Below are 71,291 nucleotides of genomic sequence, written 5' to 3'. Positions count from 1 at the left end.
ATCATCACCTTTGCATAGTGATGAACTCAAATTTAGGTTTTAATTTGTTGTTAATATTTGGGCCAATTAATAGAACTATAAAAACTTGTAGTGGTAAAATAATTTGACTAGTTAGTGATGAGCAAGGGTCATCTCCACAGTGAACAGATATTAGGGCTTAAATACTCTTTATATGATGATTCAAGATGGATGAAAGGAGATACGTATAAAAATAGGGTACTGTGATGTGATGAATCCAAGGTGATGAGAGGGTCATAGTTATTATATTATAAGGATGATATGAATAATAATATGATGAATAGGTAGGAGGGCGTGGATAGATCTAATGGAAATGAGAGTGTGAGATAGATGAATATGTGAAGCGATGATGGATGCAGAAGATGAATAATAAGATTGGATGATGAAATGGGTGAATGGATGTGAGTGGATGTGGATGGATGACGGAAAAATAGAATGTTGGAAGAAGAAATGATAATGATCTAACTAATTGATGCGATGGAATAATGGATGGGTGGTTGTGAGACTGAGAAGAAGATGATGGACTAGGTGATTTAGGGTTTTTATAAGAGACGAAGGTGACAGGTTCGAGAATGATATTGGATATGGTTGTGTTGGTGAGATAACGGAAGATGGTGATGGTAATGAGATGATGGTAAAAATAAGGGTTGTGAAGGAGAGAAACCAATGTACGGCAAGAGACTAGCCTTATACCCCTATGTTCCCCTAGGATCAATGCACTTTTATGATGCAGATTAGCCTTTCCACTTCTTTGTTGATCTTCACAAATCACTCAAAACACCAATAACATCTCGACACACCTCTAAAACCCTCACTCTCCTTCATTCATTCTCTTTAGGAGGACAAAAAGATGTTTTGTACAAATATCTGGAGGTCAATTTATAAACCTAATCATATGGATGGATAGAGGACACAAAGATGAAGCTACCCTTAAAATTTTCAGCTCAATCCGAATTCTAGATCATTAGATATCAAGCCTGGAGTTGGACATTCGTAGTCGTTGATTTATTCCAAAGATTTCTCTCTCCCCATCCTCGTTAGTATCGTCATGCTGTTTTGTTAGGTGTTTGCCTCGTCATAGAATTTATTGTGATCATTAGCCCAGATTTCTCATCATTATTTGCGATGAATAGATCCCATTGTGCCATGTGCCGCGTTATGAATGAAAGACAAAAGGTGGAATAACGGTATTTTCAAATCTATATCATTTAAATAAGGAGAGTCAACAAATGTGTGATATGGGGGTGCGTTAGTGCGCACAATGGAAACGAGTGAGTCACGTGTACATATGTGTGCCACCTGTCTCTCCACACATTGGATGGTGGTGCATAGTTGGACTAGTCGAAAGATTTAAAAATCAATTTTTGAAAAATTTGTGCCTTGGCTTCTACGTCGCACTTATTGCAAAAAAGCATTTCTTTTTCTAATGGGCTAGGCCAACCCTGAGATTAAAAAAACAAGAAAGAGAATCATTAGCAATAAATGCCATTATGGAATCGCTAAATACGATGCCATAATGGTTTGTGATTAATGATTGGCTGACGACAATCGTTAATGAGGCTTAATGGTTGGCAGTTGCTGATCACTAACCCTAACTGCTGGTTGGTTGACATTCAACGAATCGAACAGCAACACATGGCATGACAAAAATAAACAACCCAGAAATATCTCAAAATTCATATAAATTTAAATAAAGCCCAAAAATTATAAAATCATATGTATTGCGACTTAGAAAAACCATATATCTACAAATTTTATGTCAACAAATTCAGGAAAAACATATACTAACTCAAAAAAAAAATTCACAATATATTGTCATAAAAATCCATTAAAATACATAAAAATGTACGAAATTCAAAACATCATTCTAAAAATGGATTTAAACATTTCAGGCTTGATAACACACATATATCAAATCAGTAATTTCTTGGGGCCTCCAACGGGCATCTTGAAGTCATTCAGAGGTCCATTCTCAATATGTATCCATGCAATCTTCAGAGCAGTGGATCTCCTCTTCATTGAGAGAACTAGGTCGCCAGAAATATGATTTCCTTCCCAACTAGTCCCCACTACAAGAAGCACTAAGGGAAGAGTATGGGGGCACTAAAAATAACTCACATGGGTATGAGTTGTAGGTGCCCCTTCTATTTGTATTTTCAAGGAAAAAATGAATGAAAGTCCCCATCCTCTGAAACAATTAATAAAAGTCCCCAAACATAGATTATAGCCACCACGTCCAAAAACCTTGTGTGTGTGACCCTTTGAGCTAGGATATTTCAGGTGAACGATTCCATTATGCGCAAACAATCAATTTCTTAAGCTTATTTTTACATCCAAGTTAGGACGATTAAGAATCTCCTGTCTAGAAACTCATATATCATAGTCTAAACACAACCATCCATCCACAAGACGTGTTTGAAGTCTCAAGTTCAAGGGCCACTTACACAACTATGCCACTAATCAACATGATTGACGATAGGTATAGTATCATTCAAGGAGTCAAATGGATCTTCCACCCACCTTTTTCGTCTCACGTCTCGACTCAGCTTGTCCCCGGTCTTGCCTGATCCTATTTGGCATCTCCAACTGCCTTTTGGTATCTCTTGCCCTTGCTCGATGTCTCCTGCCCCCACTTGGGCTCTCTCGCCGGCCTACATTTTCCCAAGCCCATTTCTTGCTCCTAGTACACCTACTCTTTAAATCAGAAAGGGCTTAGTTTTTTATCCCTCTCTGTAATAGTTTGGTTGTTTTGGCAGTATTTTCCCCAAGGGAGTTTCTTTCCCCAAATTTTTCAAACCTTCCAAAGGGAAATTAATATTTGACTTACTTAGAGGAATTTTACATCATTAAAACATGGTCTAAAAAGTAATATGATTCAATTATTCTTTATTATTTCCATATTTTTATTACATCCAGAGCCCTTATTAACTCAGCTCATTATTGTATGACTCACCTGCATTGTAACATGTCCATTTTATTTTTATTTTTTAAATTTTATTTTATCTTTAAGATGATATCAGCCAGCCCTCCCTCTTTAAAATTTCTCAGGAACACATGTTTTGCGAGGGTCCATAGTTGGGAGGGTAATAGTATTTTCAATGAGACTCACAATAATATTCTGAATAATGAGCTACGTGGTAATCCATCGTTCATGTTTAGTGATAACATTTCTGACCCAAATAGCCCCTACAATAGTAATTCAGATTAATTGGGAATCAAGACCATCGACGTAGACATTGGCTTCCATAAATAATTCAATAGCATTATGACAAGACGACCGTCGTATAAGGCTATTTGAAGTTTTTACCTTTTTAGTGGGTATGCAAATCCGTCAAAGAAAGTTACCGAGAGAAGTGGTTTATCTATCTCCTCTCCAATGTATCTTTGAATAGTGTCAATTGGTTTTCCTAATTACATTCAATGTATAGTTTTTCTTGGATGATTTCTGTAGAAATAGTTCCAAAATGCAGCTGATAATACTTAAATGAGAAGTGATAATTGGTCGAAAATGTGTAGATCCCATTGAAAATACAGTTTGGTCCCCCTTACAGGTATACAAAACAATGGGTAGGTTATCACAAAATTTTTAATTCTATAATACTCAGTAAATTTTCCTGATTTAATGACACAATTTTCCAAATTCGGCAATCATATGATTGACAATAGTGTCGCTCTATGTGTTTTTAAATTAATTTTCATGCGTACCGATATCTGAAGTTACAAAAGCTGATGAATTAAGTATTTTATATTTATCCTTAATTTTCATTGACTCTTGGAAGTTCAGATATTCTAATAGAGCATGCATCAGATTCCTTTAATTTATGAGGGCAATAACTCCTGATTCAGAAATCCCAGAAAGTGGAAACTGAAAGGGTTGCTCATGTTAACAGAAAAAAATGTTGCTCACGATGGACATTTGAACCACTTCGAACCGAGTCACCATACTTGGGATCATCAGGCATTTGATTGATGAAATATGGATTGATTTTTTGGTGTTCATCAATTAGTGGTTCTCATTAAGGTGCATAGTTGCGGAAGCATTACCCAACATTGTAAAGAATAATAATCTCACACATTAAGGTAAGTTATATCTAATAAACCGTTATGTACTAATGGCTTGATACACATGTATTTACCCTTTTTATAGGTGTTTCTATCACAACATATAATGATAATAATACTAAAACCACTATTTAAAATATAGAAAGGTTCATAATGATATGTTTGAAACTTGGTGGTGTGACGAGGCTCGAAGGAGTTAGGTATTTAAGTATATTAAAATTTCAGATTTCTAATTCTCATTTAAAATATTTTGGTATATACTTTCACATATTATAGAGGAAATGAGGACCAAATTGTTCTCACGAGTTATACTTTGCTTTCATTTAAAGAAATTATATATATTTAAAAAACTCATCATCGCTGTTTGAGCTTCGCCACAATTGTACTTTATGCCATGATTCAGGCATGGTAGATCTGAACTTTCTCATTGAAGATGTCCCTACTATGTGAAACTCCACATATGAAGTGATTCAATCAACTTGAGAGGAGAAAGCTGTAATAGACAAGGGGAGCAATTTTCTACATAAAAACAAAGTAAGTATTCAGATGAAAGCAAATTGGGGTGTTAATTTGTAAATGTCATTGTAAATTTAATTAGCCTACAATCAAATAAATTTGATAAAATATATAAACTTATTCAAATGTATAGTTAAAGTAAGGTCGTCTCCACAGGGACTGGGCTTTAGGTATGTATTCGATAATGTACTTGTTCGTTAATATGAGTAGAAATAATAGAGATAGTAAGTATAAGAAGAGATAAGTAATAGTAAGTAGATATAATAATAGGTGAATAAGAGAAATAGAGAAGAGAAAATATCGGATATTATATGTACTTATATATTATAGATACTAAGAATAACAATGAATTAAGATATTAGATATTATATTTAAGAATGATAGTAATGCAGTTAGTGAAAAGATGAGTATTTAATAAGAGTAAGTAGTTTAATAAGAGTAAAGAAAAAGAAGAAGAAGCTAGATAGATGGGGTAAAATTATTTTAAAAAGTATAGATAAGTAAGCTAGAGAAGTATTTATATATATTAAGAAGATAGACAGGGAGAGAATTAACTAATTATATAACTAAATAAGTGGTTAGTTAAGTATAAAGAGATGAAGAGAGTACATTGTTATGGAACTTTATAGGTGTTTAATGAGTTATTATATAGTTACTATATGTAGTTTATATGTTTTATATAGGTTTTTATAATTGAATTCTGTAGTTGTAGGGGTAATTTAGTCGAATTTCATGACTTAAAGGAGTAACTTAATTTTTGTGATTGAACTTGAAGTTTTTGGCGATGCTACTTGCATTCTTTAACAATCACATGACACAACTGCATCAACTATTTTGAGGGGGCATCAGCTTCTATTAGATCAATTGTAATATGTAATTCACAAATGGGACAGTCCTAGTCCTAATATCCAAAGGTCTCTTAAAAATGAACAAACAAGGTCACTTGAAAGAGTGTAAGCTGCAATGGAGGAGAAGTTGATAGATTATCAAGATCAATTGAAGTTGATAATATTGTACCTAAGAAAGAGGCTTGAATTTATCCTTGATGATGACAAGTTTTTTATTATCCACACTACTTTGTCATTTCTTGACAAACTTTCTGACTCTTAAACTTCAACCAACCAACAAATTATTCAAGAGTTCAAAATTGATGCTTGTATTGATGGAACTGGGAGAAAACAAGTATAAGACCTACTAGAGATGAACTGGACGACTACTTTAAAGAGCCTTGCACAGGTCCTCATGATGACCCAAGCAAACGGTTGTATGAAGTTGGGTCTAGAAAATATCCACAGCTTTCAATGCTTGCAAATGAGTTCCTATCTGTTTGTGCATCGATTGCACTATCGAAACAGATTTTTTTTGAAAGAAGAGGGATCACCACTTTCAAAAAATTTATAATCGGAAAGACAAATCTTTTAACGCTCTCTATTACTTCAGCTCCTCCGCTTGAAGAAGATGCGAAAGTATTACATCGTTCCTGGCCCGCTCAAGCATTATTGAAAAAATTGGGCAGATCTCCAATTTGCGGTGAACCTCGGAGAGAGTTTCTCTCTCTTCCTTGATCAAACGATCTTCCTCGTAAGAGATAGTTTCATTACTCCATTTAAATGATGGTCTTTTCCAATACTGACATGATCCTACAGAATATTGATCCTTTTTTGTTCTGATCTCTGGAAGCCGGAGCTTAACTGAAAGATAAGCACTCTCAAGGTGCTTTAAGGATGACAATCAGCAGAATCTATATCTATAAAATTTTATTAAATGATGGGCTCATAAAACTGCCTATGATTACGAAGAGGAAGATGGCAAAGTGAAGGAGACTAAAGAGAAAAATGGTGGTGACAAAAAAACTATGAGCATTTTTTGGTGATCTTATTATTTATCTTTTGGGATGCCCTTTTCCATTTTGGATTTCAAATATTGATGGGTGGCTATGCTTCTTAAAGGTTGCAACATCTAAGGAATGTTATGTTGGATGATGGTGTGATAATCAAATGGAGCCAATGCTAAGGAAGTAGCATCCAATGGGAGTTTTTTTTTTAAAATGGATTTTAAAGATTACTTTGTAATACTTATTCCTTGAAAGGGAAATCCATGTCATTTTTTTTCTGAATTTGACTTTTCTACTCTAACTAGTCAAGGTTACATGACTCGGACTAGACAAGACTGGACCGGAACCAGACCAAGCTTTAGGTCTGGTTTAATGAAGGATTTCATTAACCAGAATAACTTGCCTAGTTGTCTTCCACTCCACAAGGTCTTAAATAATACTTAATATCTAAATCATCAACACGCCAAAAAAATATTTTTTTGGAATAACTTTTACGCCAAAAAAAAGTTTGGACAAAAATAATGCACTTTCTTTAAAAAAAAAATTTATTCTTTTAGAAACTGATTGTGGTGTTTCAAGGTCTTACCTCCAACTGCCATAGATGGCATCACAGATGTCATCATCTGGTTTTTGTATTCATGTTATTCAATCACAGTATGACACGTGGTAAGTCCAACTATCCAAGGAGGATCCTTCATTATAATATCTCATTTTCACCAAAACATCAGCCATTCATCCTGAAACCACACCTGAAAAGACCAAAATAAACCCATAAAGTATTGGACAACTTTATTCGCTTTTCTAGGATAAAAAACTAGATAAAATATCATTTAAAGAACTTGTCAATACTAGATACCTGTAAATAATTAGGCAAAATATTAGTCAAAATTCCAGTTATGAGGAAAAATATCTAGTGAAGTTTGTAAATTAGCTCTCACCTAGATGAGGAAAATTTATGCTCAAAAGAAGCCAGGAGAATACAAGAAAATCCTCATGAGAATCAGAGGATCAGAATATTTAACACAGAAATAATAATCAACTATGGTTGAGATGATAACATATTGCATATGACATGATCACTCGTCTTAAAATGAACGAATATTCAACATTGTTAACCCTGTGTTATCCTCATCGGGGTAACAGTTCATATCATAAGGTCCTTATATTTGGAAACTTGGACTGTAGATGAAGTATTCACTACTTTGTATGAACTTACTATAGTGATACTCAGGGGATTGCCATTTATTTTATTTTCCTTGGATTATTTTGCATCAACTCAATGACCAAGTATATGGTCATTTAGCCTCTAGTCATTACATTTGTTCTATTATTAAGCGTATTAAGTGTATTAATCGTATACCAAGAATATGATCTCCCTATTTATGCGTACTTAATTTCTTGACAATCTACTTTATACACACAAAAAACTAGTTTGATTTTAATATTGACCATTTCTACCTCTTACAATAGAACAGGTAAAATGGAGAAACTAAACTAGTTTCAAAACCTCTAATAGAATCATAATAGGGTTGAGTGCACTCTTGCTGAAATTGTGTGAATTTAATTTAATTATGAACGATAGTAGATAGTGCACTCCACAATATCTGCCCTGTGTAACTTATTTTCCTAAACAAAATTCCAACAAGAAAAAAACATACAATTTCGGTAAATTAACCAACATGAAAGAGATCGGATAGGGAAATCCATTAAATTACCCCACGCGTATTTAATAATGAAAATATAAACTAAATAATCAGAGGGGATACCAAAATTAACCATCACGACGAAACAGAGAGATTGCAAACATAAGTATGCAAAATGAAAAAATCCCACAAAAAGTTGTTTATGTCATCTGAAAATACTTTTAATCGACGCAAAGAAAAATCCCGACGATTCAAATCAAAAACATGGGCTGATCAAGTTATCTAGCAAAACATTCATATCACAAAAATTCACAGCTAAAAAACTCCTATCGTCTGGTAAATATGCAAAAAGAGAGACGTATTAGTAGCGCTTATATCATCTTAGAAACACCACCAGCAGGAATTCACAAATAGATGAAGAAACATGCGCAAGAAATACTTCAAAAAATCTATATACCTTATTATGGAAATGAAACTTTGATCGTTAATGCGATCTGTCGTAAGCTGTAGTCATTGGAACAGGGATCGGCTTCGATTGCGCTCCAGCCGGGCTTCCCTCTACAGAATCAAATACTTATTAAGTCACAATAAATGGTTGTCTAGCAATAAACCTACCCATGAAAAATTAATTTAAAACACAAGGCAACGCTGATTGACACTTTTGCAACAGATGGACAGTGATTACCAGAAAAGCTTCCTTAAGTAAAAATCAAAAACTTCTTTCTACTAAGAACCTTAATTCAGGTTTTTTTTGGGGGCGGTAGAAGAAGAAAGGCTGAGGGGAGGAGGCAGGGATCATCTGGCAATGAACTGCATAAAGATGCAGTGAAGTAGAGACGATCACGGGGAACGGGGATCGCAAGGGAAGAGAAGGTTCTAAGACATAGAGGAGAAGAGAGATGGCGGGCTTCAACTTCAGCTTCATCAATACTTCTGGCTTGCCCCCATGAAGGAAGGGCTGCACTATTTAAAGTGAAATACAAGCAGAGTGGAAAATGACAGAAATACCCTCAAGGGTAAAATGACAAATATGCCCTAGATATGATGGGATCGTAACAATGTCCCAAAAAGAAGATCGAAATGATTAAGAGAGAGCGCTGATAGGAACCTAGATTTGGGTCAGTATCGAGAAAGGGGTAGATGAGGGGTCAATCTGAGGGATCAGGTTTTCAACAGGGCTAATCAGCCTGGACACAGTGAAGCAGAAATAATCACTTGGGGAGGGAGTTGAGGATGGTTTAGAAGCATCCCAGATCATTGACAGCTATAAGCGCTTGAAGAATAATGGATGATGTTGACGAGGATGATGATTTTTTAACTATAATTTTACTAAGTTGAGGGTTAACATTAATGGATGGCGCCAACTTTAGTGATAATCAGTCATCATCAAGACAAATGAGGGTAAATGACATCAAGGAGTGCCTAACCCAAATCGAAGGGAGGATGCAGACGATGAGGCGGCGAGGTGCCTTACCCATGCAGGGCTTCAAACATCCATTTGACTTTAATAATGGTTTTCTCAAAAGGGATGACTACCCTATTAAAAGGGAAACATGCAAGACTGAAAATACCAAATTTCTGAGTTAAAATGATACAAATACCTAAGAGGGGTTGTGATCCTATCGAATACCACTTGAAACAATGCAGAAAGAGTAGGGATTCTGATCCTTGTTACTCCCTACGTTAAAAAACTCATGTCGTCTAGATGGCGCTATCATTCGATTTTTAACAAAATTATCAGTAATGAACACGTCAAAATTTTCTTCATATCATTCGAGAAACAAATAGCGGGCAGAGTCTCTCTCATCCCCTTGTGGTTGAGAACAACACAAAACACAACAAGAATATTTGAGTAGAAAAACGGCAAGCAGCAGGAAATGTTATGGGGAAAAGAGAAATGTAGTCAATACCTCCTTCTTTTTGCACTCTTTGTAGTCGTCAAATTGTTGTTGACATTTGCTTTTCTCCGAGTTAGTCTCTAGACCTAAAATTTGAAGAATAATTACACAAAGGTGATTATTTTAGGACAAAATTAAGAGGATAAAACGCTAAAATGAATGAAAATACCCAGGAAACTATTAAAGACATAATGAAAGCGAGTAGGTAATCTAGAAATCAAGTATGTACCAGTGGCTGTGAAATGGATTTTCCAATGTATTTAGATTTTCCACAAAATAAAATCAAGCCGACTAGAGAAATAGAAACAAAATCAGACACGTAAACTTTCAAATTCCAACCATGTTTAAACGCCCCACGACTCATTAAATTGCGGTGTCAATCCTGTGAATAAATATGATTGATATTTCATCGAAAATGAAATCAAACATGTTTAAACTCCTCACGACTCATTAAATTGCGGTCTAACAGAGAATCCACGCATAATCCACTAAAAATGATATCATGTGAACAAATATGATTCATATTTCATCAAAAATGAAATCATGTCTATTGATACGATTGCTATGTCACCAAAGAGTAAATCATGTAAACCAATACGATTGATATTCCAAAAAAAAGGGAAATCATATAACGATTGATACTTCACCAAATTAAACGAAATCAAGCAGATTAAAATGAATGATATCTCCCCGAAAAGCCAATCATGTAAACAAATATCGATTTTAATTTTCCACCAGACAGAAACTCATGTCCATTGATATGATTGTTATGTCGCCAAAGAGTAAATCATGCAAACCAATACGATTGATATTCCACCAAAAGGAAATCATATAACGATTGATACTTCACCAAATTAAAGGAAATCAAGCAGATTAAAATGAATGATATCACCCCGAAGAGCCAATCATGTAAACAACTATCGATTTTAATATTCAACAAGAAAAAAAATCACGAATATAAACATGATTGATAATTCACCAAAAATGAAATCATGTGACTACATATGATTGATATTTCTCCGAAAAACATAAGAATTTCACCGGAGATTGCTCACATTTAAGAGAAGCGGAGTACTGAGAAAAACACTGAGAATCTGAAAGCTTGGACGCGTTTGGGTATGGCGGAGAGTACGCAGACTGCGACGAGGAAGACGACGCCATTCTCTCTCTCTCTCTCTTCTTTGTCTCTCTCTATATCTCTCTCTATCTCTCTCTCTCTTGTTTCTGTATTTATAGGGAGAACCTGATGAAGCGCTCTCTCTCTCTCTATACATCTCAACCGTCCAAAACCAGATGAAGGGCTCAGATAAATCTCCCTTTAAAACTATAAATATCCTGGAGGATATTTCTCTCATATTTCGTGTATTATCTGTTTTTTAGATTCCTCAGGTCTGTCTTAATTTTTATAATATTAGTTATTTAAAAAAATATTGGGCTTTTGAAGATGTAACCTAGGATGATTATTTTGTTTTTAAATTTTTTCTTTACTTTGAATCCGATAGAGCAAAATAAAATATTTGATTTATTGAGACCAAAATACCAGTTTGATTTTTGTAGATTTGGTCTTCAAACTTTTCTTACTCTTCTTTAGATGTAAACTATGGTATTTATTCTCTAGAGTCCTCAAGTCTGTCTTAACTTATATAAGATTAGTTATTTTAATTTTTTTCTTGGGCTTCCAAAGATGTAATCCAGTGTGATCATTTTGTATTAATATTATTTTCAAATCTATAGACCAGAATAAATCATTTGATTTCTTGATTTTTAGCGACTAGCTATTCAAACTTGTCTTACTCTTTTTTAGATGTAACCTTGGGTATTTATTTTCTATACAATTTTTTCATTTTATTTGATAATGTGGAATAAATCATTTGATTTATTGAGAGTACTAGTGTTTTATTTTTTAGATTTGATGTGACTTAATCTTCTTTAGATGTGACGCGTGGTATTTTTTTCAAGACAATTTTTTTATTTTTAAGCTCTTGGATCTTTTTGGCACACTGGTATTGAGACACGCTGATGTCATTTAATATACACTATTTTTATATAAATAGAACAAATGTTATTGGGAATCTAGTTTGCAAAAAAAAATTCCTATACTCATAGGAATTTCAGAAATACTGTTGACTCTTCGATGAAATATTCAATTGTCAAGTAGGTTACAGGAATAATCTCCATACATGATTAAATCAATTTATGTGATGTTGGTAGAAAATATGTAAAGACTAATCTTCATTGAGATAGGTGATTTCAAGGCTGATTAGAACCCAATTCACATCGAGACTGAAATATGATCAAAGACAATAGAAAATCATTAAGCTGAACTCAAATCAAATAGAGCTTAAAAGTCAAACCCAATTAGAAATGAAAAAAAATATTGAGCCCATCATAAGTCAAACTGTGTAAGAACGTTGGGGTATATTCAGGCACAAGGTAAATGCTTATAAGGTTCAAAAATAATATCAATTTTCAAATTTAAAGCCGAATGAAAATACACTAAATGTGAATTCAAGAACAGAAGATATAATTCAATCACTTTGGAAGCGACACTCAAAGTCATTCACTAGAGTTAAATATGATCTTTCCCTGCTGTACAAGTGCATTTTTTGGCTTCATGTGTCATTGAGATACCATATTCTTCCACAGCTGGTGTTTCAAAGGCTTCTGTATGTAGACCAAGCTTGTGTATATAATCAGCAAATGTAGTGATCTTGAGTGGCTTATGTGGGATCATATCCAATGTCACTGGTTGAGCTAGATTTTATAAAACAACAATGAAAGGGAAGTATTTATCATTGTAAATAATTTCATAATAGTTCTAGGGTTTAAAAGTCTATCCGTCTGATCCTTGTCCTATGCATATTTCCCTTCACTTCTTATAAAAAAATACAGCAGTGCTTAATTGACAATTCAGGTGACTATAAAAAATTCAAAAATAATGCCTTTTCTAGGTATATGATGATTACAGTTACTGTTATCCTAGAAAAATCAATATAAATAAGATTCATATTTGGTTGATTATGATACTGTGAATTTGATTGATTGGTAAAAGAAACAACATATCGTTGTCAAATGCTGGTAAATTTTATCATTATTTATTATCCCCAAACTTATTGTAACTTGGTTTCATTTATTAAACTCAGAATTCCAATAGATACTAATATTCTATTATTTTAAATGATTTATTCAAATTTCAGGACTTACATTGATAGGCTCATTCTATTGCGTCTCCACTCATTCATGCCGATGTAAATCAAAAGAAATCTCAAACCGTAGAGGATAAATATGATATAGGTCATCTCCAAAAGCTTGTGAAAACACAGTCTTGATATAATCCAAATATTACTGTCCTCGTGATCTCAAGAATAATTCACACTTGCATAGTTTATTTCTTATTGTTGTGTTACAATGTGAAAATGAATTTGTAAAAAAAAGTATACATGGCTAATTTGATAGTGTTATCATTTTATGAAAAAAAATTAATATCTTTTTGGTCGTTTGGTTAATCTACAAAACCAATTTAATTCTTCCGCGATTGGTATGGAAATCAAATTGGTTATGTTTACATGAATTTAATTAGTCTACTTATTTGTGAACACGTGTGTTATCAAGATTTAAAATATTTTCAGAAATAAATATGTATAATATACACATTAAGTGACTAAAAAAATTAACATTTACTGAGCATAAAAGTTAACTTCTGAAATAATTAACCTGAAGTTACCAAAATATATCAGGAAAAATACAAGAAGGACGTTCAGGTAGTTCGTCACAGTTTTGTAATAGTAAGTTTGCTGCAAGAATAAGAATAGTACAGACCAAGTAAAGGAAATAAGTAAACTGAATGCACTAAAATACATCAGAAAAAAATCAGACAAGAACGATGTTCATGTAACTCATTATTTTCTGGTGAAAGTAGATAACTTGCGTAGACAAAAATAATATGAACTGAATAGAATAAATAATTGAACCGAGTATACCAAAAGATATCAGAAAAAAATTAAGATAAGAGGGGTGGTCTGGTAATCCATTGCTATCTTGTGAATGTAGTTAAGTTAAAAATATAAGAACAATACGGACACAATAAAATAAATGAATAAATTGTATCTACCAAATGATATCATAAAAAACCCAGACAAGATGGATGTTTAGATAATCTATCATTGTCTCATGAAAGTATATTAATTACAGCTATCAAGAAAATATGCATTAAATCAAAGAAATAGGTAAACAAAAACTACGGAAAGATAACGAAAAAAATGTAGAGAAAAAGTTTGCTCAGATAATCTATCACTATATTGTGGAAGTAGGCTAATTAAAGCTATTAATAACAATATACACCGAATAAAATAAATGTATATAGTGAATCTACCAAAAGGTATAAACAACTTAGACAATAAGGGTGCTCAGATAATTTATCACTATCTTGTGAAAGTATATTAATTAAAAATATCAAGAACAATCTGCAAGGAATAAAATAAATAAGTAAACTGAATCTAACAAAATCTATAAAAAATAGACTAGAAGATTGGTCAGATAATCTTTCATTAGACATGGTCGTTCTGTTTGGATTTCCGAACAGAATAATGTTGAAAACGAACAGAACTTCGCATAAACGGCTGTGCGGTTCTCATTGTGTGATTTTTTTAAAGGATTTTTTTTTAAAAAAAATTTACTCTCGTTCTCTTTCTTAGAGTCCCAGTCTCCCTCCCTCGTTCTCGTTCTCAGAGTCCCAGACTCCCAGTCTCGTTCTCGTCCTCAGAGTCCCAGCCTCTTCCAGAGTAATAGTCTCCCTCATACTCTCGCTCTCTCCATCTCTCTCGAGTCTCGACGACGGCCCGTACACACCGTAATCCCGTCTCTCTCCCGTCTCTTCTATCCTCTCTATTCTCTGCTCTCACTCCATCACGGGGAGAATCACCGAGCTTGAAATCATCGGACTTTCTCCCAACCGATTTGGCAGCTCTACTCCGAACTCGCATCTCTAGCGCCGGATTCGGGCGAGGGTCAAAGTGGAGGCGGAAATAGGATTCGGGATTTGGTACGTTTTTTTTTTTTGAAGTATTTTTAGGTCTGTATCTTTCTTTGATTCTCTTTTCTTTCTTTCTAATTCTCTTATGCTATCTTGTTCGCTTCTAACTATCTGATTCTCTCTAACTTTCTCTCTGATTTTCTCTCTATAACTCTCTTATTCTCTCATTTTCTCTCTGTAATTCTGTCTGTCTCTCTCTAATTCCCTGTTTATCTCTTTCTCTCCCTCAACGTCTAAATCTCCCATCTCTATATCTGATTCTCTTCCTATTTTTCTCTTTGCCTCCCTTGCTAATTATCTGCTTCTCTGTTTGTTGCTCTATAATTTTCTCCTTCCCTCTCTTCCTCTCATTCTCCAAATTTCTCTTTTTCGGTCTCTCCCTAATTCTCTGATTTTTTCTTGTTCTATGTCTAATTATCTCTTTCTCTCGCCCTCTCACTAATTCACTATCTCTAAAGTCCCTACCGACAAGAGCAGACGACTCGGCCATTGCAAGATCAGGCAAGTCATCCTGATAATGCAGACTACCGGGATCTTCCGGCAAAAGATCAGGGATATCTGGATCATACTCGTGATCTGCATCAAAGTGCTCATCACCTACAATAGACCATAATTTTAGCGCATGTTCGAATGATCCTATATCTAGATAAATTGTACAACTAGCATTTTCTTCCTACGACGATGAGATGACGTGAACGTATGAATGCACATGCTATGAATTTTGAAATATGTGATTCATGCGAACGAATGCGGAAACGAAAAAAAAAGTTAATCAAAGGTGCTAAGCACAGAGGTTAACATGATCGGCTCTGAATACAATATGATGTAACACAACATGCGCTAAGATTGAACGGCTAGTGTTACACCAGAGGGAGGGGCCGATAATCGGATATGCAAATGTTACTGGATGATGTATGCTTAGCAAAAGTAATGTAAATATACGTCAGAAGCCGCGGACCCAGGGCGTAAGACTAGGGAAACGACACGAGGGTATTAGGGTAGCCAACATGCTCCCAATGATCCGACGGACCAGCTCGAAGATTGAAGGGGTGGGGGACAATCACTCTCCGCAAGTGTCCATGACCGTCATCGAGAGCGACACGAATCCGACACAAGGAACAAAATTCCCTATCTCATGATTCAGTGGCTAAACCTACAGCGCTAAAATTCTCGGCATGGGAGCAAGCGAGGACGACATTGAAGAATGTAATAATACTAGAAAGAAAGCGGAAGAATGGTGTGATCTACAGGCTAGGGCCTGGATGCTTGTGGCAACACGAGTTCTTGTCTGATGTTGGGGTTGTAGAGGCCCGATAAAGCAGCAGCAACAACAGCTTCAATAGTCAAGCCGGAAGATAGGTCTCCTTGTAGAAGGATGGGAACCCCAGAGAGAGAAGACAACTCAAATTTCATCAAAGGAATTCCAAATGGTCCTTTGGGCATACCTTCCTTTATATAAGGTAGGGAGGATTGCCCTAGTGGGCCAAATTAAGCGAAACATCCCAAGTGACGAGGGCATTTCATAATGGTCCGAATAAAACCAAAACAGAAAAAAAACATGGGGACCCCAAAACACGAGGGCCCTCCATAAAATCCATAAAGATAACACGCAGAAGATAAACAAACTCTGGAGACCTATCATCGAGCTTGATACTTGAAGCTTGGATTCTTCATGTTGACTTGGGCTCCACGGCGCAGCTACTGACGAACTCGGGCTTGGTCTTCCAGATGGTCCTCCATCAAGATATCCAAAAAAAGTTAGACAAGAAGGTTGTTCAGATAATCTATCACTATCTCGTGAAGGTATATTGATTACAACTATCAAGAACAATATGCACACAATAAAATAAACAAGTAAACTTAATCTCCAAAAAGATATCCAAAAAAATTAGGCAAGAAGGGCGCTCAGATAATTTATCACTATAAAGTAAAAGTATATTACTTACAACTATCAAGAACAATATGCACATAATAAAATAAACAAGTAAACTGAATCTCCCAAAAGATATCAAAAAAAGTAGGCAAGAAGGGCGCTCACATAATTTATCACTATATTGTAAACGTAGATTAATTACAACTATTAATAACAGTATACACAGCAGAACAAACAGTGAAAACTTCCATTAATGTTATTTACTTTGTTGCCCCTGTTCTTGCTCCAAAAAAACCGTTTGAAGGGTATTCAGATAATTTATTATTATATCGTGAAACTCGATTAGTTACAAATATAAGAAGGATATACAGCAAATAAACCGTAAAAAATCTCTGCTACGTTGTTTACTTGTTTATCCTCATCTTCTCAATTCTTCTCGAAATTGAACCTCCAGATTTCCGTTTAATTCCAAGTTTTCACCGATTTCCGACTTCAGATTTTATCAAAATCATCATCCGGAGGCGCGGAGGAGAAGCGGATCGATCTATGGCATGTATTTTGGCGAGCGATTATGCGCTGCTTGTCTGCTTTGGGAGCTCTGGAACTAGGTTTTTGTTTCATTGTTGAAAATCCCAACAAATTACCGGTTTTTCCGTTTGTAATCGGTTGCAAGTCTTTGATTTTGAAAGATTGAGGAAAGGGTAAGAAGGTATGTACAGCTACCGAGGAGGGATGTCGAGAGAACAATCTGGGTTCCTCGGCCGGAAGACGATTAACGATTCTCTTGACAAGCATTTGGAGAAGTTGTCGCCGCCTGCATCGAAAAGGATGAATGGGAATGAAGGGGATAGGCTGGTCGTGCCGTCCACCTCTGCTGGCTTGTTCCCAGAACTCAAATCGCAGTCAAAGAGCAAGTTCTCTGATGGTTGGATTTTATTTTCTGCTCCTTCTACATATTGCAGAATTAAAGAGAATGAGAACAGAGTTTGAGAGGTCAAATTTTCACATTACTGCTTAGCCGAAAGAGATTTCTCAAAGTAAATGATAACTTTTGCAAGTTTTTCGATGATTGGATTTTATTTCCTGCTCCTTCTACATATTGCAGAATTAAAGAGAATGAGAAAAAAGTTTAGATGACAAAGATCTTTCATCTCGAGGAAATTTTTTTCATATTACTGCTTAGCCAAAGAGATTTCTCAAAGTAAATGATAACTTTTGCTAGTTTTTCGATGCTTGGATTTTATTTCCTGCGTATTCTACGTATTGTAGAATTAAAGAAACTGAGAACAGAGTTGAGAGGTCATAATTTCATATTACTGTTAAGCCGAAAGAAATCTCTCAAAGTAAATGTTAATATTTGCAAGTTTTTCGATGGCTGGATTTTATTTCCTGCTCCGTCTACATATTGCAGAATTAAAGAGAATGAGAAAAGAGTTTAGAGGACAAAGATTTTCATCTCGAGGAAAAAAAATTCATATTACTGCTTAGCCAAAAGAGATTTCTCAAAGTAAATGATAACTTTTGCAAGTTCTCCGATGGTTGGATTTTATTTCCTGCTTATTCTACGTATTGTAGAATTAAAGAGACTGAGAACAGAGTTGAGAGGTCATAATTTCATATTACTGTTAAGCCAAAAGAAATCTCTCAAAGTAAATGTTAATATTTGCAAGTTTTTCGATGGTTGGATTTTATTTCCTGCTCCGCCTACATATTGCAGAATTAAATAGAATGAGAAAAGAGTTTAGAGGACAAAGATTTTTCATCTCGAAGAAAAAAATTTCATATTACAGCTAAGCCAAAAGAGATTTCTCAAAGTAAATGATAACTTTTGCAAGTTCTCCGATGGTTGGATTTAATTTTCTGCTTCTTCTACATATTGCGGAATTAAAGAGAATGTGTACAGAGTTGAGTGGTCAAAGATATTGCCATCTCGAGGGAAAATATTTCTCACTACTGCCTCGTTCATGAGTCTTTTTGAGAAATTAGATTTCTCAATGGAAATAATGACTTTGAAGATATATGAAGAAAGTCTACAGAAGGAAATATCGGATCTTCAATCCTTTTTTGACCCAAAAAGAAATGGTTCTTCACATTTCTGTTTATTTTAATTCTCTCAAAAAAATCTGTGTTTACTTTAAGTAAAATAGTTGATTATTTATCTCGATGGACCAAACATTAGTCAGTTTTATTCCTCGTAGAATTTTGCCCCTTCTCTATTTACATTTTTCCATTGATTTTCAATCATTTTTCGTATATATAACTTTAAGATTTAATAAGGTGTTGAACTCCTCCATAAAACTTATTTATTTTTACATGTTGCAGATGAATCAGATACTGATAGCGACGAATCTGAACTGAGCGGCTCTGATGGTGAAGATACGTCTTGGATATCATGGTTTTGCAACTTGAGGGGGAATGAGTTTTTCTGTGAAGTGGACGACGAATATATCCAGGATGACTTCAATCTCTGTGGTTTAAGTAGCCAAGTCCCGTATTATGACTACGCTCTAGACTTGATTCTTGATGTGGAATCTTCCCAAAGTGAGTTCTGCCCTTCAATATTATATTTTGCTGTTGTTGTTTATCCATGTTGGAAGTAGGGATCTTTGTGTAATTTTCCTATCCTTGCATACGGGTATGAAGCCTCTAGTGCAATTGAGTCTGTTTTGTAGAGTTCTTTACTTCTCTACATCCGCCTGACTGCCAGTACTTCCTACTGCCACACTGCTCTCTTATCCTGTCTTGCTTCCCATTTTTACTTATTTATGCATGTTTGAGGCGAGGACTTTCGTGTAATTTTCCAATAAGAACCTCCCAAGAATGTATTGGAATAATGAAGCATGCAAGGGATTCGAAAATAAGGAAGGTGTTGGGGAATAGGGCTATAAATAAAGGTTCCATCCTTTTTCTTCAAAAAGAAATAAATAAATAAAGGGGCCATCCTCTTCAAGAGGCTGCTCATTAAAGTTGCCGGAGCGATTGGCCAGCTCAGGGAGATCCTCTCAGCTGGACAACCTAAGCTGATCCGACTTGCTCTAGTCCTTAATCTTCTACCTCTCCTCTATATCTACTTCGTCGTCCAAAACTATTGTTTCTTCTTCTCGTTTGTGATCAATCGATCAAGCTTGTTTCCTTCCACTCAGAATTGGAGTTTCATCATTTTCTGTACCCTATATTAGGTAGGAAAATTTTAGTTCACTTAATCTTCTACCTCTCTGATACAATACTATCACGAAAGTGTATCGATTGAAGAACAGTACGCACCTCCACTGGTTTGACGGCAATTCCTGACGAAAATCCACCTCCAACGAAGCTCAAGATCTGGATCTCCGTCGCTCCTTTCTCAGCCTGGTCAAATGCAACGCGGAGCCTGTAGGGAGAGAGGTCTAACCGAATCTTGGTCCACTTTGAAAGTGTCCTTATTTGAGGACCCCCCTTCCCCTTATATCCTCCTTTTCCTTCCCGCCTTTATTCACTAGTGGGCTATTATTTCACCCCTCTTCCTTAATGGGCCTGATTTAGCCCTTTTTATTCTAGGTCGTCATGTGCCGATCCACATGACTTTCCTCTATCTCCTCTATGCAGTAGACTTTGGGTCAGCCCTTGGCTGACCCCCACTGTATCCCTTGTTGACCATCATCTCCTTAGTTAGGTTCTCATTTAACTGTTTCTTCCTTTGTCTTCTCTTGTACGAGATGTACAGTACCTTATCACTCTCCTATATAATTGGGTCTGTTTTGTGGAGTTGCCTACTTCTCAACATCTGCCTAACTGCTGGGCTGTGGAGCAGGGTTCCTCCTGGCACCCTCCTCTCTCATCTTCCCTCTCTTCCCTGTTGTTGCTTATTTTTGCTTGTTGGAATTTGGGACTTCCGTTTGATTTTCGTATATGTATATGAAGATAGGAAACCCCTAATGTAATTCAGTCTTTCATCTCTCCTCTAGTCTTTCAATTAAGGCGGGCTCTTTCATTTCCTGCCTTCCCTCTCCCTCTATTTCGCGAATTGCTTCTAGCTGTCATTAGTTTCTCTAGTCTCCTCAGTTTTGCTCTTTAGGAAATCTTTCTTTTCTCTTCTCATCAAGCTATTTCTTATGATTCCAGAGACAAGGCAAAAATACTTTGAACGGTAGTTATGAGTTTAAAATTGCAATATTGTATCTGCTCTTTAGACATACCAACTGAAGTTGCTGTGTTTATTTAACCCTGAAGGAACCTTATTCCTTTATTTGCATTTCTCGGAACTCAGAACCTTTATTATTCATTATTGTAATTTATTTCTTATCACTGACATCCCTATCTTGAAAGAAGTTACTGAATTGGTTTGACCTGTCTGACGACTGTTTGCTACCTATAGATTCTTCATTCTCTCCGTGCCACGATTTCTGTAGTTTTTTCTTTCCATGGTTTTGCCATTCTACTTTACATCTCTTCAAAGAGGAGTTTTGGCGTTTTCTAAGAGTAGTTTGAGACTAATCAAGGGTAAATTAAAAAAAAGTCGTTTTTATTCTGAATACCTATCTCTAGCTTTTAAGTGTCGGTTGACCATTTTTTTTAATATTGCCTTGTTGCTCGTGAGTTAAATTAGGACTGCCCGTGCCCTAATTGGATATGAATACGATAAACCTAATTGTAAGCATCGGTGAATACATAGGTGATTTAAAAATTCTTCCCATGCATTGTGTTGACAACCTATCGGTTGCATTTTCTAAGCGGAGTTTTTGGCAGTTTATATTTTTTATTCTGTGTGCATGTGTCCCACTTTTAAATTTCAGTTGACATATTTTTCTATTGTTTTCTAGCTTGCAAATTAAATTTTGACTGCGTGTAAACTAATTGGTATGATTGCCGTGAATATGATTTTTTAAAATTGGTAAATGAACAGGTGATTCATTTACTGGGGAACAGAATGAACTGATAGAGTCAGCTGCGGAAATGCTCTATGGCATGATCCATGTCCGCTACATATTAACTAGCAAGGGAATGACAGCAATGGTGAGTTGGCATCATATAATCGGCGTTTGAAGTGTATTATTGAGAGTAGGTTTTTGCCACGTTCCGACGACATTGATGTGTGACAGTGATGTTGGTTGATGGTTTGCCGATGATTTTGACATTGACATTGTTGTCTTAGTCTATTGCCCGTACTTTTCAGTCAACTTCATTCTCATCGTCAACTAGGCCGGTTGACGTTAATGATGGCACGATGTCAATGGCGTTGATCCTTTTTAAGTTGAAACTTTCCAAGTTGATGACTGGTGTTGACAAACCATGACAATTGTCTGTGATACCATCATCATCAACAAAACCTCGTCAATGTCATCGTCATTGTCAACTATCTTAAATTCATCAACATTATCATCGTCATCATCATCCCAATGAGGGGCAATGATGAATTTCAGGTTGGTTAATATCATGATGTTGATGAGGTTATTGTTGATGGTTGGCCTTGACTTCATTGGATGTCGTCCGTGAATGGTGGCCTTGTCAACGTCATCGTCATCATCAGTCCCCCAAAAATTCATCATTGACCCGCAACATCATTATCAAGGTTAATGCGCGTCTATGACATTGACAAGTGCTGACCTATATGAGAGGTTAGTGTATATATATATATTTTAATTTGATTATTTCTCCTTCTGCAGTTAGAAAAGTACAAGTGCTACGATTTCGGGAGGTGCCCAAGAATCTACTGTTGTGGGCAACCGTGTCTTCCTGTCGGTCAATCGGATATTCCTAGATCTAGCACCGTAAAGATCTACTGTCCTAAATGCGAGGATATTTACTACCCAAGATCAAAATATCAAGGCAGTATCCTTCCGAATTAATATCTTTTCTGATCATGCTTCATCTTTTCATCCAAATGCACAACTCCAAATTTTTTGTCAAGGGTATTTTACTCATTTGTTTGTAGATTGGTTCTCAAGTCCCTTCCCTTAGGCTAGGTGCCAGTTGGGGCCCAGACTATCCCTTCCGTCAGGTTGTCTTATCAGTGGAAGACACACTTGGCATATCATTAGTCATTTCTCTCTCTCTCTCTCTCTCTCTCTCTCTCTCTCTCTCCCTCCCTCTCTTTCTCATACCTTACAGCTCAGCCCATTGGCCCTCCTTTTTGGCAGTTTGACCTGTTTATCTATTTTGTTATACGCTGCCTTTCGACTTTTAGCTATCTTCCATGTGCAATTTTCACATCTGTCGGTGCTGCACTAAGTGATGTGCTCCCCCTATCTCTCTCTCTCTCTATATATATCTGTATATATCTCTCTCTACCCGATATCTACGTGTCTCAGAAGAGGGAGAGTTGAGACACATTTGGCTTATTGCTAGCCATTTCTACTTATCTCTCTCTCTCTCTATTTCTCTCTCCTTACAGCTCAGCTCATAGGTCCTCTTTTTTGTTGCATGTTTTGCCATGATTCATTTTTAATGTCCTGCCTTTCGACATTCAGGCATTATTGTGCTTTCAGTTTCACATCCTTTAGTTCAATATTTAGCATCACTTTCGTTGTCTTCTCTTCCCATCTCTATCTCTCTCTCTTACTCTCTTGCGTGTTTTTTATACATCTGCAAACTAGTAAACGTCTCGTATATGTTACAACGGTCATGTGCACGCTTGTTTAAATCATATAGATCTCTCCGTCTTAGGACAGTCGTTGATGATTAACCATATATATATATATATATAGATCTTCCTTACAATTTCTCATAATCTCTCTACACACATGGAAGCTAGTACATGTGTCCTCTCTCATTCTGTGTTCATAGTGAAGAGAGCTTATACCTCTCTTCATCTCTTCTAGTGATTGTCAACGGGGCAAACATGGGGGATTTTATAGAAACATTGATTAACCAACAAAAATTGATGTCAGAAAATGATTTTGTTTCTTGTTGCCTGTTAAAAAATTTCTTTGACTATGAGCATCAGACGTTGACGGTGCTTACTTTGGCACCACCTTCCCGCATCTGTTCCTGATGACCAATGGGCATCTCAAGCCTCAAAAGCCCGTCCAAAGCTACGTTCCCAGGGTCTTTGGCTTCAAGCTCCACAGGCCATGACTCTCTCTCTCTCACTATCTCTTTCTCACCCTCATTCTCAACCTCATTCTCTCTCTCTCTCTCTCTCTCTTCCTCTCTCTGTCTCACCCTTCCTCTCCCTCTTCTTTCTCAGCTTTATTCTCTCTCTCTCTCTCTCACACACACAGAGTTCTCTCTCTGTCTCTCTTTCTCACTCTCTCCCCCTCCCCTCTCTTTTTCTCACTCTCTCTCTCTCTCCCCCCTATTTTTTTCACCCTCATTCTCACTCACTCTGACCCACTCTCTCTCTCCCTCTCTCTTTTTCACCCTCCTTCTCACTCAGACCCACTCTCTCTCCCCCTCTCCCTCTCTTTCTCACCCTCATTCTCACTCTCTCGCTCTCTCTTTCTCACCTTCATTCTCCCTCTATCTCTCTCTCTCTCTCTTTCACCCTCATCCTCACACAATCTTTCTCTCTCCCTCCTCTCTCTTTCTCACTCTTACTCTCGCTCACTCTCTCCTCTCCTCTCTCTTTTTCGCCCTCATCCTCTCTCTCTCTTTCTCTCTCTTTGTTTCGTTCTCTCTCTACCAGTTTTTTTTATGATTTCAGCCTATTTTAGAAATTCACTGCTGCTGTGTAGTGTTATCTTTGGGCCTCCAGAAAGAGAATCTCTGTGAAGGCATTGTGATCTTCATTTCTGAGTATATGACTGGGCATAATTGCCAACCTTGGATGAAAAGCCATTGCTCTATTCATATTTCATTTTGTTTATGATTGCAATTATGTAAAATCTTACAGCAAAGCAAAGAGCTTTTTTTACAGCTCAGTTAGTTTATTTGACAATATTTGTGTCTTAGAATCCAGCAAATATTTATTGTGTTCTCCAATCAACTTTAAGGTGTTTAAGTAATGTTTCTTCTGCTGGTGTCTAAGTTCCAGTGGAAGAGTTGAGAAAAATAGATATGTAGTGTTAGTGTTTTAGAGCTTTAATTTAGGATAAATGGCCGATGCTTTGGACTCTGCATTCTGGGTTTTTTGATTAATATTGTTTGGAAACATCATTCTATAACATTAGTAAAAAACCTCAACATTTGCTGACTTGCAATTGTTAGAAAGTTCTTTTGAAGTCTCAAAGTGCCACTATGAAGGGAAACATATTCATATTCAAGACCTATAACTCCACCTTAACAGATCTCAATTTTCGAATGTATTAGGACAAAGTGATCAATGGAGAAATACAACCTGTCCCTTTTTGTTTACAAAGTGATGATAACCTCTAGATTAATATGTATGAATCATTTGTCAGTCAGCTTATGTAATGTTGAGGTTTACAAAATAAATGAGAAGACCTAAGTTTACTTAATGTGAATCACCTAATAATTATTAAAGCTGACCCAATGAATTGAAATCCTAGATCTCTTGCATTCAGAAAAATGATGTTTTGTAGACAAAAAAATTCATATAGGAAGCAGTTTACTGTTTTCTTCTCATTTTATGATCTTACTTTTGTTGAAATATGCAGCAAGAGCTCTTAATATTTTATTAAGAAGGATGCAATTCACAGTAACACAACCACTGAACTTTTTTTTTCCCCTTCGGTATATTCAGCTTTGTTGGATATCCTGTGTTAAGAAGTTTCTGTTAGAACTTGATAATAATTTATGTATGCATATAAAAATAATGGTATATAAAACTAACTCAAATATCAACAACCATAGTGAATATGAACCATTCAAAAAGGATGTGGAATAAAGTTCTGATTTTATGACCTCGAGTCCATTTCAAATACAAATCTAAAATCACATGTTTTTCCCTTCCCACTATAGGGATCAAAATACAATTCTCAACCACAATAGTTTTGAATAATACCACAAAGCGAATACTCATTCTTTATGAGTTTAATGAATTTAGTATCAGAAGCGTGTTGATCGTCCAACCCACTTGACCTTTAACCATAAATGACATTGGTATGTGATAAATCCTAATTAAGGCATGCAATCATACACATTTTAAAGTCATTTTGGAATCATTTTATTTGTATTACCTTCATTGAACACATATTTTCATTTCATGCACTAAACGGAGAAAATGATTAAAAATGCATTTGAATGTAATTTTTACATATTTTACAACTCCAAGTATTTATCAGTGAAAAGTTGTTTAAAAACATTGTTTGTATAAATGAAATTAATGCTCCTTCTAGCATGTCAATCTATGCTTTTGCAGGGATGAGGTCAAAGTTAATCAATAAAAAAGAGAAAGATGGAGGAATAAAGTATATATATAAAAGAATAAAAAAATTGGCTTTAGGCGGCAGCTATGGCTGAGCCGAAGGGCAGTGGCGCCCGAGCCAGCCACATGTGGGCAAACGTAGGGTGCTCTAGCCAACCTACAGCCAGCAAGGGGCGGTGGCACCCTGCACACGCCCCAAAAAGCCCACTAAGGAGCTCATAGAGGCCCAACAACAGACCTAAGGAGGCCCCGCAAAGGACCCATGCATGTGCGCAATAGGGAAGTCTTTTATTTAATTCAATCTATAACATTGTATGTGATTTTCATAGCGGAACTTAACTTCGAGTTTTCTGATATGGGATTATATTTGCTTCCGTAAGTTTAGCTAAGCATCAAGCCGAGACAGGAAGAAACAAAGTGATCGCGGCCCAAAAAGCTGCGATCTTATGAAATTTAGAAAGAAATTATGACCAAGCTTTGAGCCGACTCGGCCCGAGGCCCGTGTCATGTTGAGCCTTTTCAACTAAATGGACATGATCTCATCCATCCAATCTTCTCATGGAAGACTGGATGGTGGGTCTGCCTTGTTTTATTTAATTGGGTTTATTTCTTTTTCAGGCCTTCTGATTGGCTATCAAACACTGATGAGGTAGATGACAAGGCATGGGTGCACCAAACTTAAAGGGGTCCACATCTGTGATTTAATTGCAGCCGTTGGACCCCATATAAAGGGGATCGGACGACCAGGGGCATTTCTATCCATCCCTGCCTCGGGCTGTCAACACCATCGGCGGACGATAATTTTTGGCCAGGGGGACCGCTAGGGGAATTGTACGGCTAGGGAGGAACCCCAAGGTCTTCCCACTGCATCAACGGTCATGGGAGGTCCTTCCCAAGCTATTAAAGGGATTCGAAGGCCCCTAATTTGGGCATCTTCCGATTCATCTTCTTGGCAGCGACAGGAGACCGTGCCATAGCTTGTCTAGCCAAATTAGAAGCTGGGACACCTCCAAGAAGGTTTTCCTTGCTCAAGAATGCACAAAAGAGGGAGTAGAATATCTCAGGAGTGCGCCTACATAGAGGAGGATAGTTGAGACACACGTCGAAGTCAGGGGACAGCAAAGGGCGTCCCCATCCTCAATTGCCCAAATCAGGGCGTTTCCAGTGATCCTCTTAACCATATTTGGTAGATATCTCCCATTTTGACTATTGTTTGATACTTTAGCTTTGTTGAGGTGTTTTCACAAACAGCTTCTGGACACTGACGATTTACTCTTACTTTTATCCTGATTTTATAATATAAAAAAAAAATTAAAACTACCCATTAAATTTATTTACCCATATAGATCATATTTCTAGTATTCTAAAGTAATCATAAATATAGAAAGCCTAAAATACCCACTAAAATTCATCCAATTGATCCTATTAATTATTCTACCTATTCTTAATCTCTCTCTCCCTATCTAGCTACTTAATTATATTATAAATTAGATAATTCTTCCTTCTCTCCCTATCTCTCTTAATCTTAATCTTAAAGTCTTAGCATTTATAAAGATTTTCTCTATCTCACGTATATATACTTAAATAATCTCTCCCTATCCATCAAAACCCTACCACCATTATTCTTCTTATTACTTCTTATCACAATAACTATTCCTAATAATTAACTCCTTACATCTTACTAAGAATAAATTACTCTTCACTATCTAATTAAGTCTTAATATTCAGTATTATTGTACCTATCTCCTATCTGAGATTGAACTTACTATCAATTAAATAAATAACATCCTAGCTCATATTCATAATTTTCTAACTATTCTATCTATCTTCTTAATCTGCTTTACTTCTTTGACTACCTATACTAATACCATCCGTAACTATAACACTAGTAGTTCCTCTCAATTTCGTACTTTCTTATTTTAATATCTATACATATTATAAATAATATCCAATATTCTATCCCTCATATTTGGTTCTCTCATCCACTTAATATTTTCTCACTTACTAACTACTTATCACTTATTATATTTACTATCCTGTTTAGTATTATTACCCCTTAACAACTCAATTATTAAATGCACCTCTAATGGCCAGTCTCTCTAGAGATGACCTTGCTCAAACCATACATCTGAGTCAGTTTTCTATATTTTATCAAATTATTTGATTCAGGAAAATTACAACAACACAAAAATTGCATACGTAATTTGCCTTCATCAGTATGTCCTACACCAGTATATAGAAGCCATAACCTAAACATTAATGAAATATATGGAACATATTAGACATTACCTTAGGTTGTTATATATATACATAAGAATTTTTTTAAGGACAACCTGATTTCATCTCTACCACTGTACAAAATGCATGATTTTTAAAAACAATTTGGGTAAAGACTGATGAGATAAACATTGAGCCCATCTTTCGGATAGTGTGAATAAAATACCTCCAGAAGTAGCCAAATAAGATAGATGATTTCAAGTTATAAAAAAAAAATCATTATTTTCTCTTTCTCCAACTTAAAATTTTACTTTGTTATGTTGGTTTTGTCGGGTTATGTGCCTTGGTTCAACCATGGAAAACATGCTTTCCATGATGTCGAAGCGTGTTATCAATTCTCAATCGATCTATGAAACTATACATCATATGTACCTCATGGGGAACTTGTTCCACCCTCGAGTTCCCACTCTGAGATTATTTTGAAGTTGTTCATGTGTTCGGCCTCCAGAGTATCTACACAAACACGTTGCTCTTGGATCTCCACCTCTTCTTCAACTCTCTTTGAAAATCTTGAAGATCTTTTCACCGTGAAGACACTCTCCTTGGTTGAGTATAGAAGAGATCGGAGTGGAGAAAGGGGGGGCTCTCAATACTGGCTGCCTAGGTGCTTGAAATGAGTGCCCCTTCTCTATTTATATTTTACTTAAGTTTTTTCTCAAAAACCCCATAAAGTAAAATATAATCACCAACACCTCTATGATCTTATGAGTGTGACCCTCTAGGCCCATGTATCATTCTAGTTACTAACTTTAGTTGCCCAATAACAATTATTAATTAACAATATTAACATGTAGATTAATTAATTAAGGATCGATTTAGCCCAATTTATAGGTTAGGTTTCCAGCTCGTGGGGTGTCACGCTACACCTCGTGCTCTAGAAGATACTGAGTAGTTGTTTAAACTCATTCATGAAACATTTACTGTCATTGGTTACTAATAAGCCGAAAAATCACGTAAAATTACGTGGTCATTGCGCTTTTTAGACTTATGCAATAAATTTATAATTCCCTTAATGACTAAATAAGAATATAGAGCAAGCAAGGGGTCGATCCGCAAGGAGGCAACAATTCAGAATTTTCAAACAATTTTTATTAATCAAGTCAAGTAATTTTGAATTTTGCAATATTTAATTCAATTAATATTAAATAATATTCTTAAAATAATCAAAATTAAGTAAAACTTAATTTTGATTTCGGTCAGATAATTCCAGATAAGAATATTATTATTATTTTAAGCTCATAAAAATATAAATTATTAATTTCCCAATTTAATAAAATTTATAATAATTTTCAGAATTAAAATTGGGAAATTAATAATCAAGAAAGTGATTTTTGAATTGGAGTTCAAAATGGATGAATTTTCGGTTCAAATTTTATTTTTGGGTTTTTTATATATTAAATTAAATTCCTAAACAATAAAAACCGAAATCTAGAGAGAGAAAGTGAAGAAATTGGGGAAAGCCCCAATTTCGACCCTAAATTAAAAATGTAATGAAGCAGAAATGTCCTAAAATGATTAAGAATTAATTATCAAAAGTCAGATCTCGAATCCAAATCAAAAAGAAGTGCTGATGCATTCAAAACATGAATCTAGGGCATGTACATTTCGCCCATGCCAAGGCGTTTTCGAATCGTTCTAGAAGATGATCAAATACAATTCAGAAACTTACAAATTTGATAAAGAGATCCAGATCTGACGACTTCCAGAATGCCTCCTGTGTCCTTCCTGGCCAATTGCTTGGGGAGAGCCTCCAAAAGTGAATTTTGCCTTTTTTTCTGACCTCTATTTAAAGATCCAACCGTCCAGATTGTAGAGGAGGAAAAGACGAACCTGCCCTCAAAATTTCAACCCAATTGGAGTTGTAGATCTCAAGATATCGCAGTTTTAGTGAGATCAAATGTGGGCCGTTGGATCTCTTTTATTTTCTCTAAAAAATTGGAATTTCCTATTGGCTGGGCTTGATTTTCTCGCTTTCCGTGTTTCGGGACACGTGCACCCTCGTTGTCCGCGTCGGCCGCACTTTTTCGCTGCTTTTTAAGAAAACAGAAAAGGACAAAATAGTGCTTTTTTCGCTTGGTTAGAAGAGAGAGAGAGAAAAAGAAAAAAATTCATTGTTTTAAATGAACGCCAATGATCGGCGTCGATTTCCGCGTACGCGGAAAATCGACGCCGTTTTGATTGCTTTTAAAAGCAATCATTGGGCGTCGATTTCTGCGTATGCGGAAATCGACGCCATTTGGCATCTTTTAATTTAACAAAATACGTCGGTGGCCGCGTGCAATTATTGCACGCGGCCCACCGACCAAATATGCATCTCTCTTTGTTTTATTTTATTCTCTCTCTCTTCCGTTTTTTTTTTAATCTCTCTCCTCCTAGCCGCTTTTCCTGACTTTTCTATCTTCTCTCTCTTCCGCCTTTGTTTTCTCTCTCCTCTCTAGCCGCTCTTTCTGACTTTTCAAATCTCTCTCCTCCTATTAAATATCTTTTCTTCTCTCTCCTCTCTAGCCGCTCTACTCTCTCTCCTCTCTCTTCCGCTTTTCTCTCTCTCTCTTTTAATCACTCTATTTGACTTTTCCTATCTCTCTCCTCTCTTCTCTCCTTTCTTATTTAATTAATATATCCTTCATTCGCGAATTTCGGGCGAATGACGTGGATATTCATTTTAAATGCATTTAAAATGCAAAATAAATAATCAATATATTATTTAATTAAATAAAAATCATTTCTTGCCTAAATAATGGTCAGAAAAATTCAGAAAAATTCATAAAAATATGGGAAAAATTCAGAAAAATCAGGAGATGATTTACTGACCTTAAACCAAGCAAATAAAATCATGTAAAAATATTTCTTCACTGAAACAATGTCAAATTCCATGTAAAAAATGATAAAAAATATGAAATAATAGAAAAACGACATGTTAACTGATTTCAATGTATTTTATCATGATAACATGCGAATATGACCATTAAAACACATAAATAGAATGTATAATTCAGTAATTAAGTATATTAATTTGCATGTTATCATACCCCCCCACTTAAATCATTGCTAGTCCCTTAGCAATGTATCATGAATTCTTTAGATGATTTCTTCATCCATTCATCCTTATTCATCTGCATGAAGTGTTAGAATTATCAATAACATGCTTAAACGAAACTCTCTTCGACAATTCGGATTCCACCTTGTGAGGAATATGAGTGCCGTCCTCATGTGTTAGAATTATCAATAACATGCCTAAACGAAACTCGACCTATCAATTGGGTTAAATCTGACATTAATTAATATGTATGATGATATAGTTAATTAATCTGGTAGGCTAATAAAGGTTATTGGACTGCTCAAGCCAATAAGTAGATTGATACATTTGGCCAGGGGTTCACATGCAAATGGTTTTTTGGACGTCAGGAGATATACTTAAGTTTTGGGGGTTTTACGAAAAATACCCACTTAATATAAATAGCGGAAGATATACTTAAGGCTGTGAACGAAATTCACCCAGGTCAGAATTGTTCAGGGGCCTTACCCTTCTTCTCCACTCTCCCTACACCCCCTCTCCATGCTCGATGCGATTGGAACGGCGTAACGACAACGGTGGAAGTTGAATGGGGCTCATCAATGAGGAGGAGGAGATACGACGTGCCGAGGATCACGTGAATACATCTAGAGGCTGCACATTTGAGTAGCTCGACTCAACTCGCTCCAGGATCCAGAAATCACAGATGCGATCCTTGTAAAGGTACTTCATTTCATGGTTTTAATGATGTCATTCAATTCACAAATGTCTTTCGCCGCGTATCGTTTTGATTTGTTCATCCATATGTAGGCCTCTAGAACCCAAAAATTTACACATCCCAGCAATGATAGTTATTACACATCCATATTTTTATGTCTAGTTCCTAAAATTTGATAGCCACACTGAGAAAACCAATCATTGATGAGATGTAAGAGATAAAATATATAATTATGAGTTTTTGGATACACAACAAGTTGAATAATTGATAACTATAAAAGTTGGGTAACTTGATGATAATTGCACTATTGTGTCATTTTTAAATATAAGTTTTAGCAAATGATTATATCTGTTATGTTATATGTTCAGTTTATTTTGTACATTCCATGTGGAATAGAAACATTGCCATTGATTTTATCCATAAATATTTATTTTTATGGAAATATTAATTATTTTTGTCCAAACATGAATGTGGTTCAAAATAATGGATCAATTGATCAATCTAGAATTACTCCTAGTTTCAATATACACATGCTTATAGGGAGGGGCAGTTAAGTTGATTTGAAACTACATTCATCATCTTTGGATTCAACTTTCTTTCATTTCAACATACATGGGTTATATCTTAATTTCATTCTGGATTTGACTCATTTTATAAAAAAGTATAGTCACCCAGTGAGTATCCTGACATGTATACAAACGTGGATTAACCTTCCATAAAAATCTGAACTCAACACTCTTTTAGTAAAATATCAAACTCTGTCATACCTCACATTACTATATCGAAAGTACCATTCATATAACTTTTTTGCTCAATTACACCAGAAAGAAATCATAATAAGACAGCATTTCAATATACAAGGTCATGAATATATGCCCAAACTTGTGTATATCTTATCATGGAGTTTCATATATTTTGTTGGCTTTGTCAATCTTTAATAATGGTAGATCGCATGACTACCATGCCTTTTTGACCAGGTAAGAAAAACACGAGCCTCAATAATGGCTTTCATGATACGAAAATAAATTCTGATCTTCCACTTACACCGTTTGATCTTATATAGATAGTTTGATGGAACAACCAGTTTTATATCACATAATCCTAAGTCAGATTTTCATGGTTTTGTAATGGTTTTCTTTTAACCCCTAGGCATCTCTTCATCTTTTGTATGTTTACATGTTTTCACTACTATTACTTCATACTATTAATATTATAGCTCAAACCATTTTTATACATACAATACAACTTCATTTCAAATTATTTAATTACTTTTAAGACTCCATGTCCATTGAATAATACAAAATAATCATGACCATATCTTCAAATAAGTTATAATTCTTTCATCGTTCAAATCTATTTGTATATAAACATAGAATTCTCTCCTCGTTCAAATTTTATTTTAAGCGCTAATTTACATTATTTAATTTGTCTACACTTTTTTTATAATTCCGTGTCTATTTCATAACAAATAATGACACCTACTAAGCTGAAAAACCTTATTAAAATATAAGATAGACGATTTAAATTGCGTCAAATCCTAAAATTACATATTTCTCGAGTTCTATATTTATAAGGTTACTTAGAACACTTTTTAAAATTAATTATACATTATTTATCTCTATTAATATACTTTTAAAATTAGTAAACATTCTCTTGAAATCGTATTTATATCGCATATGAATTCAAATTCTTCTGATTATTCAAGTTTGTACATATATCGTATAAATCTCAATACATTATTCAAGCTCGATCTCCCGCCGCCGCGGCAGCCATGGAAACCACGTAGGTTGCCATTCCTGGCGGCCGATTCTTTCGATTTTTCATTTTTTTGTATTAATCGGCATTCATATGTTTTCCTATCTTCGCATTTCCTTTCTATCATTTTTTTTCATTTTATCCTCCGCTGATCACATTTAATCAGTTGCAGTAATTTTTATCTCGCGCCAGATCGATTGGAGATATTCACTTGGTTTCTCCATTGTAGTTTCGTGAGGGATTGCGTTTGTTTCATAATTTATTTAATGATATTGTCTGTTGATCGCATTACTTCATGAGTAATTCGATGCCGTAATTTATAATTTCGCGCCAGATCAAATGCAGAAGTTCACTCGTATTCTCGCTTGTATGTCGCGAGAGATTACATTTGTTTTTTCACTTATCTTATTATATTCTCATTTGATCACGTTACTTCATGAGTGATTCATCGCAGTAATTTGTACCTCGCGCCAGATCGATTGCAGATACTCCCTTGTGTTCTCGCTTGTATTTTCGCGAGGAGTTGCATCTGTTTCATAATCTATTTAAGTATATTTTCCGTTGATCGCATTACTTCATGTGTAATTCGATGCGGCAATTTTTAATCTCGCGCCAGATCGATTGCAGATATTCCCTTGTATTCTCCATTGTATTTTCGGGATTGCATTTTATTTCCCAGTTTATTTAATTATAGTTTCCGTTGATTAAATTAGTTAATGAGGGGTTTCGAAGCAGCAATTTGTATCTCGCCCTAGATAGATTGCAGAGGTTCACTCGTATTCTCGCTCGTTTTTTCGTGCGGGATTGCATTGTATTTCATAATTTATTTAATTATAGTCTCCGTTGATCGCAATACATCACGAGTGATTCGACGCAGCAATTTGTATCTCGTGCCTGATCAAATGAAGAGATTCGCCAGTATTATTCCTTGTATTTCTTGAGTGATTACATTTGTTTCATGTTTATTTAATTATATTCTCCGTCGATCAAATTACTTCATGAGTGATTCCAGGCGGCAATTTGAATCTCGCGCCGAGCCGCTTGCAGAGATTCATTCGTATTGTCGCTAGTATTTTTCGGGGGGATTGCATTTGTTTTATCATTTATTCAATTCCCGTGCCCTTTCGTTTTATCATTTATCTATTCTCTCGTGATTTTCTCATTGATTTTTCTTCCGATCTGTCTTCCATCTTGCGCACAACGGACTGTTACTGCTTTCACCTTGAAATTTTACTTCTTTTGGTTGAACTAGTGCTTAGTTTTCCTCTTTCCTTGTGTAATTAATTTCGTTATTCTGCACACATCGTAGAGATTCAGCAGTTTTTTGAACGGGAATTGAGTAGAGTGCGTTTTATACGCCAGTTGCTCAAAGGTGCTCAACATTTTTGTAAGTTTTTTACTGTTTCTATCAATCTACGTTAAATCTTCCTATTTACGTTATATCTATCGATGCACCCATCCACCCAGTCATCCATCTATCCATTTATCTATCTATGTTTCTATACGTCTATATATCTATCTGTTCATCTATTTACCCACATACTTCATACCTATCTATCTCTCCGTATATTTATTTATCTATTCGTCAAATTAATATTTATTTTAAAATGTCTAGATATCATTTTGTGTTTTATGTTTGCTTTATTGATTAATCATAATTGAAGTAATTAGATATGCGCCCGTTTATGTCAAGGAGTTGTTTAGGTTCCCGACCACCCATCACAGAATGCAGACCAACCCCAATAATGCTTGACATTAGAGGAATGGAAGCACTCTGCGCCATTTGATTGAATTTGGAACAGAGAGAGGGACAAATTAGATTAAGAAAAAAATGTAAGTTTTGTTAAAGAGGACTCTTACATCTTTCCATTATGAATGAACAGGTTTGTTTCATGATTTCAGACAAACAAGTATGGAGTCTGTCAGGAACTACACGCGCACTGGTTCTGATCAGGATTTGAGCGCATCATCATTTGGAGACATTCAGGGGGGGTGCAGTTCACATACACTGCCAACTCCAAATTAGAAGATCAATGAACCCCCAATTGTCATTAGAAAAACATCATTAGAAAAGCATCTTAAGAGTGTTCATCCCGAGGTCTACGACAAAATAAACGGCATAGCCCACAATCAGCCCCCAATTGCTGACTTGTTTGACAATGCCTCATCAAATAGGCAGTCTTGCAAGCGCTTGAGCCCCGAGAATACAAACAAGGTAATAGCTCGTTTTCTACACCTAACAGACTCGCCTTGGAGCATCGTTGACAATGAGGCCTTCAAGGAAATGTGGCAGCATTTTGCTCAGGCAGACGTGCACTTCCCCACTGCCAAGGCTGCGAAAAGTATTTCACGGAAAATTTTCTTAGCCGTTAAGGAGAATCTTGCGGACTCCTTTGTTAACGTTGACCAGGTGTCGCTCACTGTAGACGCATGGACTGTGGAAAATGATTGCACTCTCATGGGCATAACTGTTCACTGGGTGGACATGTCTTGGAACTTGTGCAAGCGTTTCCTCGCCGTTCGGGAGTTGGTCGACAAGGACAACGCTGAGAGCATGGCCGATGTTATACTCCACGTGCTAAAAGAATTCGAGCTGGAATCAAAGGTCTGTGGCAGCTTGATATTCTCTTATTTTTTTCATCAAAATTTAATCAGTCGCCATTTTTTTGCTTGATTCAGGTCCTCGCAGTGACCTCAGATAATGCCTCAACCAACAAGAAGATGATGACTATCCTAGCGGAGAAATTAAAGGACATAAATATGCGCTTCACCGCCGACGGACATGTTCCCTGCGTCGTCCATATTCTGAATCTTGTAGTCCAAGCAGGCTTCAAACATCTTCATATTACACAGCCATTTCTTACCAACAACCCGGAAGAGGACAGCAGAGAAGTCAAGGTTAATGAAGACATTTCTCCTCAACATGCCAACACCACCTCGCTAGGAAACGTTGTGGCTCGAGTTAGAAGGCTAGTCACTGCAGTCCACAGGTTGTCCCAAGAACTAGAACAGGACGTGAAGAGAATTCCTTTGGATTGTCCGACGAAATGGATCAGCACATTCGGAATGTTAAAAGCTGCAACAGCAAAGAGAGAAGTCCTTAGTAAAGCAGCAGTGGCCTTCCTCGCCTCGACTGGCGAGAACTTTGGTGTCGCCGATGACGAATGGGATATGCTGGAGGAGTTCATTCATGTTCTTGGGCCTTTCAGCGTGGCAATTCCTCACGTCTGCAAGTCAAAGACGCCGGTGTCTGAGGTCATCGCCTTAGTGAATGGATTGATGAAACACTTGGAGGATGAAGAAAAGAGGTTAGAATCATCAACCAAGAGAACGTTATCGCCAGAACAACGGGCATTGATCAGTCATGCTTTGTGATTAATGGAAAGAGAAAAAAGAAGAGAGAAGAATTTGGGGCAAGAAGGAATAATTTTTATTGCTGAACTGGGCCCCCTTTTATAGAAGAAAAACTTCACTTGTTAGAAAGGGAATATTCCTAAGGAATATTCCCTGTTTCCAACGGTCATATATTTTGAATATATGACTGTTTGAAACAGAGAGGTTCAGCTGCTTTTAAAGCAGCTGGACTCTCCAACGGCTGGGTTTCAGCCGTTGGAGAGTTGGGCCTGACTGTGGTCAGGCCCAACATATATTAGGCCCTACTGGGCCTAATATATGGGCCCTACTGGGCCTAATATATGGGCCCTACTGGGCCTACACTAATGGGCCCTTAATGGGCCCTTGGTGGGAAGTTAGGCGGCCCATGTTGGGCCTGAAGTAGTTATTTTTATTAATATCTCCTAGGGTTAGGCTATTACAGAGTACAAGGTCTCGGGCCCATTAGTTAGCTTAAACCCTACTAAGTATCCTCCATGACCTAACATGCTTGTATTGCCATGAAGACGAAGCTCGCAAAGTATGCAGCAATGTTGTGGCGCAACAAATCCTTCACCGCGGCAGGTGTTCTAGACCCGTTTATGAAGAGGGAAATCCTCAATCCCAGCCATGGTGATGTTCTGTCTTTTATGCAAGGACTCCTGGATGATGCTACTGATGGAGAGGATGAGAATGCCATCGATAATGAAGAAAGTTCTCGTCCCAAAAGGAGTCCGGATTTGTCGTCTTTGTTCTTCTAGGAGATTAAGCGAATGAGGGGCCCGACACAGAGGATCTTGCCGAGGCAGGAATTGGAAACTTATCTCAGTGATCCGCTCTGCTGGGGCAAATGGGATGCATGGAGTTGGTGGGGGAGCGTAGGCGAAAAGACCTTTCCGAATCTTTCATACGTTGCGTTGGAGTTGCTGTCCATTTGTGGGACATGCACGCCGTTCGAGCGGTTATTCTCCAAGAGGCGAGAATTGAGGCTCGATGTGCATAGCGTCGAGCTGCTCATGACCTTGAAGTGTTGACAGACGATGACGCAACAGACGATGACGCATGATGAACAGTAAAATTATGTTTTAATTATGCTACGAATTATGTTTTAATTATTTGTCTTTGGGAATTAAAATGTTTTTTTTATTATTATTACCTTGTGACATGAGTTTTCCTATCGACCTCTTTTTTTGCAGAGGATCCTGATAGTTGTGAAAACCAGTCGACTTCCTTTTGAGTATTTCTCGAATTTCTTTCAATTTTATTTGCCTTTAACTTTTATGAGAAAAATGAATAATAATTTTTTTTTTACATAACTCTATTTCAGCCTTTTTCTGGAACTGCGTTTATAGGAAGCTGCATTCTGTTCAAGTGCTTTCTATTTAAAGAGTCTGTATGGATTCACACTAAATTTTGAGGTTGGCCAGCTGTTAATTTTTTGTGGCCAGGTATGAACTATATTGCTTGAAACTCTGCTTATCCTATCACATAACATACAGATGAATTCTTTTGATTGTGAAATCCAACTTTGCTAATGACGAAAAATAAATATAGCACGACTTATGATTTGGTGTTATTTTAATAAGTTAACATCTTAGTGGGTTAACATCCGACTCGTCTACTTTTTCAGGGCCCTGTGAATTTTATTTATCTTCGTTTTGTAAGGCCGAGCTTACTAAGGCTCCAATGACCTTATCTACTGTCACTATCCATATTCTGACCTATAATTAGAATTTCCAGGTATGTCCTATTCTCGTCTTGTTGCCAAGGTACCTGCGATTAAATATTGCAGACACATGGAATCATTGTTTAAGAAGTAGTTATTCATTCGGCAAATATCACCATGCCAGCCTTGCATTTTAGGTTAACCTTGCATTTCTACAAAGCTTTCATCAGTCTCTCTGCTCAATCATGAGAATGAAATGTATAAATGCAAATTTTAACCTAAAATGCCATATTTCGTAGACATCGGCTCGCATCCTTCGTTCAAGCCAATAATTGATTTGAAACGTATTTCCATTCCAATATCCTTCGTTGAAGCCAATAATATTTCTTCAATATGTTATTCTCTCCCTTTTTTCCATTTGTCTTTTATGCTTTATAATTAGGAGATAACGAACACTTCAGAAAAAAGAAAAAGGAAAGCTTTATTTTTCCTTGTCAAGATTGAGCAGAGAGACTGACAAAAGATTTGTAGAAGTGTAAGGTTAACCTAATATGATGATCTTGGATGATAGAATACCCACTCTCCAAATATTTTGCTGGTGTTTTCAAAAAAAAATTCGTTCGCTTTTTCAATTTTCTTTGTCATGATCTAACAGAGGGACTCATAAAAGTTTGTTGAAGTGCAAGCTTTACCTGAAATTCCAGATTAATATGATGATCATGGATGATAGAAAACTGATCCAAAGAAAATCTCTTTGTTGATATTTATTTCACTATATTCTTCATTTTTCTTTGTATGCTTTAGATTTGGGGAAAAACTTAATTTCTCAAAAAAATATATATTTATAACTGTGGGGAAACGTGCCATGAAAAATCACTAGAGACTCTGAAGATATGTGATGCATCAATTTTTGTAAATCATGAATTTGTATACTTCTTGAACTGCCAAGCTTGATATTTGCATTGTAAAAGTAATTTTGTGACACAATTAAAGGGATGGCACAGTGTCTCTCCATAAGCCATCCGTGCCTTCTGATCTATAAATTTAACCCTGAACAATGTGAAACAAACCATACATGTCTTGAGATTTTCCAATCTGGTGTGAAATATGTTGGTTTTATAGTTTGATTTTGAGTTTGCGAATAGCTATGATCTAGACATTCAAGATGAATGTTGAATCTCGTGTATTTTTAGCCAATCATAGGGGAAAAAAAGGATTGAATTAAGGGATTTGAGAAAGCGAAGGACCAATGTTTGAGCCCAGATATATCAAAGCTAATTGATAATATGCTAATTGTTCTGTTGATATCATGCATGTTCTGTGTATTTGAATTTAAATGATCATGAGTGTGTTATCAAGCTTATAATGATTAAATTTACTTTTAAATCATATTTTAATTTTCTCAATTCTTTAGTTTTTCATCAAATTGTTTGACATCATGCTCATAATTTCTAAGCAAAAATCTATTATTGTTTAATTTTTTCAGGTCATGTTTGTAAACAAAAAGTATGATTTTTTTTGGAATTTTTGGAAACATTATTTAAGGAGTTTCATGTTTGTTCGAGTTTGCCTCATGTTGCCTTTTACTTTATCAGATTACAATTAATCATTGAGATGCGAATGATTACTTGCACTAATCATTGCAAAAAAGTTTCATTATGGCATGGTATATTGCAATGCCATGATGAGTCAATCACAAACTGATGGTTTGTTTTAATGCTTAATAACATGTGGCACTGATAAAGGAATAAATGTATCTGAAACAAACATGATGCAACTTGTTTATCGTCAAGATTTTGTACATTTAATTATTATTAAATGATCATTGATTATGATACACACCAAAATTGAATTCATCACTAAGTTAGTTGTACCTTTCCGTCTATCTCTCTCTCTACCCTCGACAATGACTGGACCGGAACCGGGACGGATCAATGCTAAAAACCAGGACTAGACTGGGACGGCCAAACCGTATGTGTGTGAGAGAGAGATAGGCAGAGATACAAGTGAGAGGCAGAGATAGAGAGATGGCAAATGTGTGTGTGTGTGTGAGAGAGAGAGAGAGGCAGAAAGAGAGAGGGAGTGAGAGAGAGAGGCAGAAAGAGAAAGGGAGTGAGAGAGAGAGGCAGAAAGAGAAAGGGAGTGAGAGAGACAGAAAGAGAGAGGGAGTGAGAGAGAGAGAGGCAGAAAGAGAGAGGGAGTGAGAGAGAGAGGCAGAAAGAGAAAGGGAGTGAGAGAGAGAGAGGCAGAAAGAGAAAGGGAGTGAGAGAGAGAGGCAGAAAGAGAAAGGGAGTGAGAGAGAGAGGCAGAAAGAGAGAGAGAGAGAGAGAGAGGGAGAGAGAGAGAGGGAGAGAGAGACAGACAGAAAGAGAGAGGGGCAAAAAGAGAGGGAGAGGGAGAGAGACAGAAAGAGAGAAGGAGAGGGAGAGAGAGAGAAAGACAGAAAGAGAGAAGGAGAGGGAGAGAGACAGAAAGAGAGAGGGAGAGAGAGAGAGAGAGAAAGAGAGAGAGAGAGAGACAGAAAGAGGGAGAGAAAGAGAGAGGAGAGGCAGAAAGAGGGGGAGAGAGAGAGAGAGGAGAGGCAGAAAGAGAGAGGGAGGGAGAGAGAGAGAGAGAGAGACAGAAAGAGAGAGGGAGAGAGAGAGAGGCAGAAAGGGGGGGGGAGAGAGAGAGAGAGAGAATACGTGTGTTTGAGTAACATTGTAAAAGTTAATAAAATGGAGTATAATAATAGTAATTGAGTTCTGGTCTTCGGTCCGGTCTGACTAACGGACCGGAACTGAGCCGGAACTTAGGTCAGGTCGCCGGCTTTAAACTTTAGAGTATCACTTACGTGGCGATCACCAATTGGTAGATACAATTTGTTTTCTAAAAGGCGGGTCACGATAAGCTGCGGCTTAAATTGCTCCGCTCAAGCTATTGAAATTTTCCTACTACCTTCCTAACGGTCAATAGCGCAGACGCGGTTCTCTCTCTCTCTCTCTCTCTCTCTCTCTCGCTCTCTCTTTCTCCCTCTCTCTCTACATATATATTGCTCTCTCTTTCTATTTTCTTTCTCTCTCCTTTCTCCCTTATTTTCTCTCTCTCTCTCTCTCTCTCTCTCTCTCTCTCTCTCTTCTTCTCTTTCGTTTTCCCCGCTTCTAATTATTCTTAATATACTTCTAATTACTCTTCCTAACGGTCTTTTCTTTTTTTCTTTCTCAATCTCAATCTAAATCTCTCTCTTGCTTTTTTTTCTGCTAAATCTCTCTCTCTCTCTCTCTCTCTTTCTCTCTCTCTCTCTTCTCAATCTCTATCTAACTCTCTCTTCTTTTTCTTCTCAGTCTATCAGACCCTCTCTCTCTTCTCAATCTCTATCTAACTCTCTCTTCTTTTTCTTCTCAGTCTATCAGACCCTCTCTCTCTTCTCAATCTCTATCTAACTCTCTCTTCTTTTTCTTCTCAGTCTATCAGACCCTCTCTCTCTTCTCAATCTCAATCTTAATCTCTCCCAGACTCCCCCTCTCTCTCTTCTTCTAAATCTCAATCTAAATCTCTCTCTCTCTAGCTTTCTTCTTTTCTGAAATATATATATATATATCTGTTCCCCTGCTTCGTCTTCTTCTTCCATCCCTCCCTCTCTCTTTTTCCTCAATCTCTCTTTCTATCCCCCTCTCTCTCTCTCTTCTTCTCCTCAATCTCTCTCTCTACCTCTCTCTCTCTTCTTCTCCTCAATCTCTCTCTCTACCTGTCTCTCTCTTCTTCTCTTCAATCTCTCTCTCTACCTCTCTCTCTCTTCTTCTCCTCAATCTCTCTCTCTACTCCTCTCTCTTCTTCTTCTTCTCCTCAATCTCTCTCTCCACTCTTTTTTTTTCTTCTTCTCCTCAATCTCTCTCTCCACTCTTTTTATTCTTCTTCTCCTCAATCTTTCTCTTTTTCTCTCTCTTCTTCTTATCCTTAATCTCTCTCTCCACTCTTTCTTCTTCTTCTCGTCAATCTCTATTTCTCTCTCTCTCTTCTTCCCCTCAATCTCTCTCTACCTCTCTCCCTTCTCCTCAATATCTCTCTCTCTGTTTCCCCCTTCTTCTTTTCAATCTCTCTCTCTTCTTCTTCTTCTTCTCAATCTTCCATCCATCTCTCTCTCTTGTTTCTCTCTCCGTGACGGCGATGGCGGCGGCGATGCTGATAAACTGCTCTCGCTGCCGCACGCCGTTACAGCTCCCCCCCGGCGGCGCCGCCTCCATCCGCTGCGCCATCTGCCACGCCGTCACCGCCGTCCTGGACACCCGCCAAGCTCCGCCTCCCCCTTCTGCTTACCACGCCCCGCCCAATCCCCCGCCGCCACGTGTGCCCCCTCCGCCGTCCCCCCACGGCCGGAAGAAGGCGGTGATCTGCGGCATCTCCTATAAATACTCGAGGCACGAGCTCAAGGGCTGCATCAACGACGCCAAGTGCATGAAGCACCTCCTCATCTCCCGATTCCACTTCCCCGAGGCCTCCATCATCATGCTCACCGGTACGTTGTTTGCCGAACATCTTGATTGTCTCGATCTTCGTTGCTTGATCGTGATTTGGATTCCGTGAAGAAATCCTACGATTCTTCTTATTTTTTGTATTTTTTTTTGAGTTCTTATCACGTTGGCTGGTTGATTTTCTTTGCTGATTGTTTCCGTCTTGATTGTCTCGATCTTCGTTGCTTTATCGTGATTTGGATTCCGTGAATAAATCCTTCAATTCTTATCATGCTCGCCGGTAGATTTGCCTTTTCTTCACTGTTTCCGTCGATCTTGATTGTCTCGATCTTCATTGCGTTTTTGTGATTTGGAATCCGTGAAGGAATCATTTAATTCTTATCATGCTTACTGGTATATTTACCTTCTCTTGATTATCTGGTTGTTTCTGTCTTGATTGTCTCGACCTTCATTGCTTGAGGGTGATTTGGAATCCATGAATAAATCCTTCAATTCTTATCATGCTCGCCGGTAGATTTGCCTTTTCTTCACTGTTTCCGTCGATCTTGATTGTCTCGATCTTCATTGCGTTTTTGTGATTTGGAATCCGTGAAGGAATCATTTAATTCTTATCATGCTTACTGGTATATTTACCTTCTCTTGATTATCTGGTTGTTTCTGTCTTGATTGTCTCGACCTTCATTGCTTGAGGGTGATTTGGAATCCATGAAGAAATCCTTCAATTCTTATCATGCTCGCCGGTAGATTTGCCTTTTCTTCACTGTTTCCGTCGATCTTGATTGTCTCGATCTTCATTGCGTTTTCGTGATTTGGAATCCGTGAAGGAATCATTTAATTCTTATCATGCTTACTGGTATATTTACCTTCTCTTGATTATCTGGTTGTTTCTGTCTTGATTGTCTCGACCTTCATTGCTTGAGGGTGATTTGGAATCCGTGAAGAAATCCTTCAATTCTTATCATGCTCGCCGGTAGATTTGCCTTTTCTTCACTGTTTCCGTCGATCTTGATTGTCTCGATCTTCATTGCGTTTTCGTGATTTGGAATCCGTGAAGGAATCATTTAATTCTTATCATGCTTACTGGTATATTTACCTTCTCTTGATTATCTGGTTGTTTCTGTCTTGATTGTCTCGACCTTCATTGCTTGAGGGTGATTTGGAATCCGTGAAGAAATCCTTCAATTCTTATCATGCTCGCCGGTAGATTTGCCTTTTCTTCACTGTTTCCGTCGATCTTGATTGTCTCGATCTTCATTGCGTTTTCGTGATTTGGAATCCGTGAAGGAATCATTTAATTCTTATCATGCTTACTGGTATATTTACCTTCTCTTGATTATCTGGTTGTTTCTGTCTTGATTGTCTCGACCTTCATTGCTTGAGGGTGATTTGGAATCCGTGAAGAAATCCTTCAATTCTTATCATGCTCGCTGGTAGATTTTCGTCGCTGATTTTTTCCGTCTTCGTTGCTTTATTGTGATTTGGAATCCGTGAAGAAATCCTCTTTTCTTTCTCTTTTTTCTGCAACTGAACTGCGAGATTGAACGTTTGTTTCCTTGTTTACTCCATCGCACCATGAAACTCAGAGGGATAATTTTCCTCAAAAAAAAAAACTCGGAGGGATAAAAAATCAGATTTCTGTCTGTTTCTATTTTAAAATCTCAATTATAGGTTGAAATTAAAAGTTTCGATGCTTGATCGTAGCATGAAATTAAAAATCAATTTTTCTGTCCGTTTGCTATTCTGGAATCTCAATTATTATTTAAGATTAAAATGTTAGATGCTTACAAAATCGTGAGATGTAGGAAAATCATTTAATTGTGCTTTTTTTGCTGTTCTGTGATCTCAACGATAACGCGGATTTAAATCATTTTGCCACTTCTTTGGCTTTTCTAAGAAGATCTCCACAAAAGCAAGATATTAAATCTTGTTACCGCTTTTTTGCTTTTCTAAGATATCAACAGGAATGCCCGATTAAACCTTCTGATGTTCACATGATCGCGAGATGAAATCCTCAGGGAAATCGTTTTTCTATATTTGTCATTCCGAGATTCCTAAAATAAAATGGGATTATACATTTTTACTGTTTATACGATCTTGCGATGAAATCGATGGAAAAATCTTTTAGTCTCTCACTGTCCTAAGATCTCAAGCCTAAGTCCAGACTAAATCTTTCAATCTTTACATGATCACCAGATGAAATTGCTTAATAATTCTATTCTTGTGTTCCACTCTCGTCTACTTATATTGAAAGCTGAATCGCAGAGGAAGAGCGGGATCCATACAAGATTCCGACGAAGCACAACATCAGAATGGCTTTGTTCTGGCTTGTGCAAGGGTGCCAACCAGGCGACTCGCTCTTTTTCCATTACTCGGGCCATGGTTCGCAGCAAAGAAGTTACAGTGGAGACGAAGTGGACGGATACGATGAAACCCTTTGCCCGTTGGACTTTGAAACACAGGGAATGATAGTTGACGATGAGATAAATGCTGCCATTGTTAAGCCTCTTCCTCGCGGAGTCAGGCTTCATGCTATTATTGATGCTTGCCACAGCGGGACTGTGCTCGATTTGTCCTACCTCTGCCGAATGAACAGGTCGGTTGTGGTATTCATTTCTTTGATTCAATTTCCATTTCTGTTCCTTTTAGGAGAAATCAGACTCGTGGAATAATATTTTTTCCTTCAGTTACATGCTTGTGTTGGAAGTAGGGGTATTATTGTACTTTTACCTGTAGGGTTTAAGGAACCCTTGTTTCTAGGGGGTGGGAAGTTCGTTGTTGGTTGATGAACAAATGATTGCAAAGTTCGTGTTTGTGTGTTCTTGATTGAACAAAGACGGACTTCCCATAGACGACTTATTCAAGAGTGGGGACTTTTGATTTTTCCCAATATTTCAGTATCTGTTTTTGTCTATGTTTTTCGGTTCTTTTTGTTTTTTTTATTATTGAAAAAGCTGATTTGGCTCTGTCCATGATGATAATAAGATATTACAGCGGATATTATTTACTTAAATGTGTAGGAGTGGACAATATGTATGGGAAGATCATCGGCCAAGATCCGGAATATGGAAAGGGACAAATGGAGGGGAAGCTATTTCCTTCAGTGGCTGTGATGATCATCAGACTTCTGCAGATACCGCGGTGAAGCCTTCTTCTCTTCTATTTGCATCTTTTCAAATGATATTTAAAATTTTAATGTTTAACTCAGCACAACAAATATTTTGACTGATAAAATGATGGAAATTTACCCATTCTAGTTTAGGACTTTGAATATAACTAACTAAAGTCAAAGTTGTCTTACGTTGACCAATTCGTCATCCCAAAATCTCATAGTCCTTGTTTAGACTATGATGAGATGATTCACGCATATGACGATGACACATTCACACATTCATCTAGTTTTCATCATGTATTATCTGGACTTTAATCACAATTCTTTTACTGAAATTATATTCCCCAGACCATTTAGTTTATTCTAAAGCTGCCGTTTAAAGGTGTTTTTGCTTTAGCATAATTAATTAGATATCTAATTATATTACAGTTAATGGAGTCATAACCTTTCCAACATTTGAACCTCGTCTGAGGACCTTGACCCCTTTCATTACTCATGTTGCAAAGTTTCTTTTACTTTCCATACACAAACATGAGTCTGACTGTCAGATCTTAGATCTTTTTTTTATATATTGTGTCTAGCCCAGTGGATTACAGATGTTCTTGGCTATTTACAAACTATTCTTCATTCAACATTAACTGGCTACCGAATATTATTATCTTTGGCTACACATAAATGAGAACCCAACTGAGTTATGCCCCTTGACTAGGACTCAGGGATTTGATCTGATTGTCCGAAAGATCAATCAGATTGAACATTCGATCTGATATCAGATGCAAACCCCGAGCCAACCATTGGGTGGGATCAACTTAAAAGATCTGGCCAGATGGTCGAATCAAATAACCTGGCCCAAATCAATTTGAAGCGTCCAGTTTGGGTCGGATCGGATCAAATTTCTGGATCTAAAATAAAATTCAATTTTATTTAATTTTTGTAAAAATAATTAGGAAACCGTCCTCTCTCTCTCTGTCTCTCACTTTCTATTCTTCTCTTTCACATATCTCTATCTCTCGCGCAGCCTCTCTCATTCTCTCTATCTCTCACCTTCTCTCTTGCTCTCTCATGTGGTCTTTCAGAGTCTCTCTCTTGCTCTCTTTCCTTCAGTCTCCCTCTGGCCTTCTCTCAGCACTCGGTCTCTTTCAGTCTGTCTCTCGCTCTCTATCGCCAAAATTTCTCCTTTTTTTTTAAAAAGTAAAACATTTTGAAAAAAATCTATTGCTCATTTATCATGCTTGAGGAAACATTTTAATAACTATCTTCCCACTTTATGAGTGTGAACAAGAAAACAATTCTTCTTACCTTGAAATGAAAGAGATTACAGGGTTTTATAGGGAGCCCTAATGGGCTGACTAGAGATAGGGCCTTAATGGGCTAACAGGAGAGAGAAAAATAAAGAAACATAATAATCATATCAACACTCCCCCTCAAGCTGGAGCGTGGATGTTTTCCACACCCAGCTTGGAACAGAGCTCCTCAAACCTAGGGGCATGAAGCCCTTTAGTGAAGATATCTGCAAGTTGTTCAGCGGACGGAACATATGGCGTGCAAAAATCTCTCGATTCAAGCTTCTCTTTGATGAAATGGCGATCGATCTCAATGTGCTTTGTACGATCATGCTGAACGGGGTCATGAGCAATGCTAATCGCCGATTTGTTGTCGCAGAACAGCTGGACAGGGAAGATGACTGGACACCGTAGCTCACGAAGAAGCTGGGTAATCCAAAGTGCTTCACACAGACCATGCGCAAGGGCACGGAACTCCGCTTCAGCACTTGATCGGGAGACCACTTTCTGCTTCTTGCTCCTCCAAGTAATCAGATTGCCGCCCAAGAAGGTGCAATATCCAGATGTGGACCGACGATCAACCACAGAGCCAGCATAATCTGCGTCGGTGTAGACTTCGAGACGCAGGCCGGTATGACGATGAAACAATAGTCCACGGCCAATGATGCCCTTCAGGAAACGGAGGAGACGATGAGCAGCATGAAAATGGCTCCTGTGAGGAGTCTGCATAAACTGACTCAGAACACCCACTGAATATGCAATGTCCGGACGAGTGTGGGTGAGATAAATCAGTTTGCCCACAAGTCTTCTATATGGTCCAGGCTCAGCAAGCTCCTCATCCGCATCGGCACCAAGTCGATGGTTCGCATCAATTGGTGTCGAAGCAGGCTTGGAGTCCTCCTTTCCAAGCTCACAGAGAAGGTCCACCGTATACTTTCTCTGACAAATAAAGATCCCGCTCAAAGAATATGCCACCTCTATGCCAAGAAAGTACCTCAACGGGCCAAGATGGCGAATAGCAAATTCCAACGAAAGATACATAGCCAGCTCCGTAATGGTCGCCGTATCATCACCCGTAAGAATGATGTCATCCACGTACACAAGAAGAATAGCGACTCCCCCTGACGTGGGATGGCGGTAGAAGAGGGTGTGATCTCCATTACACTGACGGTATCCACGGCGCTTCATGGCCATCGTGAAACGACCAAACCACGCTCGAGGAGATTGCTTCAAGCCATATAGTGCTTTCTTCAGGCGACAGACAACCAACTTTGGAGACAACGGCACTAAGTGTAGCCAGGAGGTAATGCCATGTAGATCTCCTCAGTCAAATCACCATGCAGAAAAGTGTTCTTCACATCATATTGTTGCAAAATCCAGCCACGATCCGCAGCAAGGGCCAATAAGATCCGCACCGTATTCAGCTTGGCGACGGGGGCAAATGTCTCCTGATAATCAATTCCATGCTTCTGAGTAAACCCTTGCGCCACAACCCGGGCTTTGTGCCTCTCGATAGAACCGTCGGAATTATGCTTCACAGCATACACCCAACGGCTACCCACTAGATGCTTCCTGGCCGGTAGAGGAACCAGATCCCACGTCTCATTTTGAGCAAGAGCATGAAGCTCCTCCGCCATAGCCTGACGCTAATGCGGAAACGAAAGGGCAATGTCCACCGTCTTTGGAAGGGAAGTGGCATCAAGTGAGGTGAGAAGGGCATGATAGGATGGTGAGAGACGGTGAGATGAGATGGATGCCTCTAATGGATAGAGAGGAGAAGAACGAGACGAGGGCAGCACGGCTAATGAGGAGGTTTCTGGAGGGGTGGAGGAAGAGGGAGGCGGGACAGCTGGAGAAGAAGAAGCAACCCGAGGTTTTCGACAAGCAAGAGTAATACCGTAGCGTTTTTCAGGCGGGCAGCGACGTATAGGAAGCGGTGGAATCAAAGAAGTTTCGGCAGAAGAGGGGAATTCAGCAGCAGGGACAGGAGTCTCCACAGGAGGGACTGAGACGGCGGCCGGAGACGGGTCGGGAGGCACAATCTCTGGAGGAGCAACAGGAGGAGACACTTCTGTCGGGGCCGGCGAAGAGGGACTAGAGACGGATGACGGAGGAGATGGTGGAGGAAGAATTAGGAATTCAAGTGGATCGGATGGAGATGTGGACGATGGTGGTTCTGGAGAAGAGGAGGAATAGTAGGGAAGAAATTCATCAAACGTGGCATCTTTGGTGACGACAAACCGACAAGAGGGTGGATGATAGCATAAATACCCTTTTTGGGTGGAAGAATAACCAACAAACACACATTTGATAGCACGAGGATCCAGTTTATCACGACCAAGGTGATGGTTAGGCGCATAGCAGACACATCCAAATACACGAGGGGTGAGATTAGTTCGGAGAGAGAGAGTGGGAAAGACATGCTGAAGACGGTCAATAGGAGTGGAATAGTCAAGCACTCGAGACGGAAGGCGGTTGAGGAGATGGATGGCGGTGGAGACGGCTTTCCCCCAAAAATATTTGGGCACATGCATATGGAAGAGAAGGCTCCGAGTCATGTCAAAAATGTGGCGGAATTTTCTTTCGGCAACGCCATTTTGCTGGGGTGTATAAGGGCAAGAGGTTTATAATGCCTTTGTCTCGAAAGAAAGTGCTTAACGAAGTGTTAACGTAGTCTTTAGCATTGTCGGAGCGGAAGCGACGAATTGATGTAGAAAATTGAGTCTGGACAAGTGAGTCGAATTGAGGAATGACACGTGATATCTCCGATTTGTTCTTTAAGAAATATGCCCACGTGAAACGAGTTGCATCGTCAATGAAGATGCATAGCCATCGAGAGCCGGAAGTGCTGTGAATAGGGGATGGTCCCCACACATCGGTGTGAATAAGGGAGAATGGGGTCAAAGAATGAGAAGAAGAGATAGGATACGTAGTGCGATGATGTTTCGCAATTCGACAAGCATTACAAACAAAACGGTCCACAGAATGGCCTTGAAAAAGTTTGGGGAAAAGACGATAAAGAGTAGCAAAAGAGGGATGGCCGAGACGTCGATGAAGAAGCCACAAACGCTCGTGGGAAGTCGAAAGGGAAACTGCCGCAACAGCAACAGCAAAAGAAGTCGAACAAGGTCGAACAAGATAGAGCCCCTCATGCTCCTCAGCAATGGAAATCGTCCTCCCCGACACCTTATCACGATAAAAACATGAAGTAGGAGAGAATGTAAGGTCTTGGTTCAAGTCGCGAACAAGGCTAGATAAGGAGAGAAGATGATGAGTAAGACGTGGAACATGAAGAACTTTAGGTAGATGCATAGAAGAGAAAATAGCCACACGTCCAATACCCGCCACGGTGAGAAGATCGCCGGAGGCTGTTTTGACTTTGGAGGATCCAGGGACGGGTTTATAAGTCACAAAGGCTCTTGGATTAGGAGTCATGTGGGCGGTGGCACCGGAATCAAGGAGCCAAGTAGAAGAGAAAGGAGAATGGCCAGAAGGGGATGGAGGTGTAGGTAGACCGGTGGACATACCTGCGTGGGCCAAGGAGCATGATCCCACGACTGGAGGATCCAGCAATTGGCGTAGACGTTCCATTTCTTCCGGAGTAAAGCTGGCGGGCGAGGGCGGGGGAAGACCATATGGCATAGGTACTTGACCCGGAGTAGGCACGGGACCGGCAGCAGGTGCGACAGTAGCAAGGTTACTCTGCTGCATGCGTTTCCGTTGAAGCTTGTAGCACGTCTCCTTAGAGTGACCTCGCTTCTTGCAGTAATTGCAAAACAGCGAAGGATCACCCTTCGGAGAATCCTCCGTCCGAGCAGTCTGACCACGCGGCAAAGAACTGGGTGGTGTAGTCGTCGATGGGCGCACAGACGAAGAGGACTGAGCTACAAGTGCCGAAGCCGAGTTCTGGGCCTGCTGAAAGCGAGATTCTTCAACCCTCACACTGCGGAGCGCATCCTTGAAGGTAGGACCAGTCTCCCGATGTATAAGCTGAGCCCGTACCGCTTCATATTCCGGGTTCAGTCCCATAAGAAACTGGAAAACCCGAAGTTGAAGAGTATATTTGCGGTCCACCGAATGAGGGTCGGGCGGCATGTAGTGGTCAATCTCATTCCACAACGAAATGAGCTCCGTACTGTACTCCATGATAGACCGGTCTCCTTGAGGCAGGTTGGCGGCCCGATGCACCAATTCGTACAGAGTCGCAATGTTGTGCTTCTTGGAGTGGCTCTCGAGTGCCACTTCCCAGACCGCCCGAGCCGACTCTAGAGACAGGAATTCACCTTTAACACTGGGTGAAATACTGTCCAAGAGCCAGCGATGAACTACCCCCTCAACGTCCAGCCAGTCATAATACTTGGGATCGGTCCGGGGAGGTCCGTCTTCTAGAAGATGGCGCATGAGACGCCCCTTTAAAGTGATCTGGACGTACTGGCGCCATTGCAGAAGATTAAATCCAGTAAACATACCATCCAGAGGCATCCTAGGCAGAGAGAATGGCCCAGGAGAGGACGACCAATTCCCGGACTCAAGAGGCACTGCAGCTGCATGTGGCGTAGATACCAGCGTCGAGTCTGGCGTAACAATGGAGGTCTGGGCTTCTGGCGAATCAGCAGCAACCGGATTCGTCATTGTAGAATCCGGTGGCTCAATCAGAGTAGATCACAGTCAGAAGGTGCTGAACCAGCCGCAAGAAACAACTGCACCGAGCGGTGGGATCTGCAAGAGCTGATGGCTCGACTGAGGCAGATACACGGCGCGGCGGATGCGGCTCGCGGCACGGACCGAGGCAGGTCGATGCGGACCGAAGCACGCGGCTGTGCGCGGCTGGCTGCTGCGCGCGCCGGGAGGCTTCGCGCGGCGGGCGACCGTGCGCGGCTGGCAGCTGCGCACGGCGGGCGGCTGCTCACGCCGGGCTGCTGTGCGCGGCGGGCGACCGTGCGCGGCTGGCAGCTGCGCACGGCAGGCGGTTGCTCGCGGCGGGCGGCTAGTGGTTGCTCGCGGCGGGCGGCTGGCTGTTGGGCGTGGCAAACTGCTGCACGCGACCCCCGGTGCAGGATACGGCAGACGGCGATGGACCGGAGCGCGAGATCAGGCGGTCGTGAGAACCGCCAGAGATCGGAGCGCAAGGTCAAGCCCAGGAAACCCAGATTAGGGTTAGGGTTAGGGCTCTGATACCATGTGAACAAGAAAACAATTCTTCTTACCTTGAAATGAAAGAGATTACAGGGTTTTATAGGGAGCCCTAATGGGCTGACTAGAGATAGGGCCCTTAATGGGCTAACAGGAGAGAGAAAAATAAAGAAACATAATAATCATATCAACAATGAGCATACATTGTTTAATGTTCTTTCATTGCTCATCATCACGTCGACACATTTTCTTAAAAAAAATCATTACTTCGGCTAGTTAAATGTTCTACACAAAGCCATTTGTTCTATAATTGGACCTTATTTCATTTCCTGGTTGTTCTTCGAGCATACAGTTGCTTTTTTTAAAAAAAGTAAAACATTTTGAAAAAAATCTATTGCTCATTTATCATGTTTGAGGAAACATTTTAATAACTGTCATCCCACTTTATGAGCTTACAGTTGTTATTTATGTATTAAGCCATTTGATGTCCACACGAAGTCATTTGTTCTATAATTGGAGCTTATTTCATTTCCTGGTTGTTCTTGGAGCTTACAGTTGCTTTTTAAAAAAAAGTAAAACATTTTGAAAAAAATCTATTGCTCATTTATCAAGCTTGAGGAAACATTTTAATAACTATCTTCCCACTTTATGAGCATACATTGTTTAATGTTCTTTCATTGCTCATCATCACGTCGGCACATTTTCTTTAAAAAAAATCATTACTTAGGCTAGTTAAATGTTCTTTCATCGCGTCTACTCGTTTTCTTAAAAAAAAAAAATCATTACTTTGACTCATCTATTATTTACTATTCCTGGAAAACTCTGCTAACCCAATTGATCTTCCACACCATATAATCAGGCTCTCTCTAGGATTACCTCAACTGGGGCAATGACATTTTGTTTCATCCAAGCGATTGAGCGGGGCCAAGCAGGCACGTATGGAAGCATTCTAAATTCCATGAGAGAAACCATTAGAAATGCAGGAAGATCGGGCGGCGGCGGTGGTGGCGGGATCGTCACCGACATAATCACCATGCTTATCACTGGTGGAAGCATTGGTGGTGGGTTCACTCAGGTTGGTTTGGGCTTGCCCTTCAAAATCAAAAAGCCAAATTTTGATTCCCAATTTTAATCTTAATTATTTCTTAATTTTTTTGTCAATCAGGAGCCCCAGTTGACCTCTTGTGAGCCATTTGATGTCTACACTAAGCCATTTGTTCTATAATTGGAGCTTACTTCCATTTCCTGGTTGTTCTTGGAGCTCACAGTTGCTATGTATGTACAGTTGCAATCCAGGTGCCCTTCTTGATGTCTGAATTTTATTGAACTAGCTTAGATATATGTAAAGTCTCATGGAATTTTATTGATTAATAATATTTAAGTTTACACTTGATTGCTTTCCTTGTTTTGCTCTCAATGTTAGTTACACAAATGTGGATAATTGTTATTTAAGAATACTGTGGTAATTAAGAAATACTTTCCTTGTCAAAGTCAGATACTGTGGTAATTAAGTGATATTTAAGAAATTCATTTTTGCAATAAAGAAAAGTGGTTGTTAGTGTATTTATTTAACTATGCAATTATGTTTGCGCCGTGCTTGCCGATAAATTTCAAAGAAGCATTCACTCCAAGAGAGCCCTATTTATTTTCATCTATGGCTCATTTTATTGATTAATAATATTTAAGTTTTCACTTGATTGCTTTCCATGTTTTGCTCTCAATCTTAGTTACACAAATGATGGTAATTGTTAGTCAAAGTCAGATACTGTGGTAATTAAGTGATATTTTAGAAATTCATTTTTGCGATAAAGAAAAGTGGTTGTTAGTATATATATATTTAACTAGGCAATTTCTAAGAAGCGTTCACCCCAAGAGTGCCATATTTATTGTCATTATCGTACTGTTTACACTGTCTAAGAAGCTGTTAATGATATTCTCTTAAAAGATATTCGGCTTCAATCTACATGGGGAAAAAATTCATTAGCATTTGATAATTATATTAAATTAGATAATTATATTCCTAATTTAGAGAATTTAATATAATTATCAAATTCTCTTTTATTCTTTTTCAACATTTTTCTTAAATAATTTAAAGACCACAGTTTTATTTGTTATAGCTATCCAAATCACAGTTCATGCATTTATCTAAAACTTATTTAATTTTGCTTTATTCTCTCAGCCCATCCAATTAGTTGATTTATTCTCGCACCAAAATGTTTCTCCTATTAAATTAGATAATAAGATTCCTAAATTAGAGGATAATTAAATATAATTTTAAAATCTCTTTTATTCTCTTTCAAACCTTTTTCTTAAATAATTTAAAGACCACAGTTTTATTTGTAATACCTATCCAAATCACAATTCATGCATTTATCTAAAACTTATTTAATTTTGCTTTATTATCTCGGCCCATCCAATTAGTAGTATCTATTCTCTCAGCCCATCAAATTAGTTTTTTTTTTCATGGTAATGTCTTAAGATTGTGATTTCAAAAGAACGATAGTGACAATTAATGTCTTTTTTTCATGCTAAAACGTTTCACATCATATTAAATTTTAGCCTAAAGTACAAGCCCCTTTTTTATCCCTTCTCAAGTGAGCTTAAATTCTTCCTAAAATCGTTTCTATATAAAGTCTTATAAAGAATTGTTTTAGGTTTTCCCAGGATAAATGTTAAACAGTAATTTTTCTTTCAGAAAATATTTCTCAGATATTTCTTTAAAAAAATAATATGTATTCAAAAAGGTCATATCTAAGTGATATTCAAGAAACATATTTTGGAAAACCATCTTAATGAGTTAATCCTCTTAGATGCTTAGAGATATTCACCGAGTCCTCTAAAAATGACAAGATGATTTATATTGTATGTAAGATGATTTAATGATTTGAATACAAGTTTGATGAAAAGTATTACAAATGGAGTTATAATCTTGAAATACACTTATCGCGATTGTAGTTAACATAAACATGTGGTTTCATGACTCGGCTAACAATTTAATGTTTCAAATACACTTATCTCTCTTGATGAAAAGTATTACAAATGGAGTTATAATCTTGAAATACACTTATCTCAATTGTTGTTAACATAAACACTTGTGGTTTCATGACTTGACTAACAATTTAATGATTTGAATGCGAGTTTGATGAAAAGTATAACAAATGGAATTATAATCTTTAAATGCATTCATCTCAGTTGAAGTTAGCCTAGTAATGATAGCATGTTTCTTGGAAGACAATATCCCCGATAATTCAATATCCCTAATTTCTTACAGAGCATTAGGAATTTTCTGCTGATTATCATGTTTTTATGTATATGATACTCATCTGAACACATTTCTTATTAATTGACTGGAGACCAAGTTTTTTGATTTTCCGCAGAGATAAAATAATCATATGCAGTTGTGATTAATAGAGTGCATCGCCTTTCATGCATTAACCTTGAAAAAATCTTTTGATCAATATAATTCACTTAAGTCTTTGTTAGCCAATCAAGAATTGTTTTTTAGTTAAATTTAATAAATTATAAAAAGGAAATGACACGATCCATGAACCCATCTAAGAACAAACTATCTACACACCAAATACACTATATATGTTTTTATGTAGAAGGTATTTTTTAATCAGGTGATCAAACTTATGTTAACATAGCTTGAAAAACCTGTTGCAAAGATCAATTGGCAAAATTTAGGTAATTAAGAGAACTTAATTGCCCTGATTTCATGCACAAAGTTTCCATCAATCTTCTAATCACATTAACTAAGAGAACTTTTTGTTGTTAATAAGGGGATTACTTTAAAATATCGGATTACATTAACCATCATCTCAACCAATAATCTTCATGACAGCCAAGTACATCATTAATTATTGGATGAATAAATAATCATCATTGGGCATATTTCCCACTTATTCACGTGTCTTCAATGGGGTATAAATTAAGAACTTTAGGTGGTTATGAAAAAAATTTAGTGTATTGTTTTTCATGCACAAATCTTACAGAATTTTTTAGAGTTTAATAGCTCATAAAAATCTGAAGAAACAATATGCAGTTTATGATAGTAAATCAACATATATAACTTTAAATAATTTAATTACATGACCCATAATCCCAACCAGGAACCAAGCATCAACAGAAAAACAATACATTACTAACGTTTGAACCACAAAAATATATAATTTTTTGAGATTAATGCCTCACTGTTTCACGGCCAAACATTATATAAATATGATATACAAACACTACAAAAGATTAAGAATTTACATAAATACAATTGAAAATTGGAATCAAGTCGTACCGTACAATTTCTTGTTTTAGTATAATGACTCACTACTTCGCCTCCAAACATTAGATAATGTGATACGCAGAGAACACACAAAACCAAACATTTACATCAATACAATTAAAAAATGGAATCAATTTGATCCTTTGGATCTTTTGATTTACTATATTGCCTCACTGCTTTTCCTCCAAACATTAGATAAATTTCATGCATAAACACTACAAAATATAATCAATTTACATTAATCAAATCATAATTGGAGTCCAGTTTTAATTTCCATTTTATTGACAAACAATAACAGATCGTTGTTTTGCCGCCAAACAGTAGATAATCTGATACATAAATGCTACAAAACACCAACAACTTTCATTGATTATAAAACAATGAATCACTTTGATCGTCTTGATTTCTTGATTGGTAAAAATGTCTAATTGCTTTGTGAGTATCTCAAAATTAAGGTTTAAACTTGTTGTTGGTATTATTTTTGAGATTATTCAATGAAAATATAAACTTATGCTCACTTAGTAATCTTAGTTAGTGGTGAGTATGAATCGTCCCCACAGGGAACAGTGATTAAGGATTTAATATTCTTAATATGCAAATTATTGAGATGATAAAAGATAATTAGTAAATGCAAAATAAAGTGACTAGAAAATATGAGGTAATATAGTGATATTAAGTCAAGGAGAGTAGTTAGTAGATAGTGATAATTCAGGTTTGAGAAGATTGAGTGAATGCGATAATGAAATAATGATGATGTGAAGGTGGTAAGACATGATTTGGATAAGGTATGAATGAGCTGGAATGGCAAGATGTGTTGTGAAAATGAACTAAGCTGCCGACAATGTGGAGAAAGAAAAATGTAAGACGAAGATGATTACCATAGATCCTTACATTCCACCAGCATCACAGCGATTTATGAGTGCCAATAAGTTTCCTCTCGTCGATGTTGTCTTTCAACACACACAGAGTCCCAATGATAACATGAAAATAGGATCTCATAGAGAGCTAATTTTTTCATATTTTTAGGATTTTATTGCGTAAAAATATTAATTTTTAATGCATGTTATCATGATTTTAGCTTAAAACAAGAATTTCCTTAAATTTCAAAGTAAATGATGTATTTGACAAATAATTAGGTCAATTTGGACATTTTTAATGGTTTTTAAATCATCATTCTAAGGATTTAAATGCTTTTAAATTGACCTATTTCTATAAATCAAATAAAATAAAAACAATAAAACTTATTTTAGACGCTATTAGGACATCTTTTCGCATTATTAACCTTTTTCTTTCATTTTATTTCAAAGTATTTCTTTTACAAATGTTTTTTTTAAATAGACTGGCCCTTATTGGGCCAGTTTTCGGCTCTAACTATGCTTATGAGCGCAAGGCTCACGAACGAGGCGATCCGCACGCAGCGCCGTGCGAGCTAATCAGAAGGAAGAGCCACAGCTTTCCGTGTGTGACACGCACGTGCCCGATCCCGTGCGTGTCGCGCACAGAAAGAAGACACGGGAAGGCTCAACGAGCCAGTGGCATCGCGTCGTACGCCCACCATACGACGCGAATCAGATAGAAGTTCTAACATAATCGGAAGATGCTGTTCTTCCGATTCTGCGGCGATAAATAGGAAGAAATGTGAAGATTTCAGATCATTCTTGATTTTTCAAGCTGAAGGAATGGTCGCTTAGCCTCCTTCAAGACTCAGGAATCAGCCCGAGCAATTTGGAGCCTAATTCGAAGATGGATTCTGCAGATCCGGCGCCGCAATTTCCAGCTCATTCAAGCCAAATTTCTTGAAATTTATGGGCATGCGTTGCGCGGAATCAAGCCCTATCGAGACTCTGAGTGTTTCTGGTATCTCTAGGCTGACTTAGGATGCATTTTTACATTTCATTTTGCACTTTAGTATTCTCAAATTTTCGATTTCGTTCACATTCGTCGTTTCTTTTATTTGTGAAATAAATCGTCTTATTTGTAGATTTCAGTTCATTTTAAAATCATACGTTCTTAATCGATTATAGACTTGCAATATCGAACATACTTGCCTATTGAGTTGCATAAAAATCGTGAATAGAATTCACGACACCGTGCTCCTTGAATAAGCAAATCGTGACTCGTATTCACGATTTGCTATTTGAGGATATTTACACAATTTCGGATTACTCGGTATAAAATAAAAATATATAAAAAATTCTCTTAATAATAGCATAAGCATTAGTTCTTTTATTCTTTAAAAATAGCAAAGCACCTGATAAATAAAACTAATTAAAGAAATACACTAAAATGGAGTCAAACCTATTTTAGAAATAGATCTGAAATTCATTAAAAAGAACAAAAAAATTTATATAACCTAAACAATCAAAGACTTTAAATCAAATAAAAATATAAGGTTAAGTGATTTGAAATCTCTGTTAATCAATAACAGAGAATTATCAAAATCACTTAACTTCAAGAGGATAAAATGTTAGTAAAAATTCACAAGTACTAGCATTCAAATAAGAAATTAAAGCATCAGTTCATTTAGATTTCAAGTTCAAAACCCTAATTAGAAACAAAATTGATTATTTCCTATCACCTCCCTAGGGTTCGACCTCTTACTTACACATTCAGGGACATAAAAATTTTAGTGATTAAGCTCGAAAAATCCCTAAATAACAACATATATAAACGTAATTTTTGAGCCTATCAACCAATAACACCCTTAATGGATCTAAAAAGCTTGTTATCTTTGAATCAACCCACATGAGTAGAAACCAAGTTTAAAAATGATTTGAACAATGATCCACACCTCCATCTATATCAGAGGGTATAGATGGAAATAGGGACGAAGACAAACCAACTCTAGAAATTTCAGCTCAAGCAGACCTCTAGATTGTCAGATATATTGCGCCTTGAAGTTGGAGAATCCTAGTTGTCCATTTGTTCTCTCCCCTCATCCCAGTACTAGCGCTTCCTTTTTTTGTAATTAAGTCATCCAATTGTCAGCTATTTAATCATTGGCGTGATTGCCTAGTCTTCCACAATCGGGTGCTCCAGGAAATCCGCGTTTACTTACACAGAGGAAAAGACAAAAAAAGTAGATTTATTTATTTTTTAATCATTGCACGAGGTGGCGCCGCATTGCCACGTAACTAGATTCCCCCCTTTCACTTTTTTCTAGCAAATGACGTGCTATCATGAGTCATTCGCATAAAGAAAAGGGAAATATTCCCTCACCATTACTTGACATGGCATGCATTTCCGTGTGTCACAATTGTTGACTTCTCTTTTATCTTTTTATTCTTTTCTCTCTTGATTATCGCTTAGTATTTATTGTGATTAAAATCACATTTTTTCCTTCTGCTCCATGTCGCCCTAGCAAAAAAAAAGAGAGATTGTCAAGTAGTGATTGACGCATTATGGCATTGCGATTCGTGATGTCATAATTGAGGCTTTTGCAATGATTAAATCAGCTGATCATTACGGATACTCATGATAAGTTGGTATTCGACGAATTGAATGGCAACACGTGGAGGGCGCATACTCAAACCAAAAGGTAGATTAATAAATCATTCTTATATAAATACTAAATCATAAAATATAATTAATATATATTTTGACTTAAAAATTTCATCTCTCTGAATATGAGTTCCAAAAATCCATTAAAATTTATTCTTTATCAGGATGTGATGGTGTAAAAGTCCTTAAAAATATGATTAGGTCCACAACCATTTTAATGCATAAAAGTGTAAATTTCTCCAAACTAGCCTTATTTTTTGTGTTATCACTTTGCCTCCCATGATTGGATAATTCTGATACACAACACAGAAAAAACCCAACACTTTCATTGATACAATCAAAAAAGGAATCGGGTTGATTATTTTGATTTCTTGATTGAGAATAATGCCTCACTAATTTTCCTCCAAATATTGGATGAATCTGTTACATAGACAGTGCAAAAACCAAGCTATTTAATTCAATACAATTAAAATTTAGAATCGAGTTGGTCCTTATAGTTTCTTGATTGACTATAATGCTTCACTACTTTGTGTAAAAAATATGAGATAAATATTATGCGCAAACACTATAAAATTAGATTAATGAAAGTGGATTCAAATTGGAAATTAGATTTATCAATTGGCAATAAAATGACATTGCTCTAAAGTCAAACTATTATATAAATTTGATACACAAAAACTACAAAAAGCCAACAATGTTCACTTATGGGACTAAAAATTGGAATTGAGTTGGACCTTTGGATTGACTGTAACTTTTCACTATTTTGGCTCCAAACATTACACAAATCTGATACACAAAAATTTCACGAGTACAATTAAAAAATGGAATAAAGTTGTATCTTTTTGATTTCTTGATTGACTATGTTGTGCCACTGCTTCCTTTCAATACATTAAATGAATTTGATACCTAAGCACTACAAACAATGCCCAATCATACAAATAAAAATGGAATTAAGTTAATTTTTTTGATTTATAGATTGACCATAAAATGTCAATTGCTCCCAAATCTAAATATTAAATACATATGATACACCAACACCAAAAATGGTTTAGAATTTCCATGGATACAATTAAATGTGGAATAAAGTTGGACCTTTTGATTTCTATAATTGACAATAAAAGGCTATTTCTCTTAAATCCAAATATTAGTCAAATCTGATACACAAACACCAAACTATTTTAAGAATACCAACCAATACAATTAAAAATGAATTAAAATTGAACCTTTTGATTTCACTGGTTTACGAGAAAATGCCAGTACTCTCAACTTCAAAATATTAGATAAATATTATTTACAAACACTACAAAGCACCAAATAATATCCATCAATGCAATTGGAAAATGGAATAAATTTGGAACTTTTGATTTCCTTAATTGAAAATAAAATGCCACTACTCTCAAGTTGAAACTATTAGATAAATATTATACACAAACAGTACAATGAACCAAGAATTTCCATCACCACAGTAAAAAAATGTAATAAAGTTGGACATTTTGATTTCCCTAATTGAAAATAAAATTCCAGTACTCTCAACTTGAAAATATCTGATAAATCTTATTCACAAACACTACAAAAGCGCCGAAAATTTCCATCAATACAATTTAAAAATGGAAAAAATGAACCTTTTGATTTCCCTAATTGACAATAAAAGTTCACTACTCTCAAATCAAAAGTATTCGATAAATCTCATACACAGACACTACAAAGAACCAACGATTTCCATCAATACATTTAAAAAATGGAATAAAGTTGAACCTTTTGATTTCCCTAATTGACAATAAAAGTTCACTACTCTCAAATAAAAGAAATTAGATAAATCTTACACACAAACATTACAATGAACCAACAATTTCCATAAATACAATTAAAAATGGATTTATATTGGACCTTTAAATTTATTTATTGACAATTCAAGTTTAATGCTGTCCCATTAAATCCCCACATCTATAATTTAATAATCACCTAACATTGACTTTGCAGTTGGGTAGATGAGCAAATGCGATGTGACTACATCAATGGGTGTGGTCGCCGCTATCCCCACTTGGCGGAGTCGCCGAGAGTGAGTCCCGTCACCGCGGTGAGCGTAACCTCCCAAAATAGCAGAGTTAGTAAAGCGGCGGTGACTTTAACACCCACACCACGCGCTTTAAACTTCGGCGGCTTCAAGGCCGCGATCCGACGATCTTGCGCAAAGATCCTGACCGTTGAATTAAGATCGGACGATTTTAAACGATCCAACGACAACATCAAGGGAATATAAGTATATATTTATAAACATTTTTATATAGCCCATTGGGAAATTGGGTATTTCATAATTTATAGCCCATACTTTTCTACGGACATATTATTTAAATACAATGAATAATTTAAAATTTTAATTTTAATTTATCTTCTATTTGGTCTTAGAAGATCAACACCGTCAGAATCATATCCGACGGTTGAAAAAATGGCAATCAGCAATTATTAAGAAATAATTACTAGTTAGTACTGGCGCTGCTTCCAACCTCCCACACCACTGATAACACCGGTCAGGAGCGAAGATCCGGACCGTTGAAATCATATCTGACGATTCAGAATGAGCCGATGACAACAACAAGAAAAATACTAAATGACTATCTATATAAACATTTTTAAATTAGCAATTTGGCAATTGAATGTTTTATAATGTTATTGCCCATACTTCCTTAATTTACAATTATTTTAACAAGAAAAAATCATTTAAAACATGGAAAACTTTCTTTTCAATCTTAGATGAAACTATGTTTTGTATTAAAAATATTACTATTTTCTCAATCTCCTCTTCAATATAAGTCCTAGATTATTAAAAAACGAATATTGTTTATTTCTTAAATAAGCCATCGGCGCGGGTCTATAAGAACGAGAAATCGACGATCACAACCGTTGATCTCAGATCCGACGGCTGTAAAAAAATCCAATGACATCATAAAAAAACCATTAAATAGTAAAATACCAGTCAACTGACATTTTATCGAATTACCCCTTTGAACAGAATTCAATCTTCCCAAAGAAGTCCACTACACTCATTAATCAGGACTGAAATACGATTATCAAAAGAACGGCGTTGTTTTTGGAGTAATAGTCTTTTAAGGGATTGAACTGAAATTTGGTCTTCTTCATCATCATGCCGGCTATATAACGGTGCTTTGTTCTTGCAGAAGTTGTACTAGTCGAAATCTCGAAGATGGCGAGAGGAGTTCGATCATGGCTGGCGATTGCTGCAGTTTATCTTCTTGTTTGCTCGGTCGCGATCTCTTCGCGAGCTGATGAAGCGGTAGAAGAGGTTGCTGAGGAGGTGGATGAGGTTTCTGAGCCGGAAGGACCGTCCTTTGTGCTCACCCTCGACCATTCCAATCTCAAGGAGACAATCGCCAAGCACGACTTCATCGTTGTGGAGTTCTACGCCCCTTGGTTAGAACTGCTTCGCTTTCCCCTTTACTGTTGCCTGCGCCGCTATTGATTTAGGATTTCGTTGTTTCTGCTGAAATTTTCGACAATACCTGGTTTTCTTGGCTTCTCGGCTGCTGAGTCGTGAGTTAACTTTGGCAAAAAAATTTTGTTTTTGATTTCGTGATGTTCTGGTATGCTTACCAGACTTAGATCTGAAATTTGTGAGGTACTGTGTGAATCAGGTTTTGGAAATCACGAAAATTTTGACAATACCTGATTTTCTCGGCTTCTGAATCGTGAGTTGACTTTGGTGATTTTTTTTTTCTAAATTCGTGATGTTCTGGTGTGCTTAGCAGACTTAGATCTGAAATCTATGTGGTAATGTCAAAAAAATTTCTAGGTATTGTCAAAATTTGTGAGGATTTCCTTCTAGCTGCATTAGCCGGCTCGATTGACTGACAATTCTTTCAACTTCACTGCTGCTTTCTTAATTTTTTGTCGTTCGATTTGCCCTAGTTAAGGTTCAAGCATCCCTCTTTCCAAATGCTAATTGTTCTTACTCTCCTGCTGCTCATACTAGGTGTGGACACTGCAAACAACTCGCCCCCGAGGTACTGCGAATTAGAGAAATTATTCCAAGTTTTTAGTCGATCTGATCTGTCTGTTTTGGAATGCAGTATGAGAAGGCTGCGGCTATTCTGAGCGAGCACGATCCTCCGATCGTTCTTGCAAAGGTTGATGCCAGCGACGAGAGCAACAAAGACCTTGCCACCGAATACAACATCGGTGGTTTCCCCACGCTCAAAGTATTCAAGAAAAAGGGAGCCACAGTCTCAGATTACCAAGGCCCCCGCGAAGCCGACGGCATCGTTGAGCATTTGAAGAAACTGATGGGCCCTCCATCAATTGAAATCAAATCTTCTGAAGATGTTACAGCAACCTTCGACGACAAGAAGATTTACATCGTGAGTTGGGAATTTTTTTCCTCTAAATTTCTTGCTCGAATTCATTCTCAAAGAGGGTATTATGAGAATTTCTGGTGCAGATTGGTGTTTTCCCCAAATTTTCGGGTGAGGAATTCGATAGCTTCATCGACGTGGCAGAGAAATCGCGGTCTCAGTACGATTTTGGCCATACCCTTGACGCGAAGAACTTGCCCAAAGGGGAATCTAATGTTAAGGGACCCGTCGTTAGACTCTTTAAGCCCTATGATGAACTCTTTGTTGACACGGAGGTATCCTCTAGTTTACTCTTACTTTTCATTTTATTTATATTAGAAACTCTCACCCAATTCATGAATTTTTTTTCAATTTTGTTTATTTCTTGTGCAGGATTTTAAGACTCTGGAGAAGTTCATTGATGACACCAGTAAGCCTCTGATTACTGTGCTGACCAAAGATCCTGCAACTCACCCTCTGGTCATCAAATACTTCAACCTTGATAATACCAAGGTAATTTTATTTCAAAACAAATTCATGTTTTATCTCCCTCTTGCCAATCTTCGACCAGATTTGATGCAAAGTCGTGATGAAATTATGGGAAAATGCAGGCGTTGCTGTTTGTGAATTTCAGCGCCGAGAATATTGAGGAATACAAGTCTGCGTTTCGCAATGCTGCAGAGATCAGCAAGAAAGGAGAGGTTATCTCTTTGCTTGGCGATCTTGAGGCCAGCGACGGCGCTTTTGAGGTGATTTTAATCTCAAAAACCCCTTGTTTTTTAAATCTTTCTGCTAATCTCTCCGTCATCCAATTATCTAAGACTAAATGAATTTATGAACAGTACTTCGGTCTCTCGCTTGACCTGGCGCCCGTTATCCTTATTAACGCCAAAGATAGAACTAAGTTCTTCAAAGGAAATGTGAAGCCGGATGAGATCGTCCCTTGGGTGGAGGACTATTTGGTAATTTTTTTTTGAAAGAGTATACTTAATGTCGATGGCATTGCTTTATTTACTTTATTGATGAACTCGCATTATTTTAAGAGTGATTTTCGAAGCATGTTCTTCAGGAATCAGTTCATAATAAATCGTGATATTTGAGACGTTAGTTTGTGGGTTTCGAACATAAACGAATGAGCGATTTCTTCAAAAACATTGATATCAGCAGATGTGGGAGTATTCTTTTATCACGCGAATCGGATTCTGATCATGTTTCTGACTTGCTGATGTCTATTCTAGGTCATTGGTCTTTGAATATTCATTGAACTCCATCTTGATCTTCGTTTTCTTTATTTATGAATTTCACGTATTCATACCATCTCAAACGTGGTCATGGTATTTCTAACTTTAAATATGGTTTTCATGTACTCTTTTTCTTCAGAAAATTTTATAACAGCAGAATTGGGATTATGGTCAGGTTCAGGACTAAAAGATAATGTATGTTGATTTGCTGTTGTATCTTTTTGGCCGTTGATCTTAAAAATTCATGGGAGTTTATCGTGATCATCTTTTCCCCTAATTATTAATTAGTATAAGTTGACACCAGTTATAACATATCATGACATTTCAAATGTGAATGAGAGATATTTTTTTAGAATACAGAAGCAGAATTCGGGTAATGTTCAACTTAAGGCCATTGATCTGGAAGATCTATTGAAATGTATCATAATCATCTTTCCCCCTATTTATTCAGTTGATATAAGTTTTTTCGCATTTTTTATAAGGTTCGGCATTGGTCTCTAGATCCTTAATGTTTGTCTGTCTGCAGGCGGGCAATCTTAAGCCGTTCATCAAGTCTGCGCCCATCCCAGAAGTCAATGACGAGCCCGTCAAAGTCGTCGTGACCAACAGCATTCAAGACATTTTCTACAACTCTGGGAAAAACGGTGAGTCCATATTAATAAATTATATTAATTGAGCTAGATTCGTAGCATTAAATTACATTCATGAAAAATAGTATTATATCGATGGAAATTGGAAAGGGGACTAAGTAAATTAGATATGTCAGTGTTTCTTGACATTGACATTATCTAACCTTTTTTGTTTTCGCAACAAAATGCCTTACCTTGGTTTTAGCGTATGCTGGGGAAATTAAATATATATTTCAGTTATGATTCTAGATTTATAATTGTAAATCTTTTTATTAATATTTTTTAAAAATTGGGCAGTTCTGCTTGAGTTTTACGCTCCGTGGTGCGGCCACTGCAAAACCCTGGAACCCATCCTTGCGGAGGCGGCGGTCGCTCTCCAGGACGACACCGATGTGGTGATCGCCAAAATGGTAAATTTTTAAATTTTTTTTTAATTTTTTTCTTTTTTCTTGAACATTAACTTTCTTTACCCTTGTTTTAATGTGTATTTTGTCTCATTCCCTTTTTTCATTTTCTCAACCATCAACCTTCTTTTCTTTTTTAGTTTTTCTTTATTTTCTCTAATTCCCATTCCATTTTTTGACTGTCGACTTTCTGTCTCTTGGTCAACCTCGTTGACCCTTTAAGATTTACCGTTGACTTTCTTCGCCCTCTTTTCCTTCTTGGACACGTCGCTCTGTCGAGTTTAAAGTTTCCCTATTCCGGGTCGAGTTCTAAATTGAAGTTAAATCAAATTTCTTGTTCACCCATCTCCTTTTTGAAAATAATTTCACTGCTCCCGTCAGCAAATTACGCCGTCTCCTTAGCCACGTGTCGGCTTCTGCAGCTTCCACGCGGAAAAAGTCAAAGGTGAGGTTTGCTGATTCGTCTCGGCGTGTGTTGACCAGGACGCCACGGCCAACGACGTGCCGCCGGAGTTCGAGGTGCCCGGGTATCCGACGCTGTACTTCCGGACGGCGAGCGGGAAGGTGATCCCGTACGAGGGCGGGCGGGCCAAGGAGGACATCATTGAATTCATCAACAAGAACAAGGACCCGCAGTCTTCCTCGGCCGCCACCACGGCAACTGCCACGGACGCCGATAAGACAGCGCGTCCAGAACCTACACCCGTAAAAGACGAGCTCTAACTGAAGAGGTAAAAAAATAGACTACCCCTCTCTTTCTCTCTCTAGATATTTATTGGCATGTTTGTTTTCTCTAATGTTTTAATCCCATCTTGCCATTTCTAGAAATTGGGCTCACTGTTTAATATATATTTGTATTTGTGCACATTTCAGTTTGCTAATGTTTCATCCACACTTGCAAATCCTTGAAATTTCACTTTTTTGGCACTCTTTCTCTCTCTAAATATGTTTATGTTTATATTTTTATGCTCTCTCTCTCTCTCTACATTTCTTTCAGCTGAGTTCATCTGGTCATTGTGATATATATATATGTATGTATATGTATTTGTGCACATTTCAGTCTGCTAATGTTTCAGCCACCCTTGCATTTTCTTGAAATTTCACTTTTTTAGCACTCTTTCTCACTCTAAATATGTTTATATTTTTGTACACTTTTCTGGGAATTCTGCGTTTTTATGCTCTCTCTCTCTCTCTACATTTCTTCCAGCTGAGTTCATCTGGTCATTGATATATATATATATATATATGTATGTATTTGTGCACATTTCAATCTGCTAATTTTCCATCCACCTTTGCATTTCCTTGAAATTTCACTTTTTTGGCACTCTTTCTCTCTCTAAATATGTTTATATTTTTGTACTCTTTCTCTCTCTCTCTCTCTACATTTCTTTCAGCTGAGTTCATCTGGTCATATCTCTCTCATATAATGTGTCATTTCCGCATCCTTCTGTCTCTATCTCTCTCTCTCTCTCTCCAATTCTTCTCATCTATGTTTATCTATCTCTCTTTCTATAACTGTGACCATCCCTCTCTCTATACCTTGTGTTCTCCAAGTAGAGGAATATCGTCTACTTGTTATCTCTCTCTCCTCGTTTTCGGGCGCCTCGTTGACGGAGGATGGCGGGTGTTGCAGGATTTGTAATGGAGTCGGTAGGAGACGAGACCGGATGGGCATGATCAAGAGAGAGAAATAAAAGACTGCTTGAGAAGATTCATCTCAAGTGGTCTCCCCCCCCCTCTTTCTTCAACCTTTTTCCTCTTTTGGTTTTTTTTTAAAGCTGCCTCTGCTAGATTATTCTCTTGTTTAACTCCTTTGGGATTAGTAAAGAACTCTCTTGTTATCTCAGCTCTCTCCCTAATTCACTGTATTTCTCTCTCTAATTCTCTCTCCCTAATTCACTGTATTTCTCTCTCTAATTCTCTCTCCCTAATTCACTGTATTTCTCTCTAATTCTCTCTTTCTCCCTAATTGTCTGTATTTCTCTCTCTAATTCTCTCTATTATCTCTCCCTAATTCACTGTGTTTCTCTCTCTGATTCTCTCTAATTCTCTCTTTCTCTCTCTCCCTAGTTCTCTGTATTTCTCTCTCTATTTCTCTCCCCCTTAATCTCTCTCCCTGATTATCTATCTCTCCCTCCCTAATACTCTCTATCGCTCTCGAATTATCTCTCTCTCCCTCTCTAATTCTCTATCTCTCTCTGTCTCTCTGATTCTCTCTCTCTCTCTATCTCTCTCTCCCTCTAAATCTCTCTATCTCTCTGTCTCTCTGATTCTCTCTCTCTATCTCTCTCTCTCCCTCTAAATCTCTCTATCTCTCTCTAATTATGTATTTCTCTCTCTTTCTCTGATTCTCTCTCTCTATCTCTCTCTCCCTCTAAATCTTTCTATCTCTCTCTAATTCTGTATTTCTCTCTCTCTTTCTCTAATTCTCTCTCTCGATCTCTCGCTCTATCTCTCTCTTTTTCAAATTCTCTCTCTCTCTATATCTCTCTCTTTCTCTAATTCTCTATTTCTCTCCAATTCTCTTTATCTCTCTCTATTTATTTCTCTCCAATTCTCTCTTTTTCTCTCTTTAATTCTCTGATTAGCTATTTCCCTCTCTCTTATTCTCTTTTTTTTTCTCTCTCTCTCTCTCTCTAAATCTCTGATTATCTCTCTCTAACTCTCCCTCTCTTACTCTATTTCTCTCCTTCACTTGCTCTTTCTCCATCTCTTTAATTCACCCTCTCTTTCTCTCTCTAATTCTCTCTTTCATTCTCCTCTAATTCTCTCCCTCTCTCTAATTCTCTCTCTAGTTCTCTCTCTCTCTCTAATTCTATCTTTCACACTCCTCTAATTCTCTCCCTCTCTCTAATTCTCTCTTTCACTCTCCTCTAGTTCTCTCCCTCTCTCTTATTCTCTCTCTAGATCTCTCTCTCTAATTCTCCCTCTATTTGTCCCTCTCTAATTCTCCCTCTAATTCTCCTTCTCTCTAATTCTCTCTCTAGTTCTCCCCCTCTAATTCTCCCTCTCTTTCTCTCTCTAATTCTCTCTCTCTCTATCTCTAATTCTCTCTCTCTCTCTCTATCTCTATCTCTTTCTCTCTGATTTTCTTTCTCTCTCTCTGATTTTCTCTTTTTTTTTTTTTTTTTTTTTTTTTTCTCTCTCTCTCTCTCTCTATAATTCTCTCCTCTCTCTCTCTCTGATTTTCTCCTTTTTTTTCTCTCTCTCTCTCTCTATAATTCTCTCCTTCTCTCTCTCTCTCTGATTTTCTCTTCCTCTTTCTCTCTAATTCTCCCTCTCTTTCTTCCTTTAACTCTCTCTCTAATTCTCTCTCTGTTTCTTTGATAAGTTCAAAAATGTGTGTTTATATGTCGTTATTTAAGGGTTTTCTGAACTTAATCAATAAAATTTATTTATCCCTTAGTGCTAAAGTAAGGGGTACAACCCTAGGGAGGAGATCGGGAAATTCAAGACTTCTCTGATTAGGGATTAGCACTCTAGATTTAACAGATATAAAATTTTTACTCAGCTTTAACTGATTGATGATTAGTTAGCACTTCTTGATAATAATTACTAACTAATCCCCTTACTATATTGTTTAATTGTTCAACTGATCTTAGATTTTTAGGATGTGAGTATGATTAAAATCTAGATCAAAAGTTTCTCGTTAATCATGCTTCACTTAACCCAAAGTCTTACCTCAGCTTGAATAATTTTTTTGAATTTTTTAGTGAATTAGACATGATTTGGAGAAGAAAATTGATCTCAATTGTTATTACCAATCTTTTTATAAGGATTTATCCAAATTTCTTATGGACTAGAAACCCTAAGATAATTTTTTCTAGTGTTTTGCATTTTTATTTGATTTATTTCTCACGGATTTAGAATGTTAAGAAGATTTTTTATTATATTTTTGTTTTATCCTCATTAATTTGAAATGGCAGAGATGTCCTCAATTAGCAAATCTTGAATACAATTTGCTACTTTGAGAAATCAGAGACTAAAATGAGTG

The 71,291-nt window shown here is 37.3% G+C and overlaps 5 protein-coding genes across 19 annotated transcripts; 4 read left to right on the top strand and 1 right to left on the bottom strand.

Moving 5' to 3' along the window:
* Positions 1-6,957: 6,957 nt before the first annotated feature.
* LOC144710275 (Cox19 family protein (CHCH motif)) lies at positions 6,958-11,186 on the bottom strand. Its single transcript, XM_078584001.1, has 4 exons — positions 11,027-11,186; positions 9,984-10,057; positions 8,531-8,631; positions 6,958-7,179 (listed from the first exon to the last, which is right to left on the bottom strand). Exons 1-3 carry the CDS (start codon positions 11,130-11,132, stop codon positions 8,584-8,586), a joined length of 228 nt encoding a protein of 75 aa, XP_078440127.1. The 5' UTR covers positions 11,133-11,186; the 3' UTR covers positions 6,958-7,179; positions 8,531-8,583.
* Positions 11,187-17,272: 6,086 nt separating this feature from the next.
* Positions 17,273-24,731, top strand: LOC144710177 (putative casein kinase II subunit beta-4). 3 transcript variants are annotated; one of them, XM_078583867.1, is made up of 6 exons: positions 17,273-17,484; positions 17,566-17,786; positions 19,199-19,417; positions 21,759-21,868; positions 22,519-22,684; positions 23,799-24,731. In XM_078583867.1, exons 2-6 carry the CDS (start codon positions 17,588-17,590, stop codon positions 23,927-23,929), a joined length of 825 nt encoding a protein of 274 aa, XP_078439993.1. In that variant the 5' UTR covers positions 17,273-17,484; positions 17,566-17,587; the 3' UTR covers positions 23,930-24,731. The 3 variants fall into 3 exon arrangements, with proteins under 3 accessions (XP_078439993.1, XP_078439991.1, XP_078439992.1); XM_078583865.1 differs by having other exon boundaries at positions 17,276-17,484; positions 17,566-17,801; XM_078583866.1 differs by having other exon boundaries at positions 17,276-17,801.
* A 9,118-nt stretch (positions 24,732-33,849) lies between these two features.
* On the top strand, positions 33,850-39,003 carry LOC144710466 (putative transcriptional regulator tpeD). 13 transcript variants are annotated; one of them, XM_078584252.1, is made up of 8 exons: positions 33,850-33,910; positions 35,193-35,270; positions 35,609-35,716; positions 35,786-36,488; positions 36,563-38,327; positions 38,452-38,492; positions 38,583-38,703; positions 38,886-39,003. In XM_078584252.1, exons 4-5 carry the CDS (start codon positions 36,168-36,170, stop codon positions 37,256-37,258), a joined length of 1,017 nt encoding a protein of 338 aa, XP_078440378.1. In that variant the 5' UTR covers positions 33,850-33,910; positions 35,193-35,270; positions 35,609-35,716; positions 35,786-36,167; the 3' UTR covers positions 37,259-38,327; positions 38,452-38,492; positions 38,583-38,703; positions 38,886-39,003. The 13 variants fall into 13 exon arrangements, with proteins under 13 accessions (XP_078440378.1, XP_078440377.1, XP_078440374.1 ...); XM_078584251.1 differs by having other exon boundaries at positions 35,580-35,716; XM_078584248.1 differs by having other exon boundaries at positions 35,577-35,716.
* Positions 39,004-41,585: 2,582 nt separating this feature from the next.
* MC1 (metacaspase 1) lies at positions 41,586-54,290 on the top strand. The gene is made up of 5 exons (XM_078584242.1): positions 41,586-43,416; positions 45,635-45,965; positions 46,390-46,510; positions 53,757-53,972; positions 54,063-54,290. The coding sequence occupies exons 1-5, from the start codon at positions 43,068-43,070 to the stop codon at positions 54,120-54,122; spliced, it is 1,077 nt and encodes a 358-aa protein (XP_078440368.1). The 5' UTR covers positions 41,586-43,067; the 3' UTR covers positions 54,123-54,290.
* A 9,562-nt stretch (positions 54,291-63,852) lies between these two features.
* LOC144710736 (protein disulfide-isomerase-like) lies at positions 63,853-69,143 on the top strand. The gene is made up of 11 exons (XM_078584577.1): positions 63,853-64,106; positions 64,666-64,696; positions 64,763-65,050; positions 65,131-65,319; positions 65,417-65,536; positions 65,635-65,772; positions 65,866-65,985; positions 66,791-66,908; positions 67,191-67,303; positions 67,781-68,028; positions 68,931-69,143. The coding sequence occupies exons 1-10, from the start codon at positions 63,880-63,882 to the stop codon at positions 68,018-68,020; spliced, it is 1,584 nt and encodes a 527-aa protein (XP_078440703.1). The 5' UTR covers positions 63,853-63,879; the 3' UTR covers positions 68,021-68,028; positions 68,931-69,143.
* The last annotated feature ends 2,148 nt before the right edge of the window (positions 69,144-71,291 follow it).

Source organism: Wolffia australiana, chromosome 12 (assembly GCF_029677425.1).
Source record: "Wolffia australiana isolate 7733 chromosome 12, ASM2967742v1".
Lineage (NCBI taxonomy): Eukaryota > Viridiplantae > Streptophyta > Magnoliopsida > Alismatales > Araceae > Wolffia > Wolffia australiana.
This window is presented reverse-complemented; position numbering and strand designations above follow the sequence as displayed.

Bases quoted from the DNA above. Each gene is read 5' to 3' on its own strand.
- LOC144710177 (XM_078583865.1), top strand. From the start codon at position 17,588: ATGTACAGCTACCGAGGAGGGATGTCGAGAGAACAATCTGGGTTCCTC. The intron at 17,802-19,198 runs GTTGGATTTTAT...TACATGTTGCAG, and splicing joins AAAGAGCAAGTTCTCTGATG to ATGAATCAGATACTGATAGC. The intron at 22,685-23,798 runs GTATCCTTCCGA...TATGAGCATCAG, and splicing joins AAGATCAAAATATCAAGGCA to ACGTTGACGGTGCTTACTTT.
- LOC144710275 (XM_078584001.1), bottom strand. From the start codon at position 11,132: ATGGCGTCGTCTTCCTCGTCGCAGTCTGCGTACTCTCCGCCATACCCA. The intron at 10,058-11,026 runs GTGAGCAATCTC...TTCAAATTTTAG, and splicing joins GTACTCCGCTTCTCTTAAAT to GTCTAGAGACTAACTCGGAG. The intron at 8,632-9,983 runs GTATTGACTACA...TTGATTCTGTAG, and splicing joins AAGAGTGCAAAAAGAAGGAG to AGGGAAGCCCGGCTGGAGCG.
- MC1 (XM_078584242.1), top strand. From the start codon at position 43,068: ATGGCGGCGGCGATGCTGATAAACTGCTCTCGCTGCCGCACGCCGTTA. The intron at 43,417-45,634 runs GTACGTTGTTTG...GCTGAATCGCAG, and splicing joins CTCCATCATCATGCTCACCG to AGGAAGAGCGGGATCCATAC. The intron at 45,966-46,389 runs GTCGGTTGTGGT...TTAAATGTGTAG, and splicing joins TACCTCTGCCGAATGAACAG to GAGTGGACAATATGTATGGG.
- LOC144710466 (XM_078584254.1), top strand. From the start codon at position 36,168: ATGTGGCAGCATTTTGCTCAGGCAGACGTGCACTTCCCCACTGCCAAG. The intron at 36,489-36,562 runs GTCTGTGGCAGC...TGCTTGATTCAG, and splicing joins AATTCGAGCTGGAATCAAAG to GTCCTCGCAGTGACCTCAGA.
- LOC144710736 (XM_078584577.1), top strand. From the start codon at position 63,880: ATGGCGAGAGGAGTTCGATCATGGCTGGCGATTGCTGCAGTTTATCTT. The intron at 64,107-64,665 runs GTTAGAACTGCT...TGCTCATACTAG, and splicing joins GTGGAGTTCTACGCCCCTTG to GTGTGGACACTGCAAACAAC. The intron at 65,320-65,416 runs GTATCCTCTAGT...TTTCTTGTGCAG, and splicing joins AACTCTTTGTTGACACGGAG to GATTTTAAGACTCTGGAGAA.